The sequence below is a fragment of the Pseudophryne corroboree genome, chromosome 6, assembly GCF_028390025.1.
Source record: "Pseudophryne corroboree isolate aPseCor3 chromosome 6, aPseCor3.hap2, whole genome shotgun sequence".
In the NCBI taxonomy this organism is placed as follows: Eukaryota; Metazoa; Chordata; class Amphibia; order Anura; family Myobatrachidae; genus Pseudophryne; species Pseudophryne corroboree.
In genome coordinates, this window is record NC_086449.1 from 586310463 (window position 1) to 586382551 (window position 72089).

Genomic DNA, 72089 nt, shown 5'->3' on the forward strand with positions numbered 1-72089 from the left:
GACCGTGAGCGTGCCCTGACGCAGGTGCAGGATCTCCAGTGAGGCGGTAGAAGTCCTGCTCGGTTCGTCGAAGATTCTTCAAAAGGTGGCCACGAATTCTGAATAGTTAGCCAGGATGGGATCCATCCTCTCCCACAAAGGTGAAGCCCATTCCAACGCTTGCCCGGTAAGTAAAGAAATTATATAAGCTACTTTGGTTCGTGCTGATGGGAAGTTGGCTGACTGTAGTTCGAACTGGATTTGTCACTGGTTAAGAAACCCGCGGCATTGTTTTGGATTCCCATCGAACTTACTGGGAGGTGATAAATGCAACCGTGGAAGTGGTACTGGTACAGGAGGAAGCGGGACCGGAGGTGCTAATGTGGGAGTAGCTGTAGATACTTGAGGGGCCGTCATGGCAGCACAGAGAGAGTCGAGACGTTCGAACATATTCTGAATGAACTGCACAATTTGAGATTGTGTGGCCTCCTGCTTACTTAAGCGAGACCAGATATCTGCAGTTGAATCCCCTCCTGAGGCCTGATCACCCGTCGAATCCATTGGGCTAGTGCTTACTGTCACGTCTAGCAAAGTTTGGGGATCCGGCAGCTGAGACTTGCCCGAGGAGGTAGATGGCTGTGGGTGAACAAGATGAGGGGGTTGGATATAGTTCCTTCGCATGGGACACGGAACAATGAAGAACGTAGGCGGGGTTGAAAGTCAAAGAATAGTATTTATTATGTACAGGGCTGAGGTAGGGAACTGTGGCTGGAGCACTTTGGTTAAAGAACGTAGTTGCGGATAAAGCACTGCAGGTTGTGGCTTGGAAGACAAGGTTGTGAATAATGAGCTGCGGAACTGTGGATGGTGCTATAAAGATGTGGCTGGAGGTAAGAACTGTGGACTGTGATTTGATAGACGAGACTGTAGATAATGAACTGTGGAACTGTGGATGGTAGTTGAAGACGTGGCTGGAGTCAAGGACACTGTGGACTGTGGTTTGGAGGATGAGGCTGAAGATAATCTGCAGGTTGTGGTCTGTGGTACAAAGACGTGGCTGGTGAAGTAGATCTGTGGAGTGTGGCTTGAAAGATGAGGCAGAAGACCCGGGGCCGGCTGTGCCCAAAGGGTCCTACTGGACCGGATTTTCCAGGAGTGCTTCCACAGGCAGTAGCAGGTTAGGAACGGCAGGACTGCAGTAGCAACAGAGAACCGACCAAGCAGGAGTAACCAGAATACGACAAGGATCCTGGGAGCACAGGCTAAAGCACCTACAACAGGGTTGTAACTTGAAGCACTGGTGTCCCTGTCCTAAACCAGCCCCCTTTTACAGGGAGAGCTTCCCCTGGATTGGCTGGAAGAAACAGGAAACAGGAGCTATGCTTAAAACTTGGTCTCCAACATGGCGGCGCCCAGTAATGCAGACCTTTCTGCAAAGCCACATTGCTCACTGCCTCTGGTCTCCTAGCAACGGCTCAGCAAGAGCGACCCGCGGTAGCGGCGCCCCGCCGCCACGAGCGACCCCCTCATCGCCGCCACTGCTGCCCACGGGCCCGGCGCAGCAGCCCACCTCCGCCGCTGCCCGCACACCGCCAGAGAAGCCAGCTCCGCTGCCCCAGCGTACCAATAAGACTCTGGACGCTGACATCACTTCACCCGTGAGTTAGTGCAAAATAAGTCTGTCAATGTGGATTACATACCAAGCGAGAAACATGCTGCTGATATGATAACCAGGGACTATCATCACACCTGCTGAATATGTTCCTGACAAAATGTGGACTGGAATGTATTTGAGAAATGTTGATTTGTTTTACAGTTTGCTTACCATGCTTAATTAATATGGTTTCGGTTACTGGAAACATTATTGAAAAAATGTTTGATAAAGTGTTATGTTTATATGTGTGACTGGGGACAGCCTTGAGCGAGGGGGTGTGTTCAAGAATAGAGCACTCAGCGATCTGTCTCCGTCCCAGCGCTAGAGGCAGCTTCCCTGCTCTAGCATTTACCCTCTAGTGTCAGCTCAATGTGGGAGGAGGTGCATGATGTTGCTAATCTATCCGGGCGGGACAGCACACTTCTTCCGGATTCTTCCTGGGAGAGACAAACTGCACGGACGTGCAGCTTATGCTCTCCTGCCTAGTGTGACCTTGTCTGTCCGCAGTCGCACCCTGCATATGTGTAGCCGATGTGACACCGCTATACTGCGCTGTCACTCTGATGTAAGTTCCTACTGCTGCAGAACCTCTTATGTGTATAAAGAACTGTTACCTCTGTTCTCTGAATAAACCTCCAATCTGGTTAAGTGCCATTGTGTGGACTAACATCCATAGCCAAAACCGCAACACTCTGCCAACACTGCATACACCTAGTTACAGCCCTGCTAGAAGCAACCCTCTTAATAGGTGCTAGTGTGGATATATACAGGTGTCAATTAGAATGGGTGAGTTCCTACTCTAACTTGGAGGACCCTGGGGTGAGTTACTCTGTGAAGTACTGAGCGAGGGGGGGGCGGACATAGGGGGGCGCTCATTTCACCCAGCGGTGAAATTAGCGACCTGCTAGATTGTGCCTGCATGCAGGCCAATCTAGCACCGGCGATAGCGACACGCGGGACCACGCATCGCTATCAGCACCCCTACACACGGAGCGATGTTCTAAGCAATCTAGTCAGATTGCTTAGAAATTAGCTGAACATCTCTCCGTGTGTACCCCCTTTAGAGTCAGTGTACTATCCCGAATGTCCTCAAGTGCGGTGTAAAGGTAAACAATTCTATCTCTGTTCCTGTGATATAGGTGTCTATTTATTAAGCCTAATAAGGAGATAAAGTACACTAAAATATAGTACCAGCCAATCGGCTCCTAACTGCCATGTCACAGGCTGGGTTTGAAAAATGACAGTTAGGAGCTGGTTGGTTGGTACTCTATCACCATGCTATTTAACACTCTCCAAGGCTTGATAAAAGAGCATACCTCCCAACTGTCCCGATTTTTGTGGGACAGTCACAGTTTTTTTGGGACTGTCCCGCTGTCCCACCTGAGGGTCGCAGTGTCCTGCGGTGGGGGGAGCAGTTGGGAGGCTCTGTCTATCGCTGCTCTGCCTAGCAGAGCAGCGATGAATAGATGCAGTGCGCATGCGCACAGAGTCTATTCACGGAGACGAGGGACAGGGGGCATGCCAGCAGCTCACAGAGTGATAAATTGATTTGACAAAAAAAAAACCAAGAAGATAAAGGTGACTCTGACCAATGAGCATGCAATCTAAGAGGTGTGGGGAATAACTGAGACATAAGGTACTGACATTAGTATTTCATACCTTGTCCAGTGCTTATCTTATTTGTTCTGCAACATTCGTGAAGTCTGTGTCCTGTTTTATTGATTAATAAATCAGAAGTCAGAGGTACGGTTGAATCCTCCTTCATCTAGCCTCAATACACCATGCAGCACGAGATGCCTCCAGGTCCAGTGCAACTCTGCTGATATCGAGCATCTTTTTTTGTCAAGTACATCTTGCAACATAGGGGGTCATTCTGACCTGTTCGCGCACGCTGCTGTTTTTCGTAGCTGTACGAATGGGTCGGTTCTGCACATGCGCGTCGGCCGCAATGCACAGGCGGGTCATTGCCCAGCGACGGTCGTTGCTGGGCAATGACAAGAAAAGGAAGAAAGCGATTGCTACCGCGATCGCAAGAAGATTGATAGGAGGAAGGTGTTCCGGGGCGTCAACTGACCATTTTCTGGGAGTAAGGCGGCAAACGCAGGCATGTCCAGGCGTTTGCAGGGCGGGTGTCTGATGTCAGTTCCGTGACCTGACAGGCTGAAGACATCGCAGTGGGTAAGTAACTCCAGAGCTACTTAGAAACTGCACAAAATGTTTTTGCATTGCTTGGCTGCACAAGCGTTCCCAGCCTTGCTATGTAAAAAAAATCCTCCCCCATAGGCGGCGTCTAGTTGATCGCACGGGCAGCAAAAAGTTGCTACGTGCAATCAACTCGGAATGACCCCCATAATGCGACTAGGACGCAGCAGGAAATTGTGCTGATTCCTTTGATATATGACACTTGCATAGCGTTTGTGACTGAATCTGTATACGGAGCAGAATAGAACTTGTATTGGAAAAAAGCTGCAGCTGCTACATTGTAGCACTTCATGTACAGATTCAGAGACTCAGGGGGAAATTTACTAAGCTCCCGATTTTGACCGAGATGCCGTTTTTTCATCAAAGTGTCATCTCGGTAATTTACTAAGCACTAATCACGGCAGTGATGAGGGCATTCGTAATTTTTTGCAAGTTCAGGTAAAAAATTACGAATGAATACACCATCGGTCAAAACGCGGCTGTTTAAGTATGAATCTCGGTCATTTACTAAGAAGTGCAAAGCAAAAAACAAACAAACACTGCCGTGAAAAATTACAACTCGTAAAAAAGTGCTAAAAAAAAACAGACCTACTTTTTTTTTCCGTGATTGGATAGGCATGCAGGGATCCATGAGATCCGTGCATGTATATCAGTGGGAAGGGGTGGGAAAGTGCTTATTTGTTCAAAAAAAATTGCGTGGGGTCCCCCCTCCTAAGTATAACCAGCCTCGGGCTCTTTGAGCCGATCCTGGTTGCAAAAATATGGGGGGAAAAATGACAGGGGTTCCCCCATATTTAAGCAACCAGCATCGGGCTCTGCGCCTGGTCCTGGTCCCAAAAATACGGGGGACAAAAAGAGTAGGGGTCCCCCGTATTTTTAAAACCAGCACCGGGCTCCACTAGCTGGACAGATAATGCCACAGCCGGGGGTCACTTTTATATAGTGCCCTGCGGCCGTGGCATCAAAAATCCAACTAGTCACTCCTGGCCGGGGTACCCTGGGGGAGTGGGGACCCCTTCAATCAAGGGGTCCCCCCCCCCAGCCACCCAAGGGCCAGGAGTGAAGCCCGAGGCTGTCCCCCCCCCCCATCCAATGGGCTGCGGATGGGGAGGCTGATAGCCTTTGTTGTAAAAGAAAAGATATTGTTTTTAGTAGCAGTACTACAAGGCCCAGCAAGCCTCCCCCGCATGCTGGTACTTGGAGAACCACAAGTACCAGCATGCGACGGAAAAACGGGCCCGCTGGTACCTGTAGTACTACTACTAAAAAAATACCCAAAAAAAGACAAGACACACACACCGTGAAAGTATAATTTTATTACATACATACACATACATACATACTTACCTTAAGTTCCCACGCAGGTCGGTCCTCTTCTCCAGTAGAATCCAAGGGGTACCTGTTGAAGAAATTATACTCACGAGATCCAGGGGTCCAGGCTCCTCGGGAAATCCAGGGGTAATCCACGTACTTGACAAAAAAAACAAAACGGTGTCCCGACCACGAACTGAAAGGGGACCCATGTTTGCACATGGGTCACCTTTCCACGAATGCCAGAAACCCACTTTGACTTCTGTCTAAGTGGGTTTCTTCAGCCAATCAGGGAGCGCCACGTTGTAGCACTCTCCTGATCAGCTGTGTGGTCCTGTCCTCACTGACAGGCAGCACACGGCAGTGTTACAATGTAGCGCCTATGCGCTACATTGTAACCAATGATGGGAACTTTCTGCTCAGCGGTGACGTCACTTTAGGTCAACCGCAGGGCAGAAAGTTCCCATCATTGGTTACAATGTAGCGCATAGGCGCTACATTGTAACACTGCCGTGTGCTGCCTGTCAGAGAGGACAGGAGCACACAGCCGATCAGGAGAGTGCTACAACGTGGCACTCCCTGATTGGCTGAAGAAACCCACTTAGACATCAGTCAGAGTGGGTTTCTGGCATTCGTGGAAAGGAGTCCCATGTGAAAACATGGGGCCCCTTTCAGTTCGTGGCTCGGCTTTCCGTTTTCTTATTTTATGCAAGTACGTGGATTACCCCTGGATTTCCCGAGGAGCCTGGACCCCTGGATCTCGTGAGTATAATTTCTTCAACAGGTACCCCTTGGATTCTACTGGAGAAGAGGACCGACCTGCGTGGGAACTTAAGGTAAGTATGTATGTATGTATGTATGTATGTGTGTATGTATGTATGTAATAAAATTATACTTTCACGGTGTGTGTGTCTTGTCTTTTTTTGGGTATTTTTTTAGTAGTAGTACTACAGGTACCAGCGGGCCCGTTTTTCCGTCGCATGCTGGTACTTGTGGTTCTCCAAGTACCAGCATGCGGGGGAGGCTTGCTGGGCCTTGTAGTACTGCTACTAAAAACAATATCTTTTCTTTTACAACAAAGGCTATCAGCCTCCCCATCCGCAGCCCATTGGATGGGGGGGACAGCCTCGGGCTTCACCCCTGGCCCTTGGGTGGCTGGGGGGGGGGGACCCCTTGATTGAAGGGGTCCCCACTCCCCCAGGGTACCCCGGCCAGGAGTGACTAGTTGGATTTTTGATGCCACGGCCGCAGGGCACTATATCAAAGTGACCCCCGGCTGTGGCATTATCTGTCCAGCTAGTGGAGCCCGGTGCTGGTTTTAAAAATACGGGGGACCCCTACTCTTTTTGTCCCCCGTATTTTTGGGACCAGGACCAGGCGCAGAGCCCGATGCTGGTTGCTTAAATATGGGGGAACCCCTGTCATTTTTTTTCCCATATTTTTGCAACCAGGATCGGCTCAAAGAGCCCGAGGCTGGTTATGCTTAGGAGGGGGGACCCCACGCATTTTTTTTAATTATTTTACAGTGTTTAATTTAAAAAAAAAAAAAAACCCCAGCACGGATCACACAGATCCGGCCGAGATTGATTGTAAAAAAAGTCGGCAGTGTTTTGCTAATCACTGCCGTAAAAATAGGTAAAAAACCACGAATGACATCGACATCGGAACAAAAGAAAAACCCGAATACGACAGCTTAGTAAATCCATCGTAATCAATTCAAAAAGTTGCAATTTTACACTGTCGATGTCATTCGTGATTGAACTTGGACATGAATTTGGAAAATACGAATCTTAGTAAATGTACCCCTCAGTCGCAGACATAGAAACATAGAATTTGATGGCAGATAAGAACCACTTGGCCCATCTAGTCTGCCCCCTTTTTTTTTTTTACCATATTTTTATCTCAAACCTTATTTGATTCTTATTTCTTTGTATGGATATCCTTCAGTGACGTGCGGTGAGGTCAGGGGCTGGGGAGGCACTGCAACTAATCCCCCCCCCCGCACAAAAAAAATGCAGTTCCCCCCCCCACCGCTAAAACCAGCACCAGGCAGAACCAGCTGGGGGGGGGGGGGGTAATGCCATAGCAGGGGAGACACTCAGTGTGGGGTCCCCCTGCCATGCCATTATACACCCCCCCAGCCAGTCAGCCCAGTGTTGGCATTCCTCGGAAAGTGGGGCCCCCAAAAAATGAAAATGGGGTCCCCCCTCCCGAGCAATAACCAGCACTGGGCTGATAGCCCAGTGCTATGCCCCGCACCCCTGGTGGCAGTGGGTGCGGGGTTCATTGTATGCTCTGTTCTTTACAGGTGGCCTACAGGTCCCAGCAAGCCTGCCCCAGCATGCTGGCACTTGGAGAACCACAAGTGCCAGCATGCCCGGACATAAAGGGCCCGCTGGCACCTGCAGTCCACCTGTAAAGAATAGTAATATTGTTCTTTACAGGTGACCTACAGGTCCCAGCAAGCCTGCCCCAGCATGCTGGCACTTGGAGAACCACAAGTGCCAGCATGCCCGGACATAAAGGGCCCGCTGGCACCCGTAGTCCACCTGTAAAGAAAATATTAAAAATAAAACACAACACATACTTTAAAAAAAAACTTTATTAAACAGGGTCTTCACCTGGGGGCGGCGGCCTTTAAGCTCTTTTGCGTGGCCGCCGCCTTTCCCAGGGCTTCTGGCGTCTTCACCTGGGGGGGCGCCACCTCCCCAGGGCTTCTGGCGTCTTCCTCCGGCGTCTTCACCTGAGAGGCGGCGGCCTGTAAGCTCTTTTGCATGGCCGCCGCCTTCCCAGGACTTCCAGCATCTTCACCTGGTGGGCGGCGGCTGCTAAGCTCTTTTGCATAGCCGCCGCCCATCCAGGACTTCCAGCATCTTCACCTGGTGGGCGGCGGCTGCTAAGCTCTTTTACATAGCCGCCGCCCATCCAGGACTTCCGGCGTCTTCGGTCTTCAGGAGCTCTTCTCAGCTCCTCCTTCGCCGTCGGACTGACAGCCGCTGCCTCGCGCTGACTTATATAAGTCAGCGGAGGGGGCGGGGCGATGATGCGGCGAGCCATGATTGGCTCGCGGCGGCCATCTTGAATTTCAAAAATGACGCTGAGGCGCCATTTTTGAAATGGGTACCGCTTCCGCTGCCAAACTCTGCTGAACTGTAGGTAATGCCGCGTCCCGCCGCCGCTACCGTCGTCCGCATCACCGCCGCCCGGCCCGCCGCATCCCGCACCTCCGCCGCCCGCACCTCCGCCGCCACCGAGGCCCACACAGTGATTGACAGCGGATCCAGTGACGGATCCGCTGGCCAATCACTGTGGCCTCACTGACAGGGGACGTGCTTTCATAGGTTGAAAGCACGTCCCTGTAGGAAAGCGGCACCATTAGAGGTGCCGCTTTCCCATACAATTTCAATGGGCTTTTCCTGCCCATTGTTAGGCCCCACCCGCACCCGCCCCCCGCTCCCATATCTTTTATCAGTCGGCACGGGAGGCACCACGATCGGTGCCTCCCAAACTGATTTAATCATGAGTAAAATAATAAAGAAGATACTTATGTGTCATAAGTATCTTCTTTGTATTATTTTACTCATTAATGACAGGGGAGGCACTGCCTCCCCTGCCTCCCCTGACTGCACGTCCCTGATATCCTTATGCCTATTCCATGCATGTTTAAATTGCTCTACTGTCTTAGCCTCTACCACCTCTGATAGGAGGCAATTCCACTTGTCCACTACCCTTTCTGTGAAGTAATTTTTCCTCAAATTTCCCCTGAACCTCCCCCTCCTCCAGTCTCAGTGCATGTCCTCGTGTCCTCTTGCTTCTCTTCATTGGAGAATGTTTTCCTCCTGGACTTAAAACCCTTGATATATTTGAAAGTTTCTATTATGTCTCCCCAGGGCCGGTTCTTGCCCTCGTGGCGCCCCGGGCAAAGTATAGGGGCGTGGCTTCAAATGGGGGAGTGGTCAGTTATGCCCCCATTTGTGCCCCCTGTAGTGCAGCTGAAAGAAAAAAGAAAATCAAAAAAAGTATACTTACTATCCCCGTTCCTGATCGAGACCACTGCAGACCTCCTCCGCCGGCGCCGCTTTTCTCTCCTCTCCTCGATCTATGGGAGAGACGTTATTACGTCTCTCCCATAGAACAGCATAGACACTAGAGGTCAATTATGACCCCTAGTGTCTGTGCCACTATGCTGTGCGGTGCGCGATGACATCATCGCGCACCGCACAGCAAAGGTCCTCTCCATGAAGGAAAACTAGACCGTAGCATCTAGTTTCCCTTCATGGAGAGGACCTTTGCTGTGCGGTGCGCGATGACGCTACGCGTCTGGTTCCCTTCAAAGCGGGGGGCACAGCGGTGCACTGCGGGGGACACAGCGGGGCACTGCGGGGGGCACAGTGGCGGATCTTGCCATGGTGCGGCGCCCTTCTGAAGGCGGCGCCCCGGGCAAAAGTCCTGCTTCCCCGTGGCAAGATCCGCTACTGTGTCCCCCCTTTCCCTTCTCTGCTCCAAACTATACATATTGAGATTTTTTTAGTCTTTCTGGGTATGTTTTGTAATGTAGGCCCTGCACCATTTTAGTTGCCCTTCTTTGTACAGTCTATAATGTAATAACGTCCTTTTGAAGATATGGCCTCTAGAATTGAACACAGTATTCTAGATGAGGCCGTACCAATGACCTATACAGTGGCATTATTACTTCTTTCTTTCTGCTGCTGATTCCTCTACTAATGCAGCATCTGACTAGCCTTCCTCATTAATTTGTTATACTGCTTACCTGCCTTTAAGTCACCTGAAATAGTGACTCCTAGATCTCTTTCCTCCTCAGTAGTTTCCAGTATAGTGCCATTAATACTATATTTAGCCTTTGGATTTTTGAGACCCAAGTGCATGATTTTGCATTTTCTGGCATTAAAAAAAAGCACTGGTCCAAGTACAGATCCCTGGGGTACTTCACTGGTAACATTAGCCTCCTGTGAATGCACTCCATTTACCACAACTCTCTGTTTTCTATCCTGCAACCAAGATCTATCCATTCAATAATCCTAGTATCCAATCCCAAACTTCCAAGTTTATTTAGCAGTCTGCGATGTGGAACAGTGTCAAAAGCCTTACTAAAGTCTAGATAAGCTATATCCACGGCTCCACCTTTATCCGTCACTTTAGTCACACAGTCAAAAAAGTCAATAAGATTTGTTTGACATGATCTCCCCCCAGTGAATCCATGCTGTTTGGGATCCTGTAAATTGCTGGATTTGAAATAATCAACTCTTTTTTTTAAGAGTGTTTCCATCAATTTCCTTACTACTGATGTAAGACTTACTGGTCTGTAGTTGTTTGCCTCTTCCTTGCTTCCACTTTTGTGCAGTGGGACTACGTTCACTCTTTTCTAGTCCTCTGGAATTTTACCTGTAGCTAATGACTGGTTGAATAATTCTGTCAATGGTGTTACCAGCACCTCTTTAAGTTCTTTTAGTATCCTTGGATGTATCCCATCTGGCCCCATTGATTTATCCACTTTCAGCTTTGAGAGTTCTGCTAGGACCTTCTCCTCTGTAAATGTACCTGTTTCATTTTCCTGAATATCCCTGAAACTTAACTGTGGCCTCTTCCCCTCTCTTTCAGTAGTGAATACTGAGCAAAAACAATTATTAAGATGATCTGCTATTACATTGTCTCCCTCAACAAAACTCTCAGTCTCTGTCTTTAGTTTTATTATTTCGCATTTTGTTTTTCTCCTTTCGCTTATATACCTAAAACACAAAGGACTGTTGCCTTTAAAATTGCACTTTTTAATGTTTCCCACCTCTCCTGCACTGCTTCCAAGTTCTTCCACTCTGCAAAAGAATCGCTTACACATTTACCCATCTCTACAAAATCAGCCTTCCTAAAATCCAACATCTTTGTTTTTGTATGAGATGAGTCAGTCTCTGTCTTTATGCTGAAACATACTGCTTGATGATCACTGGATCCCAGGTTTTCAACCACTTTTACGTCTGATATTCTGTCTCCATTTGTAAGTATTAGGTCCTTCATTGCGTCTTTCTGAGTGGGTTCCATCACCAATTGGTGGAGGGATGCTCCCTGAAGGGACTTTAAAATGTCCCTACTTCTAGTGGAACTAGCAACAGACACCTCCCAGTTTACATCAGGAAGATTAAAGTCTCCCATGATTATTACCTCTCCTTTTAATGCCATTTTAGTTATGTCCTGCAATAGGTTCTTGTCCAGTTCTTCTTCCTGTCCTGGTGGCCTGTATATCATGCCAATAATTGACTTCTCCCCTGTTTCTATGGTCACCCAAAGGGCCTCAGTCTATTCTTCAATACTTTGTGTTAAGGTAGTATTTATGCTTTATTTTACGTACACTGCTACCTCTCCTCCCATTCTGTCCCTCCTAAATAAAGTACATCCCGGTATAGCTATGTCCCAGTCATGATTTTTTTTATTGCACAATAACTCTGTAATTGCCGCAATATCTAGATCATTCCTTGTCATTATTGCAGTTAGTTCCGGGATTTTATTTCCTAAGCTCCTAGCATTTGCATACATAGCTTTTAGAGTTTTGTTTGTGCTTTTCCTGTTCCTATCTATGTTCTTTTCTCTGCCTATGTTTATTTGGTTTTGATCTGAATTATCTTCTGTTGCTATGGATATGCTTCCTATATCCTTTGCCTGCAGAAACAATACCTCTGTGTTGGGGGGAGCAGATTGCTTTATTCCTATTTGGTTCACTGTCCCCCTCTGTTAGTTTAAATAGTTCTTGATGAAGCATCCAAACTGTTCAGTTAGTATTCTCATTCTCTTTGAAGATGGGTGCAGGCCGTAACTTTTGTATAAGCTCCTATCTTGCCAGATGGTGTGACTATGGCCTATAAATCTAAATCTCTCCTCATAGCACCATGTCCTTAGCCAAACATTGAAGTTCCTGATGCAGTGAGTTCTGTCTTGTACTGTGAGTTCCCTCTGTGTACTGGCAATACTTCTGAAAAAGTTACAGTGGTTACCACCTGCTTCTGAGCAGTCCCTAACTTCCTAAATTCATCTTTTATGGCCATGAGCAGTAGTTAAAGTGGGCCAAAACAGGGCGGAACTGCGTTCCGACACTTCTAATTGAAGACAGAACCAGTTCCGTCTCCGCCCAGCCACCAAGAAGTGAAAGCTTCAGGACCCGGCTTTACTTTAAAGTTCAAATCTGCATAAGCAGCTGCCAGCCAATCTCTCCTCCAGCTTCAGAGCCAATCACGGCTCATGGACCGCCAGCCAATGAGAAGCTGCAAAGTGGCAGCTTTTCATTGGCTGAAGGTCCGGCGATCCGTGATTGCTTCGAAAGAGCGTCCCCTGTTGAATAGCATGCAGTGGCAGTGCGCCAGGCAGCCTTTCCGTGACCGTAATGTCAGGACTGTCTTGCGGCACAGCCAACAGCCGCGACCTGATGCTCCAGGCTCCGACAAGTGGAAGATGTCGAGGACGAGGGGGAAGATGAGAGCAGCAGGAGATGAGATAGCTGGGCCAGGAGGATGATGAAAAAGCCAGAGGCAAGATGGGCGGAGGGGGTGACGAGAGAAGCAGGGGGTGAGATAGGTGTGGGGATGGTGAGAGGAGCAGGGGGTGAGATAGGTGGGGGGATGATGAGAGGAGCAGGAGTGAGATGGCAGGGGATGATGAGAGGAGCAGGAGTGAGATGGCAGGGGATGATGAGAGGAGCAGGGAGTGAGACGCCAGGGGATGATGAGAGGAGCAGGAGTGAGATGGCAGGGGATGATGAGAGGAGCAGGAGTGAGACGGCAGGGGATGATGAGAGGAGCAGGAGTGAGACAGCAGGGGATAATGAGAGGAGCAGGGGCTGAGATGGCAGGCGATGATGAGAGGAGCAGGGGGTGAGATTGGGGTGGGGGTGGTGAGAGAAGCAGGGGGTGAGATGGGAGAGTAAGAGAGGCTGGGGCTGAGATGGGGAATGAGAGGAGCATAGAGTGAGAAGCTCGGGGAGAGATGGGAGAGTGAGAGGCACAGGGGTGAGATAGAAGCAGTGGCGGAAAGGGTAGCAGGGAGTGAGAGGTCTAGGTGGTAAGTAAAGGAAAGAAAGATTCAGGTGATCAGACATAAAGGTATATAGAGTGTAAGGGTTGCCTAGGATGAAGATATGGACACAAGGAGAGTGACAAAGGAAACAAGAAAGCAGAAAGGACACATGGAAAACATAGAGATGAGCAAATGTACATATCCTGATACATTGTGCATGTCTAAATTTAAACACAATATAAAAATACCGATAGTTTTGTGGGGCACTACTACTACTGTGGGCATTGTGTGTGTAAAAGGCACTAATATGTGGGGCAATGTGAATTAGATTGTGCTACTGTGAGGCGTTATTTTAAATTGGTACTATTGTGGGGCCACGCCCATTCCTAGTGAGGTCACACTCCCTTTTTTGCAGCGTGCGCCTTTGGCGCGCAGGTGATGAGTTCCCCCACCTCTCCAGGACCACTTTAAGCCCTGGCCATGAGTTCAGCATTTGCCAGGTAATTTGTCCCTAGGTGGACAATGACATCCACCTCACCATCTTTTCTTGCTGTCTCCACAATTCTTAGCATGCGCTCTTTATCCCTATGAGCTGTGGCTCCAGGTAAGCACCTTACTTGTTTCTCTACTTCATTTGCATTTCCCAGATGTATTCCTATAATAATGGAATCTCCCAAGAGAAGTGCAGTCCTTTTTGGAGATGCAATTTTCTTGTTCCTGTTCCTATAGTTATGTGTCCCCATGTCCTCCTGTTCTGTAGTGCCTCTATTCATTGTATCTTCCAGCCCTGCAAGAGTAGCATATGAGATTTGCAGTGTCACAGCTTGCGGGAGGTGTCTCCGTGTTTCTCCAGAAATCTCTGCCTCTGAGAGCCCACAGTAGTCCAGGCAGAATGTCTTCTGGTGGCTCTCTGAGGCAGTGGAGGTCTCAAAGACACAGACATCCTACATATCTCAGCATGCAGTTTAGCTATCTCCTCCTTCAGCAGAGGAAATTGCTCACAGATTGGACAGCAGCTGAGTCTCCACAATGCCTCTTTCAAAACAAATGCATTACATCCATTGCACTGCACTAGCCCAAACATTGCATCAGATGTTAATGGTATTGCAGATATTTGTATCCCTGTATTATACCTTCCAACTATCCCACTTTCAGCAGGACAGTCCCGCTATTCGGACCCTGTCCCGCTGTCCCACCCGCGTCAACAGTGTCCTACGGGCGGGGGGGGGGGGTAGTTTGAGGTGGCTTTGATCACCCGCTGCTCTGTAAAGCAGCTGGTGATCACTGAATACATGCTGTGACTATTCTTCGCTAGGAGGGGAGCAGGGGGCTACCCAGCTGCTTGGGGAGCGCTGGGCACGCACCCAAAAGGCTGGAAAATGGTCCGTTTGGCAAGGCCACCCCCACCCGGATGAAGCCACGCTCCATGACTAAGGCCACACCCCTTTTTGGGTAGTCCTGATTACCTCCAGGCTGAAGTTGGGAGGTATGCTGTTTGTGTAATATAAAACTCACCTTTTTATGTATTCTAACTCACCTGCTGCTGTTTCAAACTCACAGATATACAAATGTCATATATCAAATAAATCAGCACAGTCTCTTTGTGTATTCTAATCTCATTGCATTATAACTTATACCCCTTTCACACAGAAAGGCAAATTCCCAGATGAAGAAGTTCTATCCGGTAATTTGCTGAAAAACATGGGTCCTTTTTCTGTGTGAAATGGTCAACCCAGGTTGAAATTCCCGGAACTTCGACCCAGGAATTTACCAGGGTTGGAGACTCGGGAATTTCGACCAAGGCTGACCCTTTCACACAGACAAAATACCCGTGTTGATCTGCAAATTACCGGATAGAAATTCTTGACCCGATAATTTGCCTGTCTGTGTGAAACGGGGGTCAGGCAGGGACCGGCAAAAGTACCCGGCACTGAAATACCGGGTAAAAGTCGGGATTTTCAGGCATTTCTGTCTGAAAAGGGTATAAGATGCATTTTCAGCAAACAAAGAAGCAAAAAAGATGCCCAACGCTAGAAGATTCTCACATGCCAAGAGGGGCTGTTTGGCGTGACTGCAGTAAAGATGTGTGAGGATACATTTGTAAGGTAGAAACCTTTCAATAATTCTGCATATTTCAATATGTTCATAAACAATTTATATTTTCTTACTTTTTTTTCACTCCCATCCAATAAGTTTAGATTATTATGAAATGGCATGAAAGTAATTTTTCATGTGATTTATGGGCATATTTACCACAATCCACATCTTGGATGCGAATGAGATGTGATAAATTTGACAAAATCCAAAATGAGATATTTGAATACATTGCAAATATGTATCAAATATTGCATGCTAGGACAGATTGTGCAAGAAAGCTCGGTCCCTGCGAATCCTCTTACTGCACTGCTAAGGTCAGGACTGGTGACTGGTGATCTGGGCAAGCAGCTGGTCATCTGATCCTGTGTTCCGTTGTGGCTCTCGATGCTGTAAAGCGATATGCCGACTTTGCAGCATCACTTTACTGCACCAGGGGTCACAGCAAGAGCACAGTCATCAGATGACCGGCTGCATCACTGGTCCCTGGATGCAGGTCAGTATTACATTTTTTTGTTACTTTTTTCTTTTTGAACACAGTGATCAGCCTGCGTGTCTGTTAGACACACATGGCTGATCACATGGACTGGATCCAAGCTCAGGGGCAGATTTATTAAGCCTGGTGAAGTGATAAAGTGGATGGAGATAAAGTTCCAGCCAATCGACTCCTAACTGCCATGTCACAGGCTGTGTTTGAAAAATGACATTTAGGAGCTGATTGGCTGGTGCATTATCACCTTCCACTTTATCACTTCACCAGGCTTAATAAGTCTGCCCCTCAGTCTTCACTGCCAGCAGGCAGAGAATTCTGTGCAGGAGACGGGAACCAAATGGATGGCCTATTAATGCTAAGGGAACCAGAGGGATACCCTATTAATATCTGTGAAAAGTGTTCTTGAAGTGTCTTTATGGAGAAATGAGTGTCTGTTCAATTCAAAAGTCCATCTTTCTGTACATAACCGATAGTAAAATGGAAATAACATATAGTGATATGGAAATGGATGGGTTGGATTGGAAATGCCGACTGCGGCATCCTGACAGTGAGAATCCCGACAGGGGGGAGGTATACTTACCTTTCCCCCATGGCCCTTAACCCTAAAACTCCCTACCCGTAGCCTAAACCTAATCCCCCCATCCTAATCCTAACTCTCTGTGGTGGTGCCTGAACCTACCCCCCCCCCCCACCCCATTTCTGCAGCCTTAACCTAACCCTCCCTCCCCCACAACCTAAACCTAACCCTCTTCAGGGTTGCCTAAACCAAACCCACCTCCCACACCCTACACCTATCTCCTCCACCCCCATGCGGCTAACCTCTCCAGTGGCCCGGCAGAGGATCACTTGGGATCCTGCGGTCGGGATCATGGTGCCCAGTGACGTGCGGTGGGGTGAGGCAGGTGAGGCAGAGCCTTTCCTGTCATACTTACGTTTAAACCAGAGTTTTGATAGAATATAGTATAGGAAAAATACTAATAATTTGTTTGAAATATCTTCTTTGCATTATTGTAATCATTTTTATAGCCCAAACTCTGGAGTAAAAAGTCTATCACCTGCTTATCTTTTCAGCACATCTCTGATCAAAACTCACCAAATTTCCAAGAGTTTATACTGCAGCACCTGTGTATAATGCCCAGATGTACCCTTTGGCTTATATATTGCATGGAAATCTGGCTCTGGGGTTAGCAGTGCCTCCTGAGCCATTTAGCTCACCGCACGTCCCTGATGGTGCAGATGTTATTTCCACTTGCCGGGATGCCAGCGCTGGCATTCCGAGATGTGTTGGGATTCCGTTGTCACCATTTTGACTGCCAGTATCCCGACTGGCTGGATCTTAACTGATTCCCAAACGGATATTACCTACCTAATACATGGGTATTACCTATGATGAAGATATGGAAATGGATATTACCTATGGAGACATGGAAATGGATATATCATGTTAAGTTCGTTTAACTTACAGGTAAATGCTATACCTTATAATACAATGGTTCGGGACGCTGAATGTTGACAATACCCCTACGACGTGAATGCATGTAGCGTATGCACGCCGACACGCTATGCGCACTGTACAGCAACACGTATGGCTGAATACACTTCTATACCCAAACAAGAATGGAATGCGACACCAGTTGTATATGTTATGTTGTGGTCCAACACAGCAACAAATATTTACTAAAGAGGGGATACACACAGAAATACAACAATATTACAAGAGAAGAGCTACAACCAATAGTACATACGTTTGTTCGCCTGCGCCTCCCGGATCCGGTCCTCATTCAATCTTAGCAAGATGACCTTCAGAGAATAGCCTGAGACCAGCCAGGAAGCCTTGCTTTTACACAATGGTCCAAAACACAATACAAAGGAAACTGTAAGCTCTTCTTTCATAGGTCAAAGGGCTGGTCATTTACAGTACATGAGGGGTCATAGGTTGGTTTGAATAGGTGGGCGATGCTTGGTCCAGGTGTACTTGCAGATGTCCTCCACTGGGCACATATCTATGCACAGGAGCATGCTATAATCTGCAAACTGCGATCGGAATGTAGCCCTTGAAATACTGTACATCTGGATACCAAACACTATGTCCTAACCTAATTATGTTCCCTCGCATCCTGTAAAGTTGAATATCTCTATTGTTCTATTTCTGAAGTAAATGTAACTTGCTGGTGTGGTGTGTGTAGACTATGTGTAAATTATGCACTATGTGGATAAAATATCAGATATGTCTTTGTGGCTTTTCTATGCGAATGCGTATGCTACTGTATTTACTCATACCATGCGCTAATACGCAAAGCTTCTTGAGCCAATGTACGCAGCGTGCGGGTATGCGCACATACGGCAGAATAAGCACACGCACAGAGTCCACTCTGTGTGGTGTTTGCACGTGTTGGATGTGGGTATAATATTTTCGACTTCGACAATCATAAGGTGAGTTGGAGACCACACATACTGAAATGGATTAGACACGTGCTAAGATGGATATGGACAGGGGCAGATTGGCCACAGAGTTTCCTGTTACCTCTCCCAGTGGGACAAAGGTATCATGGGTCTGTATGATGCCTCACTTTACACAGTGATCAGTCTGTGTAACTAGAGGCATTGACTCTCCAAACGCAGGACAGCAAAGTTTGCAGCCCAGCGATCAGGTCTGAATCACCCCCATGGAGGAGAATTTTGCTAATTCTTCTCCAATTGCCCATTAGTACATTCAGGTGAAACTAAAATGATGTGAAAAGAAAGTGATAACACCCTTTTTCACATTCTTTTAGAAAAAGTAATTTTTATAAATATGGTCATTTGTCATCTCCATGCTGTGCTATAGGGAATAATGCATCAAAGCATTACTAAGTTTCAATAATACATTTAAGGGGCAATATTGGTGTCAATTTATAACCACCAAAATTACTATATAACTTGGATCAATAATATACATGTCACATTAGGAACCTACACAGTAAGTGATAGTTTTACAAACTCCACCATTATAGTCCAGGTTTTAAGGAGATTCATTCTTGAGTCTAAATGGTTAAATCAAATTGATTAAACCGAAATACTAAATAAAAAACCTAAATACTAAATAAGTCACCTGTGTTCAAGCAATCCTTAAAACCTGGACTGTAATGGTGGAGATCAATAAAAGGTATGCAAAACCTTGCTAATTCACAGCTATCTGCATTACCGGGTGGTATTTAGTTTGCCGGCTGTTGGGATCCCGGCCACAGTTAGCGGCGCCGGAATCCTGAAACCCGGCATAACGACACCTTTTCTCCCTCTTGGTGGTCCATGAACCCCCTCAGGAATGTGCGGTGAACTAAATGGCTCAGAAGGCACTGGCTAGCCCCAGAGCCAGATTTACATGCAATATATGATCCAAATGGTGCATCTGGGCATTATACACAGGCGCAGCAGTATAAACTCCTGGAAATCTGGTGAGTTTTGATCAGAGATGTGTGGAAAAGATAGACAGGTGACGCACTGCCTCACCTGCCATAGACTTTTTACTCCAGAGTTTTGGCTATAAAAATTATTAGAATAATGCAAAGCGTGTTTCTGCCTTCACCTGCGATCAGGTACACAGAGAAACATGGCGCCAGCGACACTACTGCTGCGGCCAGTCTGCGTGTTCATAGACTCACTTGAGGGGTCAGTGTTCCTCGTTTTTGCATCGGTGCTGCATATAGGTAAGAAGCATTGGAGTCTGTATTCTTCCCTTGTGATGATTAGGCAGTCCATAGGCTGAAAAATCCCTGCTGTGTAGGCAGGTGCGCAAAAATCATAATCATGCACAGATATTGCACAGTTACAGTACTATACCGTAAGTACCCAAGCTTTATAATGGCAGGATTGTTTAATGACAGTGAGAACATGCCATACTTGTTTATAATCACTGGCGTATTTATAATGGGTGCAGTGTGTGCGGTGAACACTGGCCCTCGGGGTCCAGGAGGGGCCCACACAGCACAAATCAGAAATCACTGGGAAAATTTTCCTAGTGTTTTGTGCATGCGTAGTACAAAAATCACTGGGAAAACTTAGACTTTGAGACAGCGCTAGGATCCTAGTGCTCAGAGCTAATCGCTGCTTCCGGCTAGAGAGGAGGGGGCCCAGAAAGAGCCTGCACACAGGCCTCCTCCTCTCTAGAAACTCCTCTGGTTATAATGTCATTTATTTCTGTTTGAAAATACTCTTATTAATATATATATAAAAGGTATAAATCCCAGGGACATTTCCAAATGACTGATCTGGAAAACGTAATGTATGGTGGTAGTGTGCAGGGACATTACGGACATGTGGCAGCTGTGTGTGTTCTGGGGACAGCCACATAGCTATGGCGTAAGGCTCTCTGCCTGCCTGGGATAGTAGTAGTAGCTGCAGCAGCATGGCTGTCTCTCTCCCATAGGCCCTCATTCCGAGTTGTTCGCTCACAAGCTGCTTTTAGCAGCATTGCACACGCTAAGCCGTCGCCTACTGGGAGTGAATCTTAGCTTAGCAAAATTGCGAACGAAAGATTCTCAAAATTGCGAATAGAAATTTCTTGGCAGTTTCTGAGTAGCTCGGGACTTACTCTGCCACTGCGATCAGTTCAGTCAGTTTCGTTCCTGGTTTGACGTCACAAACACACCCAGCGTTCGCCCAGACACTCCCCCGTTTCTCCAGCCACTCCCGCGTTTTTCCCAGAAACGGTAGCGTTTTTTCACACACTCCCATAAAACGTCCAGTTTCCGCCCAGAAACACCCACTTCCTGTCAATCATATTACGATCACCAGAACGAAGAAAAAACCTTGTAATGCCGTGAGTAAAATACCAAACTTCTTAGCAAATTTACTTGGCGCAGTCGCAGTGCGAACATTGCGCATGCGCAATTAGCGGAAAATCGCTGCGATGCGAAGAAAATTACAGAGCGAACAACTCGGAATGAGGGCCATAGTTGCCAATTCAGCTTATAACAAGTGGAATTTGGCATGTTTTTTTTTATTTGTTTTTTCAAGTTGCTTGCTTGTTTTGGGCTTGTTTTATTTTTAGGTCTCTTGTCTGTGTGCCACTGGTGCCAACAGCAGAATTCAGTAGTGATTCATCCATTCAACACAGATCCTCACAAACAAATTAGGTGAGAGGTTGTGGATGAATCTTCATTTAACTCCTCCAGGCATGTGCTAGAGGCATAAGGAAATGACGACTCACTCATTATGCCTGCTGCTGCCGCTGGTGTGTGTACAATGGGGCTAAGGAGATCTTAACATGACAACTAGCAAGACGCAGACCCCCAGTAGTGACTTGTGATTGGTTCAAACTTCACAAGGACACAGAAGTTTCTATATAGTGTGAAGTGTCTACGACAGGATATGGAGAACCAGAAAAAAGTTACACAGCCATCAATCCATCCAGCAACACCTGAGATACAGTAATACCACTAATAAGGGAAGCATATATTACATATATGTGTGTGAACTGTTATTACATAGTATTTTTCTATATACATTTAGTGGTCAATGTGTGTACATTGGTTTTCATATGTACATGATTCAATTATTTCATAAATGTTCACATCAATTTATTTGTATCTGTCTCTCTGTATTATCTATTGTGGCTTACATTTTTGGTTACATTTTCCCATGTGTCTTTCTCTTATACCAGATAGTCCTAATGCTAAACTTTATTTATTTATTTATTTATTTATTTATTTATTGTTCTGTATCACGTTACATAATTTATTTTAATAAATGTTTTTAATACTTCATTTTATTAGCCCTATTTGAGGGCAGATTAATATATCTGTATACACATGAATACAGTAGGCAATATACAGTAGACTCCCAACTAAAATTAACCCTAGTGTGAATGTGTGTGCGGTACATGTGACAGGGAATATACTGTAGATTGTAAGCACCACTGGGGCAGGGACTGATGTGAATGGGGAACTATTCTCTGTAAAGCGCTGCGGAACATGTGTGCGCTATATAAATAACTGGTAATAAACAAATAATAAATATAGCAACGCATGATTGAGAAATAGTAATCACAGCACCCATTTTAAAGTATAGCTAATAAAATTTGGTTTTAATAATTTATGTTATTAAGGGACATGAGTGCACCTTAAGTGAACTGACTTCTTGTTCTTTTACTGTATATGCCTATTTAAGTCAGTCGGCAGCACCACCATTATACATTAGGGTTAAGGTGCATACACACTTGCCGATAAAATGAACAGCGTCGCTCATTTTCACCCTTCCTGAGCGATGTCATTCACTTTCTCTACAAGTGTGTATGCCAGCAACGACAACCGATGTGCAGCCCTCGCGGGTTGTTAACGACCCTCACTGTCAGCAGTGCATGCATGCTCAATCTGGACTGCTGTCCAAGAGCTGCCTGCACAGCCCGGCTGCGGCATGAAGTCACTGAGCGACATGGTCGTCATATTGCTCACTGTGTATGCACTGCCGCTGACCGCCCGGCCCGGGAGGGGGAAACACTAGACGACTTCGCTCATAGAGTACATTGTCTATTGTGCACGCACCTTTAGAATCATTTTCTCCCTTTTGTTATAGCTAATGGTACTTCACTAAAGACTGATCTTGGTGCGGGATATTTCTCTGGTACATGTATCTCTGTATTATTAATAATAAGTGGCAATAACAGTGTAATCACATAGAAATGGCAAATATCATAGTGATTCTATAGTACGGTTATTTTGTTTTGAGGTGTTCGTTTAAATTGCCCTTTTGTCTACTGTATTGTAAAGATATTGATATTCTCAGTGCAGCTGAAGGACCATGTACAAATATATACAGTGGGCAACTTTCACCAGTCATTTTTCTTTGGACGAAATACGAGAGTAAAATATTTAAAATTCACAAAACTATTGCAATATAATATTTATAAAAAATCCAGTATACTTTAAAAGCCAGTTTTGTGCTGATAAATATTATTGTAAAGGCATTAAAGGTAGATTGTATAAATATTTATATGTATTTTATTGAAATTAACTATAGACAAAAAAGTTTGTGGTTTTCATTAACTTATCATCCCCTCCCTCCTCCCATCCTATCTCCACCCCTCCCCCCCCTCCCTCCCTCACCCTCCCGCTTATTTTCATGCATCAGTTGCTTGTTTTTCATTTCAGAGTTGGCAACACTGCTGCCAGTGCCAGCATCAGCTGGGCTCCTGGATAGATGTTCCTGTTCATCTACCCTGCTCTCCCTGCCATGGAAGCCCGGTGGTGCCGCAGCTGACGATTACCTCCGCTCCTCCTGCTCTCCGCGTAACTCTAGGGTTACCTCTTATTTATTTATATTGTATAGTAGTGAGTGACAGAGACGCCACCATGCAGATCATTGTGGGCATAGGCGGGTAAGTGATGCCGGGTTCCGGAACACAGCCAGGGTGGCTGTCTTGCTAGTGTAACGCAGCTCTATGAGCTCCCACAGGTTACTGTGCTCAGGTTATCAGACAACTCCTGCTAATAACCTCGTTTTGTAAAGGAAGAATATTTGCATTGTTACATTAATATCTATCTATCTATCTATCTATCTATCTATCTATCTATCTATCTATCTATCTATCTATCTATCTATCTATCTATCTATCGGACTGTATTTTTATATAGTATATTAACTTGCAGCTAATGTTGCCCATTACTGTAACGTACATTAGTAATGTTTTGTGTTTTAATGTCTGTAACTTGAGTGTGCCTGCTTTTTTAGCATTGTTATTTAATGGGGAATATTTCTTAATTCACTTTATTTAATATATGTGTTTTTTCCCTATTGCTGTATATTGAGGGTAGATGAGTAAGCAGTCTTTATCACAGGCACATCGTTCCTGTGGTGGGTGGGTAGGTGGGTGTGCTGGGCTTGCCATGTTCTGATATGATCTTTTGTATTCCCTCCATTTCTCAGGACAAACTACAAAATTACACCAAAGCCTTAAAATAAATTAATAAAAACCCTGCATGTTGCATCGATAATGTTATATTTTTATGATTAGTAGTAATTAGACTTGTCTTCTTGCATTAGATAATCCAGTAATGTGTTTTTGTCTGCGGTTTATTTATACAACAGTCATCCTTCATCTTTTTGTATAATTAAGAAAGTACAAATTATTTCACCAGTCATTGTAGTGCAACTTGCTAAGATCTATTGTAGTGCAGCTTGCTAAGATCTTTTGTAGTGCAACCTGGAAAGATCTATTGTAGTGCAGCTTGGCAAGATTTATTGCAGAAAGTTATTGTAATGTTTGTGTTGTATCTAAAGCTGGGTACACACTGGCAGATATATCTGCAGTTCAATCGATCTGCAGATAAATATGCCAATGGTGGTTGTTCATACACACAGAAAGATGCACCAATATATCTGCAGATATATTGTCCATCTGTTGTGTTGCACAGCAGATGCAATATGTCTGTGAAAGACGTCTTTCACAGACATATTGCTTGTACATACCTGCAGATCAGCAAAAGATATATTGGCCGATCAATTGATTGGCCAATATATCTGCCAGTGTGTACCCAGCATTAGTTAAGTGATGTGTCCTTGTGCTTTGATTCCAGTTATACATTGATATTTATAAGGTGATATAGTATTCTCTGCTACTGTATCTCCTTGCTCCAGTTTCCCCTCTCTCAGGGCATTTTCTGTAACTACGTCTATTCCTTCTCATATTTAGTGACAGCTGGTACACTACGAGGACCACAGCTTGACACTAGTTAAATGTTACAACATTTCTAAAATATACTGTCAGCCTCCATTTGGGACAGTTTGACCATGTAGTTTTACTTTTCATGGGTAGGTCAGCGTATCACATTGTACACAGTCAGATTTACCGCACACAGCTCATGTATCTGACTTTATTCATCTTGTTTCTAGTGTTACCAATGGTGGCAAGACCACGCTGACAAACCGACTGATAAAATCTCTGCCCAATTGCTGTGTTGTACATCAGGATGACTTTTTTAAGGTAGGTTAGTGTACTTCAATGGTAAAACGAATCTTTAGAGGACAAGCTTAATTTGATATATTAAAAACATACACACAACAGCAGTCTGTACTTATAATATAAAGTAAGGATTGTATGTATGCATGCACCTGAGCTTAGGCGGTCACACCCTTGTTCTTGTAATGATGATAGTAGAGTACTCACGTAGGCTGTACTCACGTAGGCTCCTCCTCTAGTATGGCCTTTGCCGCTACATATCTGTGGAACCGGTTTTACCTTTTGAATGTTATAAAGCGTTGCATGCTCTATATTTCTGGTACATTGTGAAGGGGTATTATGCAGTGGATATGATAACTCACTTGCACCTGTAGTTTGATTTATACATAGTAACATGCCTGAGATGTGTGCCAAAGGAATTAAGAGCAGGATGCTTTCTTCTCTATACCTATGAGTAAAGGCCCATACACACTTGCCGATTTTGAGCTCAAAGTAGCTCACTTTTGGTGTTTTGATCTACTTTGAGCTCAAACTCGGCCAGTGTGTATGGCCGGGCAATGAGCGCTGATGCGCGCTCACGCATCATCACTAGCCACTGCCGTCCATTGGGCTGTTTGAACAGCCGAGTGAAGCACTTTCCACAGTCTCCTACTATGGAAAGTACTTCACACACACCCCCCCCCCCCCCCCCCCCGTGAACATCGCTGGGCACAGGGAAAATCGCTTAGTGTGTATGCGCTGAGCTATTTTCATGCCAGTGATGTTCACGCTGTGCATACACACTGGGCAAAAATGCCCAGTGTGTATGCACCTTGGGAATCTGCTATATCCTCATTGTATGCCTTTTTATAGATGACACAAAGATATGCAACAGGGTAGACACACCGGGAGGGGTAAAACAAATGATTGAGGATCTAGGTGTACTTGCAGTTAACATACCGGCTGTCATGATCCCGGCGTTCAGGAGATAGAGGCCGGAATCCCGACAGCCAGTGAAATAACGACGGCCGGAATCCCGACCACCTCCGGGTGTTCCCACTCTGTTGGTGGGTCCACGCCACCAACCGAGTGGGAATATAACCTGTGGCGAGTGAAGTAGGGACGTGCGGTGAGCTAAATAGCTCAGGAGGCACTGGCTAGCACCAGAGCCAGATGTACATGCAATATATAAGCCAAAGCGTACATCTGGGCATTGTAGACAGGTGCAGCAGTATAAACTCCTGGAAATTTGGTGAATTTTGATCAGAGATGTGCGGAAAAGATAAGCAGGTGAGGCACTGCCTCCCCTGTCATAGACTTTTTACTCCAGCATTTTAGCTATAAAAATTATTAGAATAATGCAAAGAAGACATTTCAAACAAATTCTTTGTATTTTTCACATACTTTGTACAGTCAAAACTCTGGCACAAACGTTAGTATGACAGGAAAGGCTCTGCCTCACCCGACCGCACATCACTGGAGTTAAGCGAGACCCCAAAGCGCGGGATGCTGTTGTCAGTATATTGACAGCCGTCATCCAGTCTGCTGGTGAAACATATGTATTCCAACTTGAGGAATGGTCAGGAATGTAGCAACTACAGTTTAAAGCAGGGGTGGGGAACCTACAGCCCGCGGGCCGTATAAGGCCCGCGAAGCCGTTTGCTCCGGCCCACCCGCTTCTCTGTGAGACACGCCGCCGCTCAGTCCGGCGGCAGCGTGTCTCAGCTGTCAGGACAGGGACTCAGGAGGAGAGCGCAGCGGCGGCGTGTAGGACTAGAAACCAGCCGCCGGTTCGTGAACCAATCAGAGCTCGCGAACAGGCAGCCAATCAGGAGCCGCGGCTGCCGGTCCGCGAGCTCTGATTGGCTCTCGAACCGGCGGCTGGTTTCAAGTCCTACACGCCGCCGCCCAACATAACCGCGTTCTCCTCCGTGTCCCGCCGAAAGAAGCAGCGGTAAGCAGCACGGGGGGGGGGGGGGGGTAAGGGGCATCTGTATACCTAGCACTGTGAGAGGCAATTGTATACCTGGCACTGTGGGGGGCATCTGTATACCTGGCACTGTGGGGGGCATCTGTATACCTGGCACTGTGGGGGGCATCTGTATACCTGGCACTGTGGGGGCATCTGTATACCTGGCACTGTGAGGGGCATTTGTATACCTGGCACTGTGGGGGGGGGGATCTGTATACCTGGCACTGTGGGGGCATCTGTATACCTGGCACTGTGAGGGGCATTTGTATACCTGGCACTGTGGGGGGCATCTGTATACCTGGCACTGTGGGGGCATCTATATACCTGGCACTGTGAGGGGCATTTGTATACCTGGCACTGTGAGGGCATCTGTATACCTGGCACTGTGAGGGGCATTTGTATACCTGGCACTGTGGGGGCATCTGTATACCTGGCACTGTGGGGGGCATCTGTATACCTGGCACTGTGGGGGCATCTGTATACCTGGCACTGTGAGGGGCATTTGTATACCTGGCACTGTGGGGGGCATTTGTATACCTGGCACTTTGAGGGGCATCTGTATACCTGGCACTGTGGGGGCATCTGTATACCTGGCACTGTGAGGGGCATTTGTATACCTGGCACTGTGGGGGCATTTGTATACCTGGCACTGTGGGGGCATCTGTATACCTGGCACTGTGAGGGGCATTTGTATACCTGGCACTGTGGGGACATTTGTATACCTGGCACTGTGGGGGCAATTGTGGATCTGGCACTGCACTATTGAGGGCATATGTGTATCACGTCCCATTTTAATTGGCCACACCCATTTTTTTGGTGCGCGCGCCTCCGTCGCGCACACACAGTGCCTCTAAGGGGCAGACCTACTGGGGGGCAGGGTAATTTTTTTAAATGAGAATTTTTGTATGACCCCCGAAGGATTTTATAAATATCCAAATGGCCCTCGGTAGAAAAAAGGTTCCCCACCCCTGGTTTAAAGCTACAACATGCAAAATCATGCACTTGGGTCTCAAAAATCCATAGGTTAACTATAGTATCAAGGACACTATACTGGAAACTACTGAGGAGGAAAGGGATCTAGGAGTCATTATTTCAGGTGAATCAAAGGCAGGTAAGCAATGTAACAAAGCAATGAGAAAGGCAAGTCAGATGCTTGGTTGCATAGGGAGAGGAATCAGTAGCAGGAAAAAATAAGTAATAATGCCACTGTATAGGTCATTGGTACGGCCCCATCTGGAATACTGTGTCCAGTTCTGGAGACCATATCTCCAGATGGATATAAATACATTAGAGAGTGTACAAAGAAGGGCAACTAAAATGGTGCATGGCCTACATCACAAAACATACCCAGAAAGACTAAAATGCCTTAACATGTATACTATGGAGCAGAGAAAGGAAAGGGAGGACATGATAGAAACAATCATATATATCAAGGGTTTTAACACGGTACAGGAGGGAAACATTCTTAAAAGGAAGAGAAGTATTAGAACACGAGGACATGCACTGAAACGGGAGGGAGGCAGGTTCAGGGGAAATTTAAGGAAAATTACTTCACAGAAAGGGTAGTGGATAAGTGGAAAAGCCTCCCATCAGAGGTGGTAGAGGCTACGACAGAAGAGCAATTTAAAAATACTTGGGATAGGCATATGAATATCCTTACAAAGAACTAAGGATCAATTAGGGTCAAGATTACTTAAAGAATAAAAAAGGGGCAGACTAGATGGGCCAGGTGTTTCTGTCAAATTCTATGTTTATGTTTAAAGGTAAAGTCTGTTCAAATCCAAAATGACAAGTTCTATTCTATTTTTGGTCCTTGTTTCAGCCCCAGGACAAGATCAAATTTGAAGATGGATTTAAGCAATATGATGGTAAGAAGGTGGCATCCATCTTTTCCCTGGTGTAACTGTTGGTGCTGGAAAGCAGCTATTTCTGCATGCGTCGAGAGGGTCTCGCTGTGGAATAATGTACAGAATGACACGGTCTGTTCTCTGCTGTTTTCTAGTGATCAGTGCTTTGGATATTGAAGCTATGATCGAAACAATTGAAGCCTGGAAAAAGGACCCTGTGAAGTTTGAGCGATCTCATGGTGTTAACAACACTATGGATAGTGATGTACGCCAAAGGACTGAGGAGCAGGAGGCTTGTCACATCCTAATTGTGGAAGGCTTTCTTCTCTATACCTATGAGTAAGAATCTGCTATATCATCCTACTATAGTGGGTGTGCATGCACCGTGTGTTCCCTCACTACCAGTAATTATGAAAACAAGGCACAGCGTCCACATTAACCCGCCCTGGTCCAGCTTTTGAGGCACACTCTTCTTCCTACCTCACTTACCCAAACACATGGCCATCACTGCTGTTTCTCCAGTTTACAAATGGCTGAAAAGAGGGTAGGATGGGGAGATGGGTAACTGAGGGGGAGAGCAAGAGGTTTTTTTTTTTTGTTCTTTTTTTTGTTTGTTTTTTTTGGGGGAGGGGGGTATTGTGGGGGCAGAGAGTGGAAAACCCTTGGAAACACAGAGTACAAATGATGGCTGATTGGGGACAACTTTAGTTTGCAACAACCAACTTGTCTGATAATATTGTCTCATGTGAGCAGCTATATATACTGCAGGGGACACATGCAGCGCAGCCTTTATGTTTGTGAGATATATGTACAAATGTAATCTGATTTATGTTTTTCTTTCTAGACCACTAATTGAGATGTTCACGCATCGTTATTTTATTTCAATACCCTACGATGAATGCAAGAGGAGAAGGAGGTACTATTTGCACTTTATGATATGCTTGTATGAATTTGTACATTAATCTTCTGTTCCGCAAGTCTAAGAATATTCTATTTCACTTTGTGTGCTCTTTTATATAATTTATATGCTAGAGCTCAGTCATAGCTCTCCAAGTGTCAAGGACGCCGTATCTAGCCTGTACTTGTTAGATGGCATGGGTGTCCTTCTACACACTGGCGTATTTATAATGAGTGCACCCCTATCTTTAATACCTCTCCAGAGTCCCATGTCGGCGGAAGAGCACAGATCATCACAGGGAATATGGTGTGAAGGTCATTTTCCCACCGCTTTGCACATGTGCAGTAGAGAAATCACTGGGAGTTGTCAGTATCTCCATTTTCCCGGAGATCTGTACATTAGAGTCTGAGCCCCTAGTACAACACTGCCAGCAGAGAGGAGGAGGTCCGGGCGGAGGAGGCAGCACATGGGCCTCCTCCTGTCTTAAAACTCCCCTGCTCCTACTCCAGAAACTAAAGGCCCATACACACTTGCCGAGAAAATGAGCAACGGCGCTCATTTTCCCCCTTTCTGAGCGACGTCACTCATTTTCTGTCCGATGTGCATGCATGCTCTATCTGGACTGTCATCCAGGAGTTGCATGCACGGTCATATCGTTCAGTGTGTACAGGCCGCCGGCCACTCGACCCGGGAGGGGAAACACTAGATGACACCGCTCATAGAACGATGTCGTCTAGTCAGAGGCATTTCTTCAGAGAAGGGGGCCCGTGTGCACCTCCGGGTGGGCCCCCTTCTCTGAATGGCGCTGTAGACTCCGGCATTGTGCCGGAGTCTACTGCGCATGCGCAGGTCTCCAGAAACATGGCGCCTGCCATGATCCAGAGACCAATTTGGATACCGCGCATGCGCGGCAGCCATTTTGGCTGCGATTTCCGCCGCGTATGCTGCGCCCGCCACTGAACTCCAGTAAGGTAAGTATTTAAATGGGTGCAGTGGGTGCGGTGTGGGGGCCCTCTGGACCCAGGGGCCCGTGTGCACCGCACACATTACACCCATTATAGAAACGCCAATGCGTCTAGTGTGTATGGACCTTTACAGGCATAATGACACAGCTGTTACAGACATGGGCAGTACTTATTGGTGTGCTGTTGCATAGTTACATAAAAATAATATTTTGGGGGGCAATAGTAAAAGTGACAATAATGTTTGGCGGCAGAAACTGAGGAACTGGGATACTCTTCTTAAATCATTACATTGATTAGTGATTCCAGCACATTATGAGTTAATGTTAGGTAACAGTACTGTACTGTACCAGCGTGGACATCTGCTGAAAGACAGGAAGGTGCAGCCCTGTTCTGTCAGCCAACCACTCCTTATAGACAACCACTGCTACTGCCATGCTGATGCTACGATCAGTGACCTGTCAGGGTGGTGGGTGTTTTATTAATCAGGAAGACATTAGGTGGAGATGACACAGTCCTAATGAGTTCAGCTCAAATTGCATGTTTTACTTTTAGACTGTACTCTGTTCCACCACTTTAGAACACTATTTAGTGGTTTCAGTTCTTTTAGAGGGTTGTCAGTGCTTCTGGATTCTGTGGAATGTGATGCATGCAGCAATTGAATGGTATCTGTCACAGTACAAGGGTCTAGCTGCCTCGGACCTCTCGCTCATTACCTTGTACTTGCTGTAATTTGGTGGATGTCATTACATCAGCCAGAGCACAGATCTACATAATCTTGACTAGCCATGACACCCTGAAATTATACAACTGAGTGAATTCTCCTATCTCGTGAGATTGTGTACCAGACAAAGTGACATTTCTTCTTATCGCTCAGAGAACAGGCATAAGGCATTACTAGTAGTCACAAAGCTGTGATCTGATATGGTACACAGTAGTGCCTGCTATTGACGTCACTGTACATGCTTTTGTAGAGTCAGCGCATCTTCATTTCAGTTTGCCTAAAATGACCTCTGTATGGATATTGAGTTTTAACTATTTGGGCAATTGATGGTGTTATATTTTCTTCTCCCCCTTGTTCATGAAGCAATTTTTTTATTTTTTTAATAAAAATAAACTATTGGGCCCTGACTTCTAATATATTTTTAGAATGCAGGGTGGGACTTGCTGGATTACATGTGAGAGAGATCACATGTAAGTTGTTTTATATCTGGATGATTTATGATATACGTATATGCCACCAAAACAGAAATTGGGTGCAGTTATTAGTAATTTGAATTTGTCTTTATATTGTGTCTGCTGACTTACGGACTTGTGAATTTATTGTGCATGGAGGACATATGTGGCTCTAGGCATCACTGAAGCATGTGCTGGTATGGTAATAAACAGTCTACACCAGTGGTTTCCAAACTTTTTTGAATTACGGCACCCTAGAATATCAGATTTGTTTTCACGGCACCCCTAGGCCAAAAATTTCTTATTGAGAAATTTAGAAAGAAATATTACATTAAGTAGATCACGTTTATATGTCATCCTTAGGGTCAGTTGTGTGTGGTGAGGGACAAGATTTGCTTCTGTTTGGCCACATATTTTATGACTGGCAGCCACCTGCACTGGTTTTGCCTATTATATTGACCATGAATAATTTGAATTGGTCCTGGACCACCAACCCAGGGCACCCCTGCAAGTGTCCCGAGGCACCCCAGGGAGCCACGGCACACAGTTTGGGAACCTCTGGTCTACACACATCTACAGCCATCTCTGTATCCAGTGACACAGAAAAACCTTGAGTCTGTATGTCTTTATACTGGTAGGACACTATGGGGGTCATTCCGAGTTGATCGCTAGCTGCCGTTGTTTGCAGCGCAGCAATCAGGATAAAAATTGGCATTTCAGCACATGCGTATGGGCCGCAATGCGCACTTGTGTCATACAGGTACAAAGCCCGTTGTGGTTGTGCACAGGTTGTAGCGAAGTTTTCAGTCGCACTGACGGCCGCAAGAAGATTGACAGGAAGGGGGCGTTTCTGGGTGTCAACTGACCATTTTCAGGGAGTGTTTGCAAAAATGCAGGCATGTCTGAAAAAATGCAGGCGTGGCTGGGCGTTTGCTGGGTGGGTGTATGAAGTCAAATCTGGACACGAATAGGCTGAAGTGATCGCAAGCGCCAAGTAGGTTCAGAGCTACTCTGAAACTGCACAAACTTTTTTTGCAGAGCTCGGCTGCACAATCGTTCGCACTTCTGCTAAGCTAAAATACACTCCCCGGTTAGCGGCGGCATAGCATTTGCACGGCTGCTAAAACTAGCTAGCGAGCGATCAACTCGGAATGACGCCCTATGATCCAAGCCACTCTTTTTGCTTTCTTAACAGCTCCCGAAACTACACTGTTCCTGATCCACCAGGACTTTTTGATGGCCATGTCTGGCCAATGTATGTGAGACACAAGAAGATCATGGAGGAACTGAATATCATTGTGGGTTAGTGCTTAATCAGTATATGTGTTTGTTTCACTGGGAATGCAGTTACTTCAGTAACACTAACTAATCCTTGTTCTCCTCTTATTTATAGAACAGCTAAATGGAACACATACAAGGGAAGAGCTATATAACAGAGTGTATGGAGATGTTCTAAACTTGATAAACTGCAAGGTAACAATTGCTGCTCTATCTGAATATTTTGGTAGCTCACATTATAACCTGCTTTGGCCTGTCTGATTAGTACAGTAGTAGATTCTGGTGGGTCATTGGATTTGAGAGATGGGCGTTGGTAATTCTATTCCAGCTGGTTATAGGAAGGATCAATCAAGGCTCTGTCATGTGTCACTGAATAGACTTACAGATTGGACATATCTTTCCTCACAATCAAATATCTGTTTTGATAAATACAAAGGGCGTGCAATAAGTTTCCAGATGCACAAAAAGTATTATATTTACAAACAAATTGAACATGACATTTTTTCAAAGTATTTGCCAGAGGAGTCTATGCAGAGTTACCTGCGCTCACCCCACTTGGTGAAGTAGCTGAACCAGCCCGAAGTAGATATGTCTTCTATATGATGGACGAAGGTCTCCATTGCAGCTTACGGTGACTCAAAATGAATCCCATGCATGTTTTGCTTGATTTGTGGGAACACAAAGAGGTTGAAGGGGGCTAGGTCTGGACTGTACAGCGGATGACCAAGCTCCTGAATGCATTCATGGCTCAGAAAATCCACCACTTTCCCTGACTTGTGGGCAGGTGCATTGTCTTAATAGAGCAAGTTCTTGGATGGCACCTGGAAATGGCTTCCAGCACTTACGGCAGGCACTGGTTGGTGTACCAGTCCCCAGTGATGGTGTGCTGCTGCACGATTGGTACGGTAGCTACATGACCACTCTTGCCACCATCTGCTTGGCTATGCTGCGCTCACTGTACCAAACAGAGAAAAGAAAGGTAGTCTTGAGGTGCACTAAATCAATAAGCTAGAAAGTAGTCATTAAAACTTAACTTTTAATAAATATGAATAAATGTAGTAAACTCCCCACCTAACAAATAAAAAGCGAAATATTAAAAGATAGAGATAGTTAAGAAAGAAAGTATTAAAATCAATCTATTTACTGTGACCCAAAAGGTGGTCTAATAGTATCTTTCACCACCAGTTGTATTGTCGTGTGATCCCCTAGGAATGATACAGATCACTATTCCCGTGTTCTATCGGTACATCATTTTATAGATATGGGGTGATCCGTCACTGATCTTAGATGTGGAACTTGATCTTGTCCCTGAGCGATTAAATTGCACAGTATATATTCTTAACTTAATAGTATTCTGAATGTCCACTGAATTCGGTAATTTATCCCCCACATTTGATCATGAGAGGCTGAAGGGATGCATTCCGTTATATTTGGGACCACTATCTTATAAGGTAATAAGCTAAAGCGCCGTAGCAATATTATGATAATGTAATTAATTACACCTTCCTCTGTGCACTGATGATGCACAGGGTCTAATATTAAACGTGTTTCACAGCTTTCACAATAGCTGCCTTAATAGGTATGCGACCTCTTTCTTAGTGCTACTAGCAGCTAAGATGATTAAATAGCATAATAAAGTAATGTAGCGATATTATAACCAGGGCCGGTTCCGGGGCTTCTGGCGCCCCGGGCGGCATTAGGGGGTGTGGCTTCATACAGGGGGCGTGGTCAGTTACGCCCCCTGTACTGTTGTAGGATGTGCGGTGCGCGATGACGTAATTGCGCACCGCACAGCAAAGGTCCTCTCCACGAAGGTAAACTAGACGCTAAGCGTCTAGTTCCCTTCGTGGAGAGGACCTTTGCTGTGCGGTGCGCGATGACGTCAACGCGCACCGCACATCATTACAGTGAAGGTCCTCTCCAGGAAGGGAAATTAGACGCGTAGCGTCTAGTTTCCCTTCACAGCGGGCAGCCCACGAAGGGAAACTAGACGCCTTCACAACGGACAGCGGGCCGCGGCAGCGGGGGGCACCACAGCAGCAGCGGATCTTGCCATGGTGCGGCACCCTCCGGATGGCGCCGGAGCCCTCCGGAAGGCGGAGCCCCGGGCAAAAGTCTTGCTTGCCCGTGGCAAGATCCGCTACTGATTATAACAATGTAACTGTTTACACATTCCTTTGTGTGCTAGTAATGTGTCAAGTCTGATATTAGACACAATTCACAGGTTTAGTAATAATTCCCTATGGGCATGTGGGGTTAGATTGATTCCCAGTTATTGCCTTGATGGGTGTATAACCTCCTTCTTAGCGCTACTGACCGCTATAGTAATTAAATGCGGCCGTCATTTAATAAATCTGGGCTGCGTTCAAAATCAAATATCACGCACTAATACAGCAATGGTAAAGATAGTAGTACAAATCATATATCTATGATCTGTTGATTCGTGCAATGTACGTCAAATATGCATGCACCTCACAGTAGTGTGGATACTAACATAATAACACTGGTCATGTGCCTATGTGCTGTTAGTTCGTGTATTGTATATAAAGTGCGTGTGAACGATAATATCCCTGTCTGTATGGTCTGAGATCGTACATTGAATTCACTATTTGCAGAGCTGTGTGCTGGAATGTTAATAGATAATAATCTACAACACGCTACATGTGCCCTAAACCATCTCACGATGCAGAGGACTAGGGATTGAGTGCACACTTCATAATAAGAACAATGTTATGTAGTTAACCTTTGCCCATTAAATAAACAAATCATCAACTCTTAACATATCATGAATTTCACAGTATTAGCGGGAGTATCTACAGGGCTACCAGCTCTTCACTCCAATCTGCATTTCGCCCGTACCTTAATCATGGAGCCTAACACCACACATAGGCGGTGTCTTTGTCTACATACTATGCTGCGCTCACATCAGAACTTCTGTAGTGGCACACCTCCAACTGGGTTCCACTGCTTACATACTGTTCTATGCCTTGACATTTCAAAAGAACTTTAGTCAGAGATTAAAGTTTACAACCAGACAGTCAGATTGTGTCTACTCTACTATGCACTGCACATCCGGAAACTTATTGCACACCCCTCGCTGCTGAAAGCTTTCTACATGTGAGTTTGTGAAAGTTATTAAGGGCTAAATTTGCTATAAATAATTTTGTTTGACTGTTTAAACGACTGCACATTTAAGCACGGGTGGTCTTCAGTATGCCGGCTGTCGGGATCCCGGCGCACAGTATACCGGCGCCGGAATCCCGACAGCCGTCATACCGACACTTATTCTCCCTTGTGGTGAGCGCAGCGAGCCCGCAAGGGACTCATTTGTGCTCGTCTCACTGTCCGTAAGCCGGCGGTCGGGCTCCCGGCGCCGGAATGTTGGTCGCCGGGAGCCCGACCGCCGGCATACCATACTACACCCTTAAGCACACCGCCAATGGTTTTAGTAGTTTGAAGGGTGCTTTTGCCGTGGATTCAAATGGACAGCCAACAATAAATTGCTGAGGTCCCCTCCACATATTGATATAAATACTTGTAGAAAAAAATCATAAACAAAAAAACACAGTGCCCCCTTAAATAACTAATCATTTAAATATAAAGCACCTTGGTTAATTGGTTAATTTTTCTATTTTAAAGAACATAATGTGCCATCTTCAATATAAAATGGTATCCGGATGATACATACATCGTCATTGTTATGGTCGACACCAAATGGTCATTATGCATTAGATCAACAGGTTGAAAAGGCCGACAAGACAGTGGTCGATAGTGATACACACAAATGGTTGACACATGTTTATTAGGTTTGAAACATGTTTTCTCAACATTTGCTTGATTTACTATCCACCAGGGATGTCCGGTGAGGTAAATGGCTGAGGAGGCACTGACTAGTACCAGAGCCAGATTTACATACAAAATATGAGCCCAAGGGTTCATGTGGGCATTATACACAGGTGCACCTTTCATCTGTTGACCTTTTGTGCCTGTCAACCATTTGGTGTCAACCTACTGACTGTCGACCATAACATTGACAATCTATTGATCCACATCCATACAAAATACCTACTTTATTTTTTTATTGTTCTTACTATTGCCCTTTAAGGTTTACTGAGTTTGTGAAAGGAATATAGCTCAGACTGGCAATGGTTTCAGCCATGTTGCCTGTTACAACCACTTTACTTATTCCATTATTAATTTAATGGTTTTATGATAGATAGATAGATAGATAGATAGATAGATAGATAGATAGATAGATAGATAGATAGATAGATAGATAGTTATATTATTTAATAACAAAAATGCTTACCTTTGATATGTGTGTCAGTATTGTCACAAAAACCACTGTCAAATGAGACATTTTATAAATTTTTCCCACAAAATGTCTTATATGTAAGGTAACTTCTATCGCATAACTCTTCTCTTTAGCCATCAATTCACAGGGGTGATTTGGGTCATGTCTGACATTTTCATGACGAATTTGCACCGCAAATTGCATTTGCAATTACATTTTTCAAACTTTGCATTGGATTTCCCTATATTTTTTTTTCTGTGTGCCCCCTTAGCAGGTGTAAAAGCTTCAGAACCTTGAGAAGTTAAAGTAGTATAATTTGGCCAATAAAAAAAATTTTTGTACATGAATTTCTCTAAAAACCTCAATAATGGGAAAATGATGTGGGGCAGGTATGTTGTTTTGTTGGAACAGGGTTTATGAGCTTGTGAAAAAGCGAAATTGTTTTTGCTTTTTCAGCTTTTTACAAACCCTGAAAAAAAAAATCACTTTACAATGTTTTGAGGTACAGAAAAATATTCATAAGGACACCTGCTGCCTTTTCCACCAATACTGAAAACACGTAAAAATCAACCATTTGACACCTTTTAAGAACCACTAGTACTGTCCTTATGACCACTAACCAGTGGTGTGCGGTGAGGTCAGTAGCTGGTGAGGCACTGCAGTCATAATGTTCGCTGATGCGGCAGCTTGTGCAGGTGAGGGATCTTTTCAGATGCCTCCCCGCAAGGTCCCTGTCAGGTGGGCAGACTCAGCAGGGGTCACTGTGCCTGCAGACCTGCCTATCTCACGCTGCCAAGCAGCAGCGTACTGCCTTTACAGCAATCCCTCTCATCCCGCGGGACTCCCAGTGACTGTACTGATCCCCGCTGCCAGAAAGTCCTTTTATGGATCCATGATCCTCCTCTCCATGGCACTCCCTGCTCACCTGGACCCCTGACCAGCGCTCACCTGGACACCCGGCGATGATGCAGTGTAACGAGAGGATCCAGGTAGGGCGCGGGTACACTGGGGACCTATAGACAAGTAGCAAACAACTCTATAATCCACTGCTGACAGTGCCGGTAGACACCATCTGACCTGACCCAGCTGGCTGTGGGGACATTAGGACACACACACACAGAGGAAGTGGGAACACGGGGCAGTGCTGTAACTAGACATTTTAGCGCTGTGTGCAAGAAATGGCAGTGGCGCCCTCCACCTTATGTAAAAGAGGGATAGTGCGCACCGTTGGCGCGCGCAAAAAATATAGGGGCATGGCTTCATGGGGAAGGGGTGTGGCTAAAAATAATACCAATTCATATAACGGTGCACAGTAGTCTCCATTATTCAAATTACACCGCACAGTAGCACCACTACACCAGGTAGAGCCCCTTTTACACATTACGGCAGACAGGCCCCCTTTTTACACATTACGGCAGACAGCGTACCCTTTTTACACATTACGGCAGCCAGTCCCCCTTTTTACACATTATGGCAGACAGCGGCCCCTTTTTACACATTACGGCAGACCGCGTCCCCTTTTTACACAGTACGGCACACAGCGTCCCCCTTTTTACACAGTACGGCAGCCAGCGTCCCCCTTTTTATACAGTACGGCAGACAGTGTCCCCTTTTTACACATTACAGCAGTGTCCCCTTTTTATGCAGTATGGCAGACAGAATAGATAGCTAGATACACGGGTAAAGTAAGACGGGGAGCATAGGGGTCGGTGTGTACTGACTGTGTCGGCAGCGGAGACACCGTGAGACATACGGGGAAAGAGAGGACGGGGGAGCACAGTGGTGCGCTGACAGAGCAGGGGCCAATGCAGGATTTCTAAGAGGGGGTTTCCAGATATATGCTATGTAGTTTTAGAAAGTATATATATTTTATAGACAGAGACATTTATATGAATAATACAGCCAAGGGCGGATTGGGATGAAAAACCAGCTCGGGAAATTTCAGGGAGCAGCCCTAATTATATATATATATATATTATATTTTATATATATATATATATATATATATAGACAGATGAAGTCCCTGCACTTGCCCTTTGAAATCCACGTGATAATGCTCAGGTGCCATCCGAGGAATGAATCCGATATAACAAACGAATTGGCGGCACTCCGAGACTGCTTAGTGTGAAGAAATGCTGCTTTATTAATAAAGCAGCATTTCTTTTACACTCAGCAGAATAAAGTAGAATTTCTTTACACTGAGCAGTCTCTGAGTGCAGCCATTTCGTTTGTTATATAGCTCTGGTAAAATACACATTGAGAATATACACATGAGCAATTGCTTTGTATAACAACATTGGTTTCATAGAGTTAACTCACCAAGCCCTGAGCCCTGAACACAGGAGAACTCCCGTGCTTCAGCCTGTATAGGGGGAGGGAGAAACTCCAGTACAGGGAAAGCGTTTTACTTTCCGTTTCTGCTATCCCTGATAGCAGAAGTCCGTGCATGCAGGGAGAGGAACTTTTCTGCCTGTTGGTATGAGAGCACATGAGTTTCCAGGACTCCCCTGCATGCCGTGGCTGACAAAGAGGACATCACTGCTGTGGGGGACACAGTCACTACAAAACATACTGCCGCCCGGCTCCCTCTCCCTTCTGCCTGCTCACTGCTTAGTTCTGACAAGCAGCAGCATGACAGCTCGCCAGGAGGAAGGGAGGGAGGAGAGAGATCTCGATCTCTACCTACAAGACGCTGCCGCTCCTTCTTCCCTCGTCCAGCACTGACAGTGACAGCCGGATGCAGTCACTGCCAGTGCTCTATCTAATGCCCAATCACAGGGACAGGGGTGCTGCGGCACTTACACAGGTGCCGCTCCATTACATTTTTCAATGGTCTTTTCGGCCACTTTCCTTGGCCCCGCCCCCTGCCCAGCCCCTACCACTGCCCGATTACAATGCACAGTGGGAGGCACCGTTCTCGGTGCCGCACAAGTGCATTTAAACACCCATTTAACATCTAAAAACATTAACATAATATAAAGAAGATTCTTATGACACAGATTATGTGTCATAAGTATCTTCTTTGTATTATTTTAATCAGGAATGACAGGGGAGGCACTGCCTCCCCTGACTGCACGTCCCTGCCACTAACAGCCTTCCTGCTATCTCAGTTGGCATGGTTTTGCCTTGTAAATGATTGCCACTTTAAAAAGAGTTTGGCTGGCAACCCGCATCTTTGGTCAACTCGGATGGCATTACATTTGGCCCTTTTTGGGGGTCCAGGGTGATTTTGCCACTTTTTCATACACTTTTCTCAGGTCACTTTTTCTAGATAAGTTACATGCCTTGCATAATGCTATTTCTATTTGAATCTCAATGTAATTGAACTCTTGCCTTTTCTTTTTGTTTTACAGAATTAAATTGCAACAAGTGGCCTTTACAACTAAAGATGCCTTTTTTGGATGTTTATTTATATACTTGTTTACACTCACTTTGTATAAAAAAAATTGTTTTTAAACAAAAACAAATAACATATTTTAAATTGCTTTCCATAAAAAGCACTCACTTCAGTAAACCACCTCTTACATGACTTGTATATGTGTACAGGAGTTGAAGACAAAGACACTTTTCATGATTCAGTTTACAGTGAAAGCTGATTTTTATAAAGATGTGTCAGGCTCTATCAATGGAATGTATTTCCAAACTTTTCTCAAGCAAGAAGTGACTACATAAATGTTAATTTATGTTCTATTTTTTTATTTTGTGGCTGAAAAGTTGCAGTGCTATGCAGAAGAAAATGTGACTAACAGTATCTGGATGAGAAGATGATCCTGCACAGATCCTTCTACAGACAAACCGTGCTGGTGTCAGAATGCTGTCCGATTCTAAGGATGAAACTTCCAATCTTTTAACTCTGAAGGCCCATACACACTAGGCGATTTCAGAATAAAAAAAAAAAAAATGATAACTACATAAAATTAATTAATATTTTTAAGACTTATATCGTCCAGTGTGTATGGGGGTTAACGTTGGTGACCGATGAACGACACCGTTCAGCGATCACCAATATCGAGCTGACATGCAGGCCAACCCGTCAATGTCGGGCTGAGCTGCATGTTCGGGAATGCCAGTGGTGACGTCACTGAACGTTATCGTTGAACGATAACGTTCAGTGTGTACGCACTATATCGTTGAACACTATATTGTATATTGTTCAACAATATAGTCGTCAGTCGCCAGCATTCCACTATTGGGTAGTGTGTACCCGCTTTAAGGGCAAGATGTAATAGGGTCCTAGATTGCCAGAGGTGTGGGATGCCAGCTAATCTTGTTTTTTTAAAGGGGCAATCACTTACAAGGTATGGTTTTGTCTTGTAAGTCATTTTCCCTTTAAAAAACCGTCCAAGATCATCCGGCATCTCGCACCTCTGGCGATCTCAAACTCTGTTACGTCTTGCCCCAAATCTGCAGCAGCTTCTTTTAATGCTCTTATACTACTCTGAGAAAGATTGTCTTCTTTGTAAATCTTTAAATCATAAATGCTGGAACTGAGCGGGTCATTCCGAGTTGTTCGCTCGTTATTTTTTTCTCGCAACGGAGCGATTAGTCGCGAATGCGCATGCGCAATGTCCGCAGTGCGACTGCGCCAAGTAAATTTGCTATGCAGTTAGGAATTTTACTCACGGTTTTTTCTTCGTTCTGGTGATCGTAATGTGATTGACAGGAAGTGGGTGTTTCTGGGCGGAAACTGGCCGTTTTATGGGAGTGTTTGAAAAAACGCTACCGTTTCTGGGAAAAACGCGGGAGTGGCTGGAGAAACGGAGGAGTGTCTGGGCGAACGCTGGGTGTGTTTGTGACGTCAAACCAGGAACGACAAGCACTGAACTGATCGCAGATGCCGAGTAAGGTTGAAGCTACTCAGAAACTGCTAAGAGGTGTGTAATCGCAATTTTGAGAATCTTTCGTTCGCAATTTTAAGAAGCTAAGATTCACTCCCAGTAGGCGGTGGCTTAGCGTGTGTAAAGCTGCTAAAAGCAGCTTGCGAGCGAACAACTCGGAATGAGGGCCTGAGTTAGCTGAACCTGCATTTACTTTGTGTGGAATTTTAAAACTTGAAATATGGAAACTAGCCTATTAGATTATAAATGAATGTGATGCTACTGTAGCTCAGTGTGCATGAATTGTTATTGAGTAATGTTTTTTCTTCTGCACTTTTACGCAGTCCTTCCTGCATGGTGGTTTTGCTTTGTCTCTATTGTTTTGTTAACTATATATATAAAATGCATGTGTATTTATGCATTTTTTTTCCATGCATGTGTAATAATAAAGTTTACAAGATGAGTGCAATACATGGGTTGTGACCAAGGGCGTAGTTACCATAGGAGCAGGGAGTGCAGCTGCTATGGGGCCCAGAGCTGAGAGGAGCCCACGTTCCTTGTTACTGTACATGTGTTATATACAAGGGCGTAGTTACCATAGGTGCAGGGAGTGCAGTTTATATGTGGCGCAGAGCTGAGAGGGGCCCACCTTCCTTGTCACAGTTATATGTGTTATATACAAGGGCGTAGATACCATAGGTGCAGGAAGTGCAGCTGCTATGGGGCCCAGAGCTGAGAGGGACCCACGTTCCTTGTCACAGTTACTGTACATGTGTTATATACAAGGGCGTAGTTACCATAGGTGCAGAGAGTGCAGCTGATATGTGGCACAGAGCTGAGGGGGGCCCACCTTCCCTGTCACAGTTACATGTGTTATATAGAAGGGCGTAGTTATCATAGATGCAGGGAGTGCAGCTGATATGGGGCCCAGAGCTGAGAGGGGCCCACCTTCCCTGCCACAGTTACATGTGTCATATACAAGGGCGTAGTTACCATAGGTGCAGGGAGTGCAGCTGATACGGGGCCCAGAGCTGAGGGGGGCCCACGTTTCTTGTCACAGTTACATGTGTTATATAGAAGGGCGTAGTTATCATAGATGCAGGGAGTGCAGCTGATATGGGGCAGAGAGCTGAGAGGGACCCACCTTCCCTGTCACAGTTACATGTGTTATATACAAGGGCGTAGATACCATAGGTGCAGGGAGTGCAGCTAATATGGGGCCCAGAGCTGAGAGGGGCCCACCTTCCTTGTCACAGTTATATGTGTTATATACAAGGGCGTAGTTACCATAGGTGCAGGGAGTGCAGTTGCTATGGGGCTCTGAGCTGAGAGGGGCTAGATCAGGGGTGGGCAATTATTTCAGCTGGGGGGCCGCTTAACACTTCCAGCGAATATTCGAGGGCCACACACAAAATACTCAAAAAGAGATCCCTTTTTACACATTACGGCAGACAGCGTCCCCTTTTTACACATTACGGCAGACAGCGCCCCCGTTTTTACACATTACGGCAGACAGCGTCCCGTTTTTACACATTACGGCAGACAGCGCCCCCGTTTTTACACATTACGGCAGACAGCGTCCCCTTTTTACACATTACGGCAGACAGCGCCCCCGTTTTTACACATTACGGCAGACAGCGTCCCCTTTTTACACATTACGACAGACAGCGCCCCCGTTTTTATACATTACGGCAAACAGCGCCCCCGTTTTATACATTACGGCAGACAGCGCCCCCGTTTTTACACATTACGGCAGACAGCGTCCCGTTTTTACACATTACGGCAGACAGCGCCCCCGTTTTTACACATTACAGCAGACAGCGTCCCCTTTTTACACATTACGGCAGACAGCACCCCCGTTTTTACACATTACAGCAGACAGCGTCCCCTTTTTATACATTACGGCAGACAGTCCCTACCCCCTTTCCCCCCACCCTCCCCTAAACCCATATTGCAGTTTTTAACTCCCCTCCCTCCCCACCCCTAAACCTACATGGCAGCTTAAGCAGTGATCCAGGGGCTGGCTGTACAGGGGGTTTACCTGTTTGTCACAGTGGCAGACGATCCCCGCTGTCCGATGATCTGCGCTGCTGCCAGCCGGAGTCACTGCTGATGTGGCCTCTCCTGTTCCCGCTCGCTGCCCGCCGCTTCCTCTCCTCACTGGCCGCCGCTTCTCGGCCGCCGCTCCTGCTCACTGCAGTGCCCACCCCCGTGCCTCCCAGCACATGATAACAGAGGAAATCCCGGTCAGCTGACCCTGTGACGTGACCGGGATTTCTTCAGCGGCGCCGCGTCTGAGAGCAGTGCAATGACAAGCGGCATGTCGGGCCGCTTGTCATTGCACTCTGGTGGGGCACAGCGGGCCAGGCAGGATCGGTCCGCGGGCCTCCTGTTGCCCACCCCTAGGCTAGATTCTCTGTCACAGTTACATGTGTTATATACATTTTTCACCATTGGTAGATACATAAGGGCCATTACAAACTTTTGCCTTGGGGCTTAAAATATACTATAGTGGACCTGCTCATTGTAATTCAGTATAAAATGAACTGGAGGGCATTATAATGTTAAATAATATGAACAATTGCTGCAGAGAGGTGTCTCTCTAGAAGCATTGGGACAGGGGCCCCTTCAAACTGTTGCTATGGGACCCACAAAGTTCTGGCTATGCCCCTGGTTGTGACTTTGTTTTCTGCGATGTATTGATAACTTTCATTTTATGAACATTTTTAGAGACTTTTGGGTATCTATGTACTAAGCCTTTGAGAACGATAAAGTGAAGAGATAAAGCACCAACCAACCAGCTCCTAAATGCTATTTTTCAAACTCGGCCTGTAACATGGCAGCTAAGAGCTGATTGGCTGGTACTATAAATCCGTCCACTTTATCTTTCTCCAAGGCTTAGTACATATACCCCTTAAATCTTTACTGGTTACATGCAATACCTTTTCTCTAGCTATAATATATGTATTGTTGCATGTTACCTACCTTCATGAAGTCACATTTCCAAGCTTCTGCCTATATACTGTACATCACCTATGTTGTGGTTGTTGGAACACGGACCAGTACAATTTCGGGTGGGATTGAAGGCTAATAAGATGGCACGATCAATTATTCAATTATTTATTTTGTATTTTAGACGCATGTAGACTGTAGGTCTTATGTCTGGCTCGTATAGGTTGAGGCTCCCATATCTGAAATCTGAATTTTTGGGGGGCGCGACTGAGACCTTTGCTTTTTAATGGCTCAAAATACAAAAACTTGTTTCATGCATAAAATTATTAAAAATATTGTATCAAATTAACTTCAGGCTATGTGTATAAAGTATATTAAAACATAAATACATTTCATGTTTAGACCTGTTTCCCATCCCCAAGATATGTCATTTTGATATGCAAATATTCCAAAATAAGGAAAAATTCAAAGTACTTCTGGTCCCAAGCATTTCGGATATGGGAAACTCAACCTGTAATAAGCCATTGGTGTCTACATGCTGATATTATCTACATCTGACGTTTAATAGCTGAGATTGTAACTGATAGCATATGGTAATGAGTGAAAAGCACAGAGATGTGTGTGGTATACTATAATTCCAGTTGTAGAATGTTGGGATTTTTTTCTCCAGTTACGTTAATTATTACGGGAGTTACATAATTCATGGTCTTCTCTGGTTCTGTGATGAAGTGAATATGTAATGTATCATCTAGGAAGCTGTTGACGGAATTCACATCAATATGCTGAAGGTAGTTAACAATAGATGGGATTAGCACTACAGAGAAATGAAAGCTGGGCCTAAGCCTTGAAGCCAATAAGCAGAGTACTTGTCACACATTTTCTACAAATAGCTTAAGTTTAGACATTAATGGAAGTATGTAATGAATTAGTTAAAAAGACGGAGAATCATATTTATATATTGGCGGATCCATGGGGGGCACGAGTTCTGATTTGTCGTAAAAAAATAGGTCTCGGAGGTGGTCCAGCCGGAGGAGGGGGGGGGGGGGGTCTCTCCCATTCCCTCTCCTTCCTTCACATTATCTCCCCTCCTCTTACCTCATCATCCTCTCCTACACTGCTCAGTGTTGCCCGGTGTCCAACATCACGATCTAGGTCCAGGTGTCCAATGTCATTCCTGTAGCCTGGGCTTTGCATCCGCTGTGTCGGTCAGGGGGAGAGCCTTACCTTCTACTGTGTATAGCTTCTGGATAAAAGGTCAGTTATTCAATCACAGCATACTCCTGATTTCCCTAACTGTCCCTCCCACTTTCTCTCTCTCTTTCTGTCTCTCTCCCCCCCCCAGCTCCCTCTATCTCACCTATCTGTCTCCCCCCCAGCTCCCTCTATCTCACCTATCTGTCGCCCCCCCCCCCCCCACCCCCAGCTCCCTCTATCTCACCTATCTCACCTCTTCTCTTAGCTATCATGTTAAATCCCCATTTTTTTTCTGCTTGTCTCACCCACTGATGTTTTCCTTTTATGTCTCAGTGAAACCATTCAACCCAGTTTACTCCCTCCTACAGAGACCTCAGATACCTTCTGCTTCTATCCTTCACCCACTGCCTCCCCGTTACCCATTCCCTGGCGTCGCCCACTGACTCACTGTCACCCTCTCCTGTCACCCACTGCCTCTCCGTCTCCCGCTGAATCTCCCCTGCATCACTATTCTCCATTGCCCTCTCTCTCCTGTCACCTTCTGCCTCTTCCCTGCATCACTATCCCCCATTGTCCTCTTTTTCTCCTGCCACCCTCTGCCTCTCCAAAGCATCACCCTCTCCCCATTATACAGATACAGCAATCCCTCAGAGGCTATGACCCTTCTTGCGAGGTCACACCCCATGTTGTGAAGCCACACCCACTTTTCCAGGAGCGCACACAAAATAATCCCCTCTGCTTCTTCCTCTGTCATCATGCCCCCCCTGCCATTTTGTTCTGGATCTATATGTTTTCCGTTTTGCAGTCAACTTGCCTATGTTTTACAGGTAACCATAATCGGTGAAAATCGAATATAACGTATAGCACTTACCGCCTAAATGCAACTATTTTGTGGCTTGGATCAGCATTAATAAGGATACAGCCTAGTAATTGGCCCCCAGACTGTGGCCTGGTGATGTTCCTAATCTGTACGGCATTTATAGATTGCATTCTCATGGATTCAGTATATAATGAAAAATAGGTGTCCTTACTATACGTGGCATAACAAGGATATAGAGATGTGGTTGGTGTGGCGATCATTACAGTACCTACAGCCTTATTTTGTGTTCTTATTCTATTAGAGAAATCTGCACCACTCCTAAAACTCATGAGAAGCGGAGGATAATGATTTCACTATATAAAAGAAATGGCGTAAACATGCTCCGTGTACGAAGACACATCTGCAGCTTTATCCTAAGCTACTTGTTTGAATGGAAATATAATGTAACGATATTACTGCTCAGTATATTGGGGGTAATTCTGAGTTGATCGCAGCAGGAATTTTGTTAGCAGTTGGGCAAAACCATGTGCACTGCAGGGGAGGCAGATATAACATGTGCAGAGAGAGTTAGATTTGGGTGGGTTATTTTGTGTCTGCAGGGTAAATACTGGCTGCTTTATTTTTACACTGCAATTTAGATTCCAGATTGAACTTACCACACCCAAATCTAACTCTCTCTGCACATTATATCTGCCTCCCCTGCACTGCACATGGGCCCTCATTCCGAGTTGATCGGTCGCAAGGCGAATTTAGCAGAGTTACACACGCTAAGCCGCCGCCTACTGGGAGTGTATCTTAGCATCTTAAAATTGCGACCGATGTATTCGCAATATTGCGATTACTAACTACTTAGCAGTTTCAGAGTAGCTTCAGACTTACTCTGCCTGTGCGATCAGTTCAGTGCTTGTCGTTCCTGGTTTGACGTCACAAACACACCCAGCGTTCGCCCAACCACTCCCCCGTTTCTCCGGCCACTCCTGCGTTTTTTCCGGAAACGGTAGCGTTTTCAGCCACACGCCCATAAAACGCCGTGTTTCCGCCCAGTAACACCCATTTCCTGTCAATCACATTACGATCGCCGGAGCGATGAAAAAGCCGTGAGTAAAAATACTTTCTTCATAGCAAAGATACTTGGCGCAGTCGCAGTGCGAATATTGCGCATGCGCACTAAGCGGAATTTCACTGCGATGCGATGAAAAATACCGAGCGAACGACTCGGAATGAGGGCCATGGTTTTGCCCAACTGCTAACAAAGTTCCTGCTGCGATCAACTCAGAATTACCCCCATTGGCATTTAGAACCTTACTAGACACACATAACAAGTTGTAGGAATCCGACATTATCCAAACATGCAAGAAAGTACTTCATGGTGATTTGGAACTGGTGAAGGTTAGGGCTGCAAATGTGAGGGAGGGAAATCCTGGACATTACATAGGGAATGAAAATCATAGATAGGAGGAGGTTATGGGCAAACTATCTCAGCCATATTGCCCCAAACCATACTGGCCTCTAGTCCTTTTTAATGTTCATTTTCCTGAAAGTGCTCTTATCTGTCACATGATCTTACAATAGTTATGGGATTATCCAGGTAAATTTGACAAAATGGATAGAGGCGGAGGTTCATTTATTGGATTGTATTTGCACAACTAAAAGTTTTCTTAGACTGACTGCACTACCTCTAGGTTCATTCAGCATATTTACTGCCACATATTCATGTAGTAATGCAGGCTTGTTCATTGTTGCCTTTGGATATAACACACCTCTGGGGTCATTCAATTAGCCATGGGGTTTACCCCATGACTGAGGGAATCCAATTAGTGGGGATTACCCCACGCACAATACCCCACAGTCAGACTGAACTTCTTAGCTGTAAAGTCCACGGACAACATACAAAAATGGGGTTTGGCTCAGGGAAAAAAAACACTGATTCCACAGTTTACGAGGAATCAGTGGGTTTCCACGCATGAACCCGATTTCAGACACAGAAAAAGGGCTATTTAATTGAATAGCCTTTCCCTGCGCCGCAGGGATTTTTGCAAGTAATTACTGTATTTGCTAATTTAATACCCCTCCTGTTAAACTCTATGACGAATATAGCTATAGCCAGGGAGCAGCTTTCACAATATCCAGGGCTAATGGAATTAAACATTTCTTGTGCTATAAACTTATTTATGAAATGCATGTAGATGAAGGAAGAAAGCTAAAGCAATGTATTTAGCACAATTTACAGGATCACATTTAATTGAAGCTACTTTATCTTAAGGTAGAATGCTTATATAAACTGTTTAGTTAGTCCTTTATTCTTGGCTAGTGTCCTTCTGGGTCCTAGTTGGAAAAAGCTGGTACCAACCTTGAAAGCTGTTATGGAACAGGTTGTTGGGTTGGTTACTGTGTGAATCTTGTATCATGATGCATAACTATCCAGCTGGAGCATGTTAATCAAGCAACCGGCAGCCTCAAGTGCCCTGGTGACATCAGGAACACTTATTTTTGGCCATTTCAATAGCAATGAACTTAATTGACCTCTTTATTTTTCATAATTTCCTAGTAACATCCACTTTCCAGCAGCACTTGTTTGTTCAACATTACAGATCTAACTACAAAACCATATTTGTGGATAAATATTGTTATATGCAATGTTATATACTACATATTTGTTTCACCAATTTTAAGTGAAACGAAGAAAAGACTACCACTGTACAAACAGATTTTATACAAAATTCTGAATGGGGCATGTGCAAAAGTTTGTTCACCCTTTTGCAATGCTTTTCAAAAGTTGGTTACCTTAAATTAAGCCCAGGAAGACACTCCATTGTGTGCATACACGGACTCTTCTTCCATCTAATGATGTTGTGCCTATTCTCAGCAACAAGCTAACTAAGCACTCCAACATTAAAATGTCTGTTACTAAAAAAGAGAAAGCTGTATATAAAAATATATTTTTAAATGTGTTAAATCTCCATGTCAGAAACCTCATTAAATGTAAATTAATGGGTAGTGTGGTAGTAAAGATAAGAATTATCTGTGATAGAACTGCTTGTACCCTGGTCAGATATACAAAGGAACTGGGGAAAGGGTAAGCTGACACCAGTGTGGTGACCCAGAGTCTTAAGGGGGGGTACACATGGAGAGGTCCGTGCTTAAAATCTAAGCAATCTGACTAGATTGCATAGAACTTAAGTACGTACCTCTCGTGTGTATGCCCCCACCGGTAGTAATGCGTGGCCCTGCGCATCGCTATCGCTGGTGCTAGATTGAGCCTGCATGCAGGCTCAATCTAGCAGGTCACTGACTTCAGCGCTGTGTGAAGTGAACGGCCAAACCCCCCACCCCTTGCTCAACACACATCGCTGTGAGTGCTGAGCAGGGGGAGAGATGTGTGCTGAGCGATCTGTGATAGATCGCTCAGCACTCATCTCTTTAGTGTGTACCCCCTTTAGGGGTAGTACACACGGGGAAGACGTGGGGGAGGATGTGTGCTGAGCTATCTAGCACAGACTGCTCAGCACACATCTCTCCCACCGCTCAGAACAGCGCGATGAGTGCTGAGTGAGGGGGGCGCTCGTCTCAGTGGCAAGCACTCTGTTCGGCCACATCCAAGTCCCCGGAGGTGGTCGGTGAGGGCACAAGGCAGAGAGGAGACTGTGTTATGCTGCTGCAGCAATCCCCGTGACTCTGGCCTGTCAGCTGATTCCTAGAGATGTGCACTTGAAATTTTTCGGGTTTTGTGTTTTGGTTTTGGGTTCGGTTCCGCGGCCGTGTTTTGGGTTCGACCGCGTTTTGGCAAAACCTCACCGAATTTTTTTTGTCGGATTCGGGTGTGTTTTGGATTCGGGTGTTTTTTTAAAAAAACACTAAAAAACAGCTTAAATCATAGAATTTGGGGGTCATTTTGATCCCAAAGTATTATTTAGAGATGAGCGGGTTCGGTTCCTCGGAATCCGAATCCGCCCGAACTTCATGTTTTTTTACACGGGTCCGAGCGACTCGGATCTTCCCGCCTTGCTCGGTTAACCTGAGCGCGCCCGAACGTCATCATCACGCTGTCGGATTCTCGCGAGGCTCGGATTCTATCGCGAGACTCGGATTCTATATAAGGAGCCGCGCGTCGCCGCCATTTTTCACACGTGCATTGAGATTCATAGGGAGAGGACGTGGCTGGCGTCCTCTCCGTTTATAGAGATTCGAGAAGAGAGTGAGACAGAGAGAGACACAGTAGTAATTTGGGGAGCATTAGGAGGAGTACTACTACTACTAGTACTTGCTGAAGTGATAGAGAGAGATAGTGTGACTGTATTATCTGACTTGTGGAGGAGACACTGACAGTGGGGAGCAGTTAGAGTCTGAGAGCAGGACTCAGGACTCAGGAGTACATAATATAACGTACAGTGCACACTTTTGCTGCCAGAGTGCCAGCCACACTGCCATTGTTTGTGACCACACTGACCACCAGTATAATATATATTGTGATTGTCTGCTTAGGACTCAGGAGTACTACTTGCAAGTTGCTGATAGTGTGACCAGTGACCTGACCACCAGTTTAATAATCACCACCAGTTTATGAGTTTAATGTATATATATATATAATTGTATATAATATATATATAATATTGTATACCACCTAGCACCTACCCGTGTTTTTTTTCTTTTTTTCTTCTTTATACATACTACTATAGTAGCTTACTGTAGCAGTCTGCGGTGCTGCTGAGCTGACAGTGTCCAGCAGGTCCGTCATCAGTCATTACATAATAAATATATAATATATACCTGTCCGGCTGCAGTACTAGTGATATTATATATACATATATATTGATTTCATCTCATTATCATCCAGTCTATATTAGCAGCAGACACAGTACGTTAGTCCACGGCTGTAGCTACCTCTGTGTCGGCACTCGGCAGTCCATCCATAATTGTATACCACCTACCCGTGGTTGTTTTTTTTTTTCTTTCTTCTTTATACATACTACTATAGTAGCTTACTGTAGCAGTCTGCGGTGCTGCTGAGCTGACAGTGTCCAGCAGGTCCATCATCAGTCATTACATAATAAATATATAATATATACCTGTCCGGCTGCAGTACTAGTGATATTATATATACATATATATTGATTTCATCTCATTATCATCCAGTCTATATTAGCAGCAGACACAGTACGTTAGTCCACGGCTGTAGCTACCTCTGTGTCGGCACTCGGCAGTCCATCCATAATTGTATACCACCTACCCGTGGTTGTTTTTTTTTTCTTTCTTCTTTATACATACTACTATAGTAGCTTACTGTAGCAGTCTGCGGTGCTGCTGAGCTGACAGTGTCCAGCAGGTCCGTCATCAGTCATTACATAATAAATATATAATATATACCTGTCCGGCTGCAGTACTAGTGATATTATATATACATATATATTGATTTCATCTCATTATCATCCAGTCTATATTAGCAGCAGACACAGTACGGTAGTCCACGGCTGTAGCTACCTCTGTGTCGGCACTCGGCAGTCCATCCATAAGTATACTAGTATCCATCCATCTCCATTGTTTACCTGAGGTGCCTTTTAGTTGTGCCTATTAAAATATGGAGAACAAAAATGTTGAGGTTCCAAAATTAGGGAAAGATCAAGATCCACTTCCACCTCGTGCTGAAGCTGCTGCCACTAGTCATGGCCGAGACGATGAAATGCCAGCAACGTCGTCTGCCAAGGCCGATGCCCAATGTCATAGTACAGAGCATGTAAAATCCAAAACACCAAATATCAGTAAAAAAAGGACTCCAAAACCTAAAATAAAATTGTCGGAGGAGAAGCGTAAACTTGCCAATATGCCATTTACCACACGGAGTGGCAAGGAACGGCTGAGGCCCTGGCCTATGTTCATGGCTAGTGGTTCAGCTTCACATGAGGATGGAAGCACTCAGCCTCTCGCTAGAAAAATGAAAAGACTCAAGCTGGCAAAAGCACCGCAAAGAACTGCGTTCTTCGAAATCCCAAATCCACAAGGAGAGTCCAATTGTGTCGGTTGCGATGCCTGACCTTCCCAACACTGGACGTGAAGAGCATGCGCCTTCCACCATTTGCACGCCCCCTGCAAGTGCTGGAAGGAGCACCCGCAGTCCAGTTCCTGATAGTCAGATTGAAGATGTCAGTGTTGAAGTACACCAGGATGAGGAGGATATGGGTGTTGCTGGCGCTGGGGAGGAAATTGACCAGGAGGATTCTGATGGTGAGGTGGTTTGTTTAAGTCAGGCACCCGGGGAGACACCTGTTGTCCGTGGGAGGAATAGGGCCGTTGACATGCCTGGTGAAAATACCAAAAAAATCAGCTCTTCGGTGTGGAAGTATTTCAACAGAAATGCGGACAACATTTGTCAAGCCGTGTGTTGCCTTTGTCAAGCTGTAATAAGTAGGGGTAAGGACGTTAACCACCTCGGAACATCCTCCCTTATACGTCACCTGCAGCGCATTCATAATAAGTCAGTGACAAGTTCAAAAACTTTGAGTGACAGCGGAAGCAGTCCACTGACCAGTAAATCCCTTCCTCTTGTAACCAAGCTCACGCAAACCACCCCACCAACTCCCTCAGTGTCAATTTCCTCCTTACCCAGGAATGCCAATAGTCCTGCAGGCCATGTCACTGGCAATTCTGACGAGTCCTCTCCTGCCTGGGATTCCTCCGATGCATCCTTGAGTGTAATGCCTACTGCTGCTGGCGCTGCTGTTGTTGCTGCTGGGAGTCGATCGTCATCCCAGAGGGGAAGTCGTAAGCCCACTTGTACTACTTCCAGTAAGCAATTGACTGTCCAACAGTCCTTTGCGAGGAAGATGAAATATCACAGCAGTCATCCTGCTGCAAAGCGGATAACTGAGGCCTTGACAACTATGTTGGTGTTAGACGTGCGTCCGGTATCCGCCGTTAGTTCACAGGGAACTAGACAATTTCTTGAGGTAGTGTGCCCCCGTTACCAAATACCATCTAGGTTCCACTTCTCTAGGCAGGCGATACCGAGAATGTACACGGACGTCAGAAAAAGACTCACCAGTGTCCTAAAAAATGCAGTTGTACCCAATGTCCACTTAACCACGGAATTATAATCAATTCCTCCGTGGAGACATTGACCAGCAGCAATTGCCTCCACAAAGTACACAGGGAGCTGAGATGGTGGATTCCAGTGGGGACGAATTGATAATCTGTGAGGAGGGGGATGTACACGGTGATATATCGGAGGATGATGATGAGGTGGACATCTTGCCTCTGTAGAGCCAGTTTGTGCAAGGAGAGATTAATTGCTTCTTTTTTGGTGGGGGTCCAAACCAACCCGTCATTTCAGTCACAGTCGTGTGGCAGACCCTGTCACTGAAATGATGGGTTGGTTAAAGTGTGCATGTCCTGTTTATACAACATAAGGGTGGGTGGGAGGGCCCAAGGACAATTCCATCTTGCACCTCTTTTTTCTTTAATTTTTCTTTGCGTCATGTGCTGTTTGGGGAGTATTTTTTGGAAGGGCCATCCTGCGTGACACTGCAGTGCCACTCCTAGATGGGCCCGGTGTTTGTGTCGGCCACTAGGGTCGCTTAGCTTACTCACACAGCTACCTCATTGCGCCTCTTTTTTTCTTCTTTGCGTCATGTGCTGTTTGGGGAGTGTTTTTTGGAAGGGCCATCCTGCGTGACACTGCAGTGCCACTCCTAGATGGGCCAGGTGTTTGTGTCGGCCACTAGGGTCGCTTATCTTACTCACACAGCTACCTCATTGCGCCTCTTTTTTTCTTCTTTGCGTCATGTGCTGTTTGGGGAGTGTTTTTTGGAAGGGCCATCCTGCGTGACACTGCAGTGCCACTCCTAGATGGGCCAGGTGTTTGTGTCGGCCACTAGGGTCGCTTAGCTTACTCACACAGCTACCTCATTGCGCCTCTTTTTTTCTTTGCGTCATGTGCTGTTTGGGGAGGGTTTTTTGGACGGGACATCCTGTGTGACACTGCAGTGCCACTCCTAGATGGGCCCGGTGTTTGTGTCGGCCACTAGGGTCGCTTATCTTACTCACACAGCTACCTCATTGCGCCTCTTTTTTTCTTTGCGTCATGTGCTGTTTGGGGAGGGTTTTTTGGAAGGGCCATCCTGCGTGACACTGCAGTGCCACTCCTAGATGGGCCCGGTGTTTGTGTCGGCCACTAGGGTCGCTTATCTTACTCACACAGCTACCTCATTGCGCCTCTTTTTTTCTTTGCGTCATGTGCTGTTTGGGGAGGGTTTTTTGGAAGGGACATCCTGCGTGACACTGCAGTGCCACTCCTAGATGGGCCAGGTGTTTGTGTCGGCCACTAGGGTCGCTTAGCTTAGTCATCCAGCGACCTCGGTGCAAATTTTAGGACTAAAAATAATATTGTGAGGTGTGAGGTATTCAGAATAGACTGAAAATGAGTGGAAATTATGGTTTTTGAGGTTAATAACAGTGATTCCTGCAGCCAATACGGATTCACTTGAGTGTATAATGCTTCCTGCGTCACAGGACTCTGGTGCCAGTTCCATAGTCATACAGTAGTGTGAGCATTGCAGCTGCGCTCCCTTAGTGAGACTCCAGCCTCTGTTCTGAGTATCACTGTGGAAACCCTGCTACACAAGCATTTCCGTCTGGTTACACTCCAGTCCGGCTTCTAACTGGCCGGAGTGTTACATGAATGACTCATCACACTGCTAAGACGAGTTAATTAATTAATTAACTATCTAGCCAGTGCTAACAGCAAATGGAACTAGCACTGTGAGATGCTGGATTCCCTGCAGACCTACTGTGATCAACGCTGGAGCCTGGAGGTCAGACACACACAGCGCAGATATAATGCTGCAGACCCAGCAAGTAAGTACGTACGGTAGTACAGGGATCTCACCTCCTGTGTCCGTCTTTGTCTCGCTTTCCCTACACATTCTGTCTCACACCTTCATGAGGTGTGAGGCACTTTCCATAAGTGCCTATGCCCCCCGTCCCTCCACTTATGTGCCTCTGCATCCCATTCCGCACTCTGGGGGTTATTCAGGTGTGGTTGCACCGGTGCCCATCGTTGCAAAGTACCAATTTTCAGTACTTTGCGCTTACACAGGACCCATTCTGCACATGTGCAACAGGTCCTGTGGCACAGGACGCAGGCCGGTATCATATGCTCCTGAGGAAGCTGGTGACATTATACCAGCAAAACGCGTTGAGTCTACCCACCACTGTGCCTTGCCATCTGGATCTCCTACTTGCATGCTGGCGATATTTGGACCCTCTTTTTGCCTTTCTGGGATTCCCCGCTTTACAGAGAACTCTTTCCTAGCTGAGGAAATAAGGGGACTGCACCATTACCTTTGCCTGCCGGAATCTATTAATTTCACCTCAACACTTTGCTTAGACTGAAATCCGGTGATGCTACTTTTCCCAATGATTGAATGTATCTATGAGCTCTAGCCAGCCCTATTGTGGAGACCTTTGGCAACCATGCTACACCAGCACAGAGAATTGGTGATATATATTAATATTCATGAATTTTTGATTATACATGTTGTGTGTAATGTTAACAAATTGTTATATATATATATATATATATATATATATATATGAAATAATAATAGAATTCCTTAATGCGCTCTTATTGTAAGTCTACTGTTCTATTGCTAATTTTATATCAGTTAGTTTAGTCTATATCAGTTAGTTTAACACTATTTCTTTTATAGATAGGCTTCAACACAGAGAAAGGATCCCTTGTCGACAGAGATCAACATAGAAACAGATACACAAATGATATCTCTGTGGAGCGCACTTCTTTAACGTACTAGGCAATTATTTGTCTAATGATAATACTTTTTCTGAATATATATATAGATAGATAGATAGATAGATAGATAGATAGATAGATAGATAAAGAGAGGATGACTTTACACATTTAGACACCCGTATTTAAAAAAAACCACGTTTTTATTGTTAAGACAATGTAGTTCAAAATCACATTTGCAATAAAAATTACAATTGTTTCCTTACAAAGTAATATTGATAATTAGGAATACAATTGTTTGTTCAGTTTATACATTTAAAATTAATAATAAAGATGCTTTCACCGAACGCGTTTCGCCTTATAGCGACTTATTCAGGGGTGTTTTCTAAACAACATTTTTTTCTCTTATTGAAAATGCTCTCAAAATTTGAGGAGATGTTTCCTTTTTAAGAGGTTATAGAAAGTGATCTTTTGATCAAACCAATTACTATACTAGATATAAATCTGGATTACATTTGGAAGATTTGGCATTTAGATAAGGTAATTTCCACAGTATGACAAAATTTAGTCAGATTCCCTAATTAGGACCATCTGATTACTAGTATCAGTATTAGTATCCAAAAAGAGGGCTTTTAGCTGTTACCAAGCTCCTTTCAATTCAGCAGCAATCCTATTTCCACAGTATGACAAAATGTAATCGGATTCACCCTAATTATGACCATCTAATTACTAGTATCAGTATTAGTGTCCAAAAAGAGGGCTTTTAGCTGTTATCAAGCTCCTTTCAATTCTCCAGCAGCAATCCTATATGTCTGCATACATGGGAATCCAAATGTAGAATCTTCCTGCCCATCTCCCTCCATCTGTGCAGTAAAGGAATAATTAGCAGAAATGACTGCTCCGGGTCCTACATGCCGAGCGGAAGATAGAACACCCCCTACTGCCCGCGGGACATCAAAGCTGACGCTGATAGCATCCCCCGCCCCTACCGCTGGAGGATGGGTAGCGGCCCCAGTGCATTGCTTTGCCAAGGGGCCTACACAGCTGTTAAGATGGCCCTTATGACCACGTATCTTTTCTGCACAAAAGACTTGTTATGTATTATGGAACTACAAATACCAGCATACCAAGTCAGCTGGATAAAGGCTACTTATTTATTAATATCAGTGATAATAACTTCTATAAAGTCTGTCCTGAGTCTGACGTACAGTGGGAACAGGAAAAGGGGACATACATCAGCGAAGCGTCGGGGCAATTCCCCATTATCCCGATGCCTGGGTCAGGGGATCTGCAAAATCAACGATTAGTAGGTTTCAACCAAAAAAAAATGACTGGGATCAGTGAGCCAAAGATTACAGTGCTCCCGGAAAGTATTCACAGCGTTTCACTTTCTCCACATTTTGTTATGTTACAGCCTTATTCCAAAATGGAATAAATTATTTTTTGTCCTCAAAATTCTACACACAATACCCCATAATGACAACGTGAAAATGTTTTTTTTTGAGATTTTTGCAAATTTATTAAAAATAAAAAACAAAGAAATCACATTTACATAAGTATTCACAGCCTTTGCCATGAAGCTTAAAATTGAGCTCAGATGCATCCTGTTTCCACTGATCATCCTTGAGGTGTTCTTACAGCTTAATTGAACTCCACCTGTGGTAAATTCAGTTGATTGGACATGATTTGGAAAGGCACACACCTGTCTATATAAGGTACTGCACTTCAGTGACATGCGGTGGGGTGAGGCAGGTGAGGCAGAGCCTTTCCTATCATACTAACGTTTGTACCAGAGTTTTTATTGTATAAAGTATATGAAACATACAAAGAAAATGTTTGAAATATCTTCTTTGCATTATTCTAATCATTTTTATAGCCAAAACTCTGGAGGAAAAAGTCTATGGCAGGTGAGGCAGTGCCTCACCTGCTGCCATTTTCTGCACTTCTCAGATCAAAACTCACCAAATTTCCAGAAGTTTATACTACTGCAGCTGTGTATAATGACCAGATGTACCCTTTGGCTCATATATTGGGTTTAAATCTCGCTCTGGTGCTAGCCAGTGCCTCCTGAACCATTTAGCTCACTGCATGTCCCTGCTGCACTTGACAGTGCATGTCTGAGCACAAACCAAGCAGAAATCCTCTGTGGAGAGAGGAGAACCTTCCAGAAGGACAACCATCTCTGCAGCAATCCACCAATCAGGCCTATATGGTAGAGTGGCCAGACGGAAGCCACTCCTTAGTAAAAAAAAAACACATGGCAGCCTGTCTGGAGTTTGCCAAAGTACACCTGAAGGACTCTCAGACCATGAGAAACAAAATTCCCTGGTCTGATAAGACAAAGATTGAACACTTTGGCATGAATGCCAGGCGTCATGTTTGGAGGAAACCAGGCGCAGCTCATCACCAGGCCAATACCATCCCTACAGTGAAGCATGGTGGTGGCAGCATCATGCTGTGGGGACATTTTTCAGATGCAGGATAGAGGGAAAGATAAATGCAGCAATGTACAGAACCTCCTGGATGAAAACCTGCTCCAGAGCGCTCTTGACCTCAGACTGGGGCGATGGTTCATCTTTCAGCAGGACAACGACCCTAAGCACATAGCCAAGATATCAAAGGAGTGGCTTCAGGACAACTCTGTGAATGTCCTTGAGTGGCCCAACTAGATCCCAGACTTGAATCTGATTGAACATCTCTGGAGAGATCTCAAAATGGCTGTGCACCGACGCTTCCCATCCAACCTGATGGAGCTTGAGAGGTGCTGCAAAGAGGAATGGGCGAAACTGCCCAAAGATAGGTGTGCCAAGCTGGTGGCATCATATTCAAAAAACTTGCTGTAATTGTTGCTAAAGGGGCATCAACAAAGTATTGAGCAAAGGCTATGAATACTTATGTACATGTAATTTCTTAGTTTTTTATTTTTAAAAAATTTGCAAAAATCTCAAAAAAATCTCTTTTCACGTTGTTATTATGGGGTATTGTGTGTAGAATTTTGAGGACAAAAAATAATTTATTCCATTTTGAAATAAGGCTGTAACATAACAAAATGTGGAAAAAGTGAAGCGCTGTGAATACTTTCCGAATGCACTGTATAAGATGCTATTTTTTTTTTTAACCAATTCTCTGACTGATTGTTAATCATCGATGTCAGCCAGCTGATGTATGGCCAGCATAAGACTCTGTACATACTCATGTCCCCTGCTAATGGCTCTCACTGCAGGGGATGGAGAGAAGGGACTACAGGAAAGTGCAGCTGGGGTAAGTGTAGGGGGACCCCTCAACCTGGATCTAATATCCTAGTTTATCTATAAAGGGCTAGCATATTCTGTGCGCTTTACAATTTGGCACACAGTAATAAAACAAGACTGGGTATTGACAAACAGAGAGGTCAAAGGACTATAGAAAAATACAGTAGGAGCTTAATACATGCGGATTAGTGCTACTGTACATATAAAAGTGCTTAGTAGTGAGCTGTAAGATTTCGTTACAAAGCACAAATATCTAGAAACAGCGAGACGAGAACAGAAAGAACATGTATATTTTGTTTGAACTGTGTGGAGATAATTAGAGTAGCTTAGGGAGGTAAGTGGATGGTTCTGGAGTCTACTAACTCTGTACCAGGGCACAGTGTCACATTATAGCCATGAGACCCATACTGTGAGCGCCTTACTGATTCTTGTATAATGAGAAGAGTCAGGCTGGCAGCATCACCCGGGAGGGGAGACAAATGCCCTGACAGGACGTCACCAGATGACATCACGCTGACAATGTACCCGATGCTCTCTCACCAGCGGTAGAACTTGGGGACACCCATCCTGCTACTATGCGGTACCAAGCAGCTGCAACCAGAAACACACACACACCAGCCGAACTCCCCACCGTCAAGTTCAGCGCAGTTCCCTTACATCATGTCATGGCAGGAGGGGCGGAGAAGAGGGCGTCACAGGGAGAGCCGCCATTTTTGTTCAACCGGCGGCGGCTGCTGCTGATGGTAGCGGTCACCGAGTTACACAATTGGCAGCCGAGTAAGTGAGGTTATATTATTATCCCTCCTGTGTGTCTGCCCTGGGCTGTGCCTATAGCTTCCGTTCCCATAGGTGCGGTGTGTACACATTATTACCATGTGGGGTGTGCATATGTAACTATTACAGAGTTGTTCTAGCAAAATATGAATAAAGACTTTTAATACAGTAGTTTACAGGTGATTGTGTAAGTATATAGATGCAGGAGAGCTGTGCCTCCGGGTATGTGCCTTCTTTTCTGCGGGTAGCTGCAGAGTGCTGTCCCATTCGCCTCCCGTCTGTTGCTGGCTGGAAAGTTGTGCACTGGTTTCTGTGTTTTTTCTTTACATTACATAAAATTGTTGAAGTGTACGAATATCATTTTACAGAATAGTGCGTACATTTATTTATTATTGTTTAGTTTCTGTCAGGTGTCAGCGTTCTATGTAGTAATTTCTGCTTGGCCAGCTTCTTATTCACTTCTTTTTCAAGCTCCAGCTTCTTATTCACTTCTTATTCCAGCTCCAGCTTCTTATTCCCTTCTTATTCCAGCTCCAGCTTCTTATTCACTTTTTATCCCAGCTCCAGCTTCTTATTCACAACATGTTGTATTAAAACAGTTAAATCAAGTTGGATCACTCAGTTAACACTGACAATGCATATCCCTTACACAAGCTTCCATTGTATTTTTCCTGTGCCAACAAGGTTTTTGGCATGCAATAGATTGCCAAAGTGGACACAAACCATATTTTACCATTTTGAGTTAGTAGCTGTAGTTTTGCAAGGGTTAAATAGTCTTGTTGGGGTCCCAGAATCAAACTTAGCGTTAGGGATCCACCAGAGACGAGATCACCTAGACACTGTTTGGTGGGCTAGTATCTTTTGGCCAAAAAGTATACCAAGAACCTCGAATTTGCTCTATGTTAGATTGCAGAGCTTATTATAATTATTCTGACTAGCAGTACTTGGTATTGTGGAGTGGGCATCGGCACCACTATAGAATAATTCAGGCTGAACTCCCAGTTATTGGAAAATCTGCCCAATAATTGCATTGTGTGTACTTAAATTAAGATTATACATTTCCCTATACTGTATAGTGTACCATATTTCCACTCTTCTTTTTCATTTTTTCCCCAGTATTATAAACTTAAATCTCAAAGCCAAAACCTAGATCTTTAGAAAGAACCTAACTACCAGAACGCTAAGTCCCAGTATATAAAGAGAGCTCCTGTATTCACAACTTTTTCAATACCCTGACAGTTTGCTATCAATAAAATAAAACACAACTCAGTTTTATGGTTTAATTGCGTTTATTTTTATTTGATTTTATTGTATGCAGGAGACTGTGGGGGGGGGTATTTAATAAACAATTATCTCATAAACACTGGAAATTGTAGAGATGTTTGTTTAAAAAAAGAGATAAATATCTATTCTCCGTACCCTCCCACATCTGTAGAAGAAATATTTATCTCTTAATTTAAACTAACATCTCCAGAAAACATAAATGTCAAATTTTCCAGCTTTTATGAGATATTTGCTTATTAAATATCCCCCTGAGCTTTCATCTTCTCACTATTACATACATGGTAGGGACAGGACCATGCGGCAATGTATCGTCAGGTCCAGGCAGAGAAGTGGGGGCAGGTCCGCGCTGCTCGATGGTGGCCGGTCCATCCTGCAAGGTGGTGGCAGGTCCACACTGCGATGTGGTGGCAGGTCCACGCTGAGATGTGGTGGCAGGTCCATGCTGCGATGTGGTGGCAGGTCCACGTAGCACGATTGTTGCAGGTTCATGTTGCACACTGGTGGCAGGTTCATGCTGCACGGAGATGGCAGGTTCATGCTGCACGGTGGTGGCAGGTTCATGCTGCATGGTGGTGGCAGGTTCATGCTGCACGGCGGTGGCGGGTTCATGCTGCACGGTGGTGGCGGGTTCATGCTGCACGGCGGTGGCAGGTTCATGCTGCACGGCGGTGGCAAGTACATGCAGCACGGCGGTGGCAGGTTCATGCTGCACGGTGTTGGCAGGTGCATGTGGTGCTGTGGTGGCAGGTGCATGTGGTGCTGTGGTGGCAGGTGCATGTGGTGCTGTGGTGGCAGGAGCATGCAGCGATGGTGTGCCATGTCCAATTTACGCAATTGTGCCAGCTTCACGCTGCACGGTGGTGGCAGGAGAATGCTGCCCGGTGGTTTCTGGTTGATGCTGAGCGGTGGTGGCATGGCTACAGGAGGCAACATTGTCGCCTCTCACTGCAGATATGACAGGAAACTGCCTGGAGGTGAGCTTATCTAGCTACAGGGGCCATGGGCCAGTGACATCACAATGAAGTATAGAACACATGCAAGAGGATAATGTCATTGTCCATTAACTAACAATATTGCCGGGGGCTGTAGGCTTAAATGCATTGATCAATACATGAACTATAAAACGCCACTGTTTGTTAGATAATATAGTGAGTGCAGAGCTCCTGGGATTTCTATTTAAACAATGTGGTCACAAACTGTGCTGCACCCCAAATATAGGAATACAGTAGGTGATTGCCGTGGAATAGTGCTTTCTGTTTATTAGATTCATTTTTAAATTCATCTTTTTGTCATCACATTTCTCATGCACCCTGTTTAACTTAATTATAGCTTGTATCAGCTGTTTTCCTAGGTGCTTAACAACAGGTGTGTTGGTAACGGTCTCACCTTTATAAGCAAAGTTGCTGTGAGCTTTAGACCAGATAGCATGCCCAAAGTTTAACACTAATGTGATAGATATTTTCATAATAATTATTTAGAGCAATAGAGTAGGACCTGCAGCATAGTGGAGTCCCTTGCTGGGGGCTGCAGTTACGTTGCCGGCGGTCAGGATACCTACGCCGGAATCCCGACCACTGACAATGCCGCCAGCCGGAATCCTGACAAACGGGCTATTCCCACTCGTGGGTGTGCACTAAAGTGGGAATAGAGCACGCAAGGGGACTTTATCTATGTATCTATCGGTCTGTCTGTCTGTCTCTCTAGCTCTCTGTCTGTCTGTCTATCTATCTATCCATACACACACACACACACACACACACACACGTACTGTATATATGCACACGTGTGTGTGTGTGTGTGTGTGTGTGTGTGTGTGTGTGTGTGTGTGTGTGTGTGTGTGAGTGTTGTGCATATGGAGCCGCAAAGGGGGGCGGAACAAAGCTGTGATGGTGTGAAAGCCAGAGCAAAGTGGGGGGACTATATTATATATACATATATACACACATACATACATATATTATACAAACCACAGTATTCACACATATAATACATATATATATTATACAAACCACAGTATTCACACATATAATACATATATATATTATACAAACCACAGTATTCACACATATAATACATATATATATTATACAAACCACAGTATTATTCACACATATAATACATACATATATTATACGAACCACAGTATTCACACACATCTCCTATATAATAGCCCTATTCTGTGACCTTGTGATTCATTTGCTAACGCTGGGCGGAGTCACAACACTGGGCGGAGTTAGTCAAATGAGTCACAGAGATCTGGCCAAATCTACAGGAGATCTCCTATATAATAGCCCTATTCTGTGACCTTGTGATTCATTTGCTAACGCTGGGCGGAGTCACAACACTGGGCGGAGTTAGTCAAATGAGTCACAGAGATCTGGCCAAATCTACAGGAGACTAGGAGCAGAAGCAGATAGCATGGGCATTGGACATGTCACAGGCAGGGGTGCAAACCTCCCAGCTTTCTGCAGGAGCTTTCTCCAGGCAGAAGGAGGGAAACACACTCGGCGAAAAGGGGGCGTGGCTTCACGGGAGGGTCCCCGTTTTCGTCAGTGAGGGAGCATGCCCAGTGCTCTGTGAGCTGCTGGCATGCTCCCAGGGGCTGATTATGAGTCCGGGGGGCCCAGGGCACTTGATACAGGGGAGCCCTATCTCATTGCTGTGCCTGCTGGGGGTTGGGGGCGTGGCCTAATCGCGGCCCGCGCGCCCACGCCCCCTTATGCAAATTCCGATTTTTATTTTTATTTTTTAAATGGGATTTTGGCCCCTCAGCTAGGGCTAAATCCAGAGGAGGTGGTCGCTCCCCCCTACACACCCGCACAGGCAGAAGAAAGCAGGGAGACTGCTGCCTCCCTGCAACACCACAGACCTGCCTATATGCAGCAGCGTGTGCTGACTGTAGCACAATGCTGCCGCTGTTGCTGGCAGGACAGGGGGGGGGAACTTCTGAGCTGGGACAGAGCTACTCCAGCCGGGGGGCCCCCTAAAACTGTGGGGCCAACGGTACGTATCCCCTGCCCCTCCCACCTTAATCCGGCTCTGCTGCTGGAATCCCCCCATTAATCCGTACCCCCTGATGCCCCCTCTCCCTCTGTCTCCACTATTCACCGCTGCTCTGCTAAGCAGAACAGCGAGTACAGGAGCTTTCCAACTGCCCCCCCACCGCCGGACACTGCGACCCGCGGGTGGGACAGCGGGACAGACCCCAAAAAATGGGACTGTCCCGCGAAAATCGGGACATTTGGGAGGTATGGGGGTGTGTGAGGGGTATGTCATACAGACAGACGGGCACCGGCTCACTGTGTGCTTGACCCCCCACATCGGCATACTCAGCAGGGTCTCTCTGGTGCGGAGGAGCGTCACTTTCTGGCACACTCCACGCTTCTTAGCTGCAGTTTAGTGGGGCACCTGCCGCTGTGCAGGTTCCATACTGCCTCTGTTATCTCCAGCCCCGGCAACCCCACCGCTAGCTGCAGCGCTGCCACCCGCAGTGGAGTGCGCCCAGCTCATTCACACACTTTAGCTGGCGGGTAGCGCTGCAGAAATCCGAGCTGCTTGCAGGCTCTGACCCACTCCTCCCTCCAGCCGCAGCGTCTCCTGGGAGCTAACCAGTCACTCCCAGCCTCCCCTTACCACAGTGCCCGGAAGCCGTGAGGTCCGCGCCACGTGCATGCTATGACCCCCTCCTCCCTCCAGCCGCAGCATCTCCTGGGGGCTAACCAGTCATTTCCAGTCTCACCTTACCACAGTGCCCGGCAGCTGCGCGAGGTCTGCGGTGTGTGACTGAGGAGGGGGGGAGGGATGCGGACGGGCAGAGGAAGCAGGACTCCAGCCTGAGAGAGTCAGCCATGCCAAGTCTCCAGCAGCAGCAGATCCCAACAGGTTGGAGTGGAACAGCAGCAGCCAGCAGCCGTGACTCCGGTAAGACACATCTGTCTGTCACCACTGTTTTGTCCCTAATACCAATCTCTCCCGTGCCCTTTGTTCTGTCATGTCCCTGTCACCCCTGGCCTTGCCCTGCCACCCTTATCCTGGCCCTTTCACCCTTATCCTGGCCCTGTCACCCTTATGCTGGCCCTGTTACCCCTATCCTGGCCCTGTCACCCCTGTGCTTGCCCTGTGAACCCTATACTGGCCCCGTCACCCCTGTCCTGGTCCTGCCACCCCTACCCTGGCCCTGTCACCCCTATCCTGTCCCTATCATTTCTGTCCTGGCCCTGTCACCCCTGTCCTGGCCCCGTCACCCCTGTCCTGGCACCGTCACCCCTGTTCTGACCCTGTCACCCCTGTCCTGGCCCCGTCAACCCTGTACTGACCCTGACACCCCTGTCCTGGCCCTGTTACTGCATACCATCCAACTACCTTTTATGGCATGTACAGTACCCGCAGCGCCTCCAGACCTCTCCCCAATGCACCTCACCTCCGCACCTTCCCCTCCACCACATGCGGCACTCCACCCCTCCCCCACATGCTGTGCCTCCAGACCCCCTACACCACCCGTGGCTCCCACTCCTCCACCCCTTCACCACCCACAGCACCTCCAGGCCCCTTCCACCATTCACCCCCCTTATATGTCTCCCCCCACACCTGCCCCCCTCCACCCGCAGCATCTGCAGACACCCTCCTCCATTAGCGGTCCCCCCCTCACCCACCCCTCCCCCACCAATGGCACCCCCGCACCTGCCCCTCCACCACCTGCAGCACCTCCGGACTTCGTTTCCCATCCGCCGCAACACCCGTACCTGCCCCTACCCTACCCATGGTGCCTGCGGTCCCCTACCCCACCCCCGGCACTCCCGTCCCTTCCCATCCCACAGCACCTCCGGAACCCTTCACCCATCCACAACATCCCCACACCTGCCCCTCTCCCACCCGTGGCACCCCTGCCCCTCCCCCACCTGCAGTGCCTCCGGACCCCTCCCCCATCTGCATCCCCCACTCCTCTGCCGCTCCCCCACGCGCAGCACCTCCCTAACCTTCCCCATCCGGGCCCCACCCCCACTTCTGCCTCCCCTCCACCCGCAGCATCTACAGACACCATCCGCAGTCCCCCCCGCACCCGCTACATTCTGTACATCGTGCCCTGCAGGTGCTGTTCACGCCGTCGCAAGGGGCTGCGCCTCCTTCACCATCGCACGCCCTTTCATTGTGCAATATTTAACCACTAACAAAGGAATGCAGGTAATACTCTATATAATACAAATATTAAACCCCAGAAAGGCATGCAAGGGTTAAGGGGGCGTAGCCCCTTGCGACGGTGTGAAGAGCGCCTGTAGGGCGCGATGAAGCACCTAGTAAATATATATGAAACTTGATCAAAATATATATTTCTGCTAGTGCTTGTATACTGTACCTTTTATGGGAGCACTATCTGAGGCTCGGTGATCAGTAGCAGCCAGCAGGACCTGACATCCCGATCACCAGTCAGCAGCACTGCAGGATCAGTCACTCGGCTGTCTGAGCTGCCCTCATGGAGATGAGTTCACATTCGGCTGCAAAAGATTGAGGTGGTGAGGTCAGCACATAGAACATTATGCGGTGTGCTGTCACGTGGAGCGCTGAGACACTATGCAGTACAGGGGGGCTAGTGCTGCAGCCTACCATGCGGCCATGTATCTGGTGGTGTTTGAAGTTAAACTGCCGCTGGGGTTTAAGAGGGCGGAGCCTCGGGTTGCCGCTGGCAGGAATGCTGTAGTGTTGCAGGTGCCCCCTCCCCCCCCCCCCTCTCCCCCGTTTACAGCAGTGGGCCTATTTTGATGGTGGGCCTGGAGCTGCAGCTCCATCAGCCCCATTGTTAATCCGGCACTGGGAACGTCCTAAGAAGGTATAGAGGAGTATAATAGTCGTCACTTTTCGACATTTCAATATACAATTGAAGCGCTGTTTTTCCGCCCTGTCGAAAACTCTGAAATGTCGAAAAACACACGGATGAGGGGAATCTCTGCTTAGCCATGTGTTTTTGACCTCACTGTGGTCGAAAATGGGTCCGTTCTCGACCATACATTTTCGCCTGTAGGAGAGGGCGAAAATAAATGGTCAGAATGAGAGGGGAAACAGGCGGAAACTGCCCGTAATAGAATACTGAAGTGTCAGATCCTCACTGTCCGAGAGGATCTGACACTAATTGAATACTCTCCATAGTGTGAAATGACCAAAACTTTTGTGGACAAGCACTTTCTTTGAAATTTGTTCCACAGTGTATTCTCATGTCTCTGTGTATAATGGGGGGTCATTCCGAGTTAATGGCTAGCTGCCGTTGTTCGCTGCGTAGCGATCAGTGAAAAAAATGGCTAATCTGCGCATGCGTATGCACCGCAATGCGCACGCGCAACGTACGGGTATAAAGAGCATCGTGGTTTTGCACAGGTTCTAGCGAAGCTTTCAGTTGCACAGCCGATCACAAGGAGATTGACAGGAAGAGGGCGTTTCTGGGTGTCAACTAGAGATGTGCACTTGAAATTTTTCGGGTTTTGTGTTTTGGTTTTGGGTTCGGTTCCGCGGCCGTGTTTTGGGTTCGACCGCGTTTTGGAAAAACCTCACCGAATTTTTTTTGTCGGATTCGGGTGTGTTTTGGATTCGGGTGTTTTTTTCAAAAAACACTAAAAAACAGCTTAAATCATAGAATTTGGGGGTCATTTTGATCCCAAAGTATTATTAACCTCTAAAACCATAATTTCCACTCATTTTCAGTCTATTCTGAACACCTCACACCTCACAATATTATTTTTAGTCCTAAAATTTGCACCGAGGTCGCTGGATGACTAAGCTAAGTGACCCTAGTGGCCGACACAAACACCTGGCCCATCTAGGAGTGGCACTGCAGTGTCACGCAGGATGGCCCTTCCAAAAAACACTCCCCAAACAGCACATGACGCAAAGACAAAAAGAGGCGCAATGAGGTAGCTGTGTGAGTAAGCTAAGCGACCCTAGTGGCCGACACAAACACCTGGCCCATCTAGGAGTGTCACTGCAGTGTCACGCAGGATGGCCCTTCCAAAAAACACTCCCCAAACAGCACATGACGCAAAGAAAAAAAGAGGCGCAATGAGGTCGCTGGATGACTAAGCTAAGCGACCCTAGTGGCCGACACAAACACCTGGCCCATCTAGGAGTGGCACTGCAGTGTCACGCAGGATGGCCCTTCCAAAAAACACTCCCCAAACAGCACATGACGCAAAGAAAAAAAGAGGCGCAATGAGGTAGCTGTGTGAGTAAGCTAAGCGACCCTAGTGGCCGACACAAACACCTGGCCCATCTAGGAGTGTCACTGCAGTGTCACGCAGGATGGCCCTTCCAAAAAACACTCCCCAAACAGCACATGACGCAAAGAAAAAAAGAGGCGCAATGAGGTAGCTGTGTGAGTAAGATAAGCGACCCTAGTGGCCGACACAAACACCTGGCCCATCTAGGAGTGGCACTGCAGTGTCACGCAGGATGGCCCTTCCAAAAAACACTCCCCAAACAGCACATGACGCAAAGAAAAAAAGAGGCGCAATGAGGTAGCTGTGTGAGTAAGATAAGCGACCCTAGTGGCCGACACAAACACCTGGCCCATCTAGGAGTGGCACTGCAGTGTCACGCAGGATGGCCCTTCCAAAAAACACTCCCCAAACAGCACATGACACAAAGAAAAAAAGAGGCGCAATGAGATAGCTGTGTGAGTAAGATAAGCGACCCTAGTGGCCGACACAAACACCTGGCCCATCTAGGAGTGGCACTGCAGTGTCACGCAGGATGGCCCTTCCAAAAAACACTCCCCAAACAGCACATGACGCAAAGAAAAAAAGAGGCGCAATGAGGTAGCTGTGTGAGTAAGATAAGCGACCCTAGTGGCCGACACAAACACCTGGCCCATCTAGGAGTGGCACTGCAGTGTCACGCAGGATGGCCCTTCAAAAAAATACTCCCCAAACAGCACATGACGCAAAGAAAAATGAAAGAAAAAAGAGGTGCAAGATGGAATTGTCCTTGGGCCCTCCCACCCACCCTTATGTTGTATAAACAGGACATGCACACTTTAACCAACCCATCATTTCAGTGACAGGGTCTGCCTCAGCCGTTCCTTGCCACTCCGTGTGGTAAATGGCATATTGGCAAGTTTACGCTTCTCCTCCGACAATTTTATTTTAGATTTTTGAGTCCTTTTTTTACTGATATTTGGTGTTTTGGATTTTACATGCTCTGTACTATGACATTGGGCATCGGCCTTGGCAGACGACGTTGCTGGCATTTCATCGTCTCGGCCATGACTAGTGGCAGCAGCTTCAGCACGAGGTGGAAGTCGATCTTGATCTTTCCCTATTTTTGGAACCTCAACATTTTTGTTCTCCATATTTTAATAGGCACAACTAAAAGGCACCTCAGGTAAACAATGGAGATGGATGGATACTAGTATACTTATGGATGACGAGCGACTGCCGACACAGAGGTAGCTACAGCCGTGGACTACCGTACTGTGTCTGCTGCTAATATAGACTGGATGATAATGAGATAAAATTAAAATATATATATATCACACTAGTACTGCAGCCGGACAGGTATATATTATGTAATGACGGACCTGCTGGACACTGTCTGTCAGACTCAGCACTGCAGACTCCTAAAGTAAGCTACTAGTATCAAGAAGATAGAAAAAAAAAACCACGGGTAGGTGGTATACAATTATGGATGGACGAGCGACTGCCGACACAGAGGTAGCTACAGCCGTGGACTACCGTACTGTGTCTGCTGCTAATATAGACTGGATGATAATGAGATAAAATTAAAATATATATATATATCACACTAGTACTGCAGCCGGACAGGTATATATTATGTAATGACGGACCTGCTGGACACTGTCTGTCAGACTCAGCACTGCAGACTCCTAAAGTAAGCTACTAGTATCAAGAAGATAGAAAAAAAAAAAACACGGGTAAGTGGTATACAATTATGGATGGACGAGCGACTGCCGACACAGAGGTAGCTACAGCCGTGGACTACCGTACTGTGTCTGCTGCTAATATAGACTGGATGATAATGAGATAAAATTAAAATATATATATCACACTAGTACTGCAGCCGGACAGGTATATATTATGTAATGACGGACCTGCTGGACATTGTCTGTCAGACTCAGCACTGCAGACTCCTAAAGTAAGCTACTAGTATCAAGAAGATAGAAAAAAAAAAACACGGGTAGGTGGTATACAATTATGGATGGACGAGCGACTGCCGACACAGAGGTAGCTACAGCCGTGGACTACCGTACTGTGTCTGCTGCTAATATAGACTGGATGATAATGAGATAAAATTAAAATATATATATATATATATCACACTAGTACTGCAGCCGGACAGGTATATATTATGTAATGACGGACCTGCTAGACACTGTCTGTCAGCACTGCAGACTCCTAAAGTAAGCTACTAGTATCAAGAAGATAGAAAAAAAAAAAACCACGGGTAGGTGGTATACAATTATGGATGGACGAGCGACTGCCGACACAGAGGTAGCTACAGCCGTGGACTACCGTACTGTGTCTGCTGCTAATATAGACTGGATGATAATGAGATAAAATTAAAATATATATATATATCACACTAGTACTGCAGCCGGACAGGTATATATTATGTAATGACGGACCTGCTGGACACTGTCTGTCAGACTCAGCACTGCAGACTCCTAAAGTAAGCTACTAGTATCAAGAAGATAGAAAAAAAAAAACCACGGGTAGGTGGTATACAATTATGGATGGATGAGCGACTGCCGACACAGAGGTAGCTACAGCCGTGGACTACCGTACTGTGTCTGCTGCTAATATAGACTGGATGATAATGAGATAAAATTAAAATATATATTTATCACACTAGTACTGCAGCCGGACAGGTATATATTATGTAATGACGGACCTGCTGGACACTGTCTGCAGAATGCGTTTATAAAAACACCACACGACGAGTGTTTAACTTTTTCAGGCAGACAATCACAATATACTGGTGGTCAGCAGACAATCACAATACTGGTGGTCAGTGGTCACTGGTCAGTCACACTGGCAGTGGCACTCTGGCAGCAAAAGTGTGCACTGTACTTAAAATATGTACTCCTGCTATAACTGCTCCCCAGTCTCCCCCACAATTAAGCTGTGTGAGCAGTGAGCACTCAGCACAGTCAGATAATGATATACAG

At 45.9% G+C, this 72089-nt stretch overlaps 1 protein-coding gene and 1 long non-coding RNA gene across 5 annotated transcripts; one reads left to right on the top strand and one right to left on the bottom strand.

Moving 5' to 3' along the window:
* The first annotated feature begins 15690 nt into the window (after nucleotides 1–15690).
* On the top strand, nucleotides 15691–42312 carry LOC134933016 (nicotinamide riboside kinase 2-like). Of its 3 annotated transcripts, XM_063927949.1 has the most exons (10): nucleotides 15691–15752; nucleotides 16821–17214; nucleotides 22877–23103; nucleotides 24618–24708; nucleotides 28458–28503; nucleotides 28638–28821; nucleotides 29327–29398; nucleotides 32714–32820; nucleotides 32912–32991; nucleotides 40805–42312. In XM_063927949.1, the coding sequence occupies exons 2-10, from the start codon at nucleotides 17191–17193 to the stop codon at nucleotides 40856–40858; spliced, it is 885 nt and encodes a 294-aa protein (XP_063784019.1). In that variant the 5' UTR covers nucleotides 15691–15752; nucleotides 16821–17190; the 3' UTR covers nucleotides 40859–42312. The 3 variants fall into 3 exon arrangements, with proteins under 3 accessions (XP_063784019.1, XP_063784020.1, XP_063784018.1); XM_063927950.1 differs by lacking the exon at nucleotides 16821–17214 and having other exon boundaries at nucleotides 15705–15752; nucleotides 40444–42312; XM_063927948.1 differs by lacking the exon at nucleotides 16821–17214 and having other exon boundaries at nucleotides 15705–15752.
* LOC134935468 (uncharacterized) lies at nucleotides 33246–39815 on the bottom strand. Of its 2 annotated transcripts, none has more exons than XR_010180161.1 (2): nucleotides 39410–39815; nucleotides 33246–33751 (listed from the first exon to the last, which is right to left on the bottom strand). It is a non-coding gene; the product is annotated as an uncharacterized LOC134935468 (long non-coding RNA). The 2 variants fall into 2 exon arrangements; XR_010180160.1 differs by having other exon boundaries at nucleotides 37106–39815.
* Nucleotides 42313–72089: the final 29777 nt, after the last annotated feature.

What these genes read in the sequence shown, in the direction of transcription:
- LOC134933016 (XM_063927948.1), top strand. Translation starts at nt 15,720, where the DNA reads ATGACCGGCTGCATCACTGGTCCCTGGATGCAG. An exon ending in ATCATTGTGGGCATAGGCGG is followed by an intron (nt 23,104 to 24,617) that starts GTAAGTGATGCC and finishes TCTTGTTTCTAG; the next exon opens with TGTTACCAATGGTGGCAAGA. An exon ending in ATCAGGATGACTTTTTTAAG is followed by an intron (nt 24,709 to 28,457) that starts GTAGGTTAGTGT and finishes TCCTTGTTTCAG; the next exon opens with CCCCAGGACAAGATCAAATT.